This window comes from Neodiprion fabricii, chromosome 3 (genome assembly GCF_021155785.1).
Source record: "Neodiprion fabricii isolate iyNeoFabr1 chromosome 3, iyNeoFabr1.1, whole genome shotgun sequence".
NCBI lineage: Eukaryota > Metazoa > Arthropoda > Insecta > Hymenoptera > Diprionidae > Neodiprion > Neodiprion fabricii.
In genome coordinates, this window is record NC_060241.1 from 7025140 (window position 1) to 7089847 (window position 64708).

Here is a 64708-nt window from a genome sequence, read left to right on the forward strand (position 1 = left end):
AGGGGTCCAAATATGGACTCAATCAGCTCACGGTTGTGGGTCCGACGGGTCAGCCTTTGATTACTGCAGCCGATCCAACAATCCCCGCTATCTCTTTTTGGACGAGCCTTCACTTCGATTCAATTCGCTATCAAGGATTGAAAAGATGTGGTTCTCGCTCTGGGGATTCGCTGGAATTTCTCTGTATGCAGATATTCCGCAAAAGAGGCAGTTAAACCTCGTGCAAAATAATTCTCGTGCCCTCGTCAATTCCCTGCCTTTCAGACACTTACTAGTTTCAGAACCTCCACAGAAATGTCACGAACATGGTCACTGATTCCGTTACCATTTGGAATCATTGTAACGTATTATAAACGTTTCATCAATGTTCCAAGAATGATTTGAAGTAACCATTATTGGTTCGACTACTCGTCACTAGGTGCTGACCACTATTTTCTGTATTCTCGTAAGTGCACGACATGTATCCGCTCCTCGAGAAAGTGTTAAGGTGTTCGAGAATATTTCACTACCCTATTATTATCAACAAAATCAGTCACCTATCAATCTTCGGTCAGCTGTTTACGTAACATGTCCGATACTATATACGTCAATGAGACCATCATGCACCGTATTGACATTTGACAGATGAAAAATATTCTCACCGAACCTCTTCACCCATGAGATCGAACGTGTTCATGAATTTTGGAGAAGGGACTGGATGGACTTGGTGTCAGGATGCAGTTCGGGATGATAGGATGGCCAGCTTTACAGGGGGAAAGGACGGGCTGAGCAGGGGACATATATTGTAATTCGGTAACGAATTCGGGCTAGAAATTCTTCGGAGGTTTAAATAACGACCAATTATCCGTTTCGTAAGGCGGAGGCGTATTAGTGATGTTAAATAGCTGACGACAACCGACGCCAGGGTTTAGAGCGTGCGTGGCGTTGCTCGCCAACTGAACATGTTAATCCGAGACGCTATTTACGACTGTTACTTGCTCTTCGTTTTACATATATACGTGCCTTGAGCGGAGATTAGGGTGCCACGTTCTCCGATACCGCGCAGAGAGAAAATACGTGTATACCTCATGTGCACCCACATACGTGTCTGTAACCACGGTGTCGTCTGCTCCCCCTGCGCTCCATCCTCTTCTCCATCCTTTGAGGGGGGCTGATTTCTTGATGCAATTCAGCTGCGCTTCCTTTACGCGTTCAAAAGTGTAACGATTTGCGCACGCTCAGTGGACTCATGTTAATTCCTCCACGAACCAGTCGAAGAAGGTTTTTCCTCTTCTACCATGCTGAGCTGGATGCTCCTGTACTCTGAAACCAAAGACGAGACCATGGAACATTGTTTCTCATGAGAGAAAAATCTAAAGAAATTTCGGATAGAAATCATGGATGCTTCGATGTGCGTTTGAAAATCAGCATTGAGCAGACGAAATGTCCTATTTCAATATGGCCGTTATTGACGCACCTGAAATTTTATTTTGCGGATAAGATTATTAACGGTATTTGCCGGTTGTCGACCGCTATTTGACGTGAAATAAAATGATAGCAAAGATAGCTTGGACTCTGTTTCACCTTCATACGAGTCATACGGATTAAAAATTCAGTCTCTGTAGTTCATGAGGTTAACTTTCACGTATCAATTTTCTATTGTTTCGACCGCAGCATGATTGCCTGAAATTCGACTCCGACAAAAAGGTTTCAACCGAAATCTGATTTGAGATTGGCGGCAATTGTGTCGAATTAAAATTGACCACCTACTCATATAAATTTAATGAATTCTGTTTTAACCAGCGCTTGTGCTACGACGAATCTATATTTACCCGATACCTGGAATTACTTAGATCGTTTGCGGAAATGGAAATGGCAAACGCATTTGCCATCAACGGTACGCAATGTACGCGGGAATTACTCGCAACAACTGGCTCGTTAAGACATGCTCGAGAGAGGGTGAATGACGCGGACTCAGTTTTACGTTATAGAACGACTTCCTCAACATACGCTTCTAAAGTCTCCCACTGAATCACCAGGGATTAAGATAGAGTTCAGAAGATTAAAATATACGATATTGAGATATCATATTGCAGTTATAATACGGTTTAATATTCAAGTCGATTTAACCCAGCTTACCCATCGCCTCTGCACCCAGGTCTTCTATTACACTCAATCACGACCATATTGGAGGCCCGTTTCATTCCATTCGGTGTCATTCTCATTATATACAGGAGAGTAAAATTTCACAACTAGGAATTGAGACAGTATGACTGAAATCGTACAGGTATTTGACTGCTCGACGAATCGGATGAGAGCACATATCAGCTTATTCCATTAGTGTATCGAGTAGAGCAGAAACTGATTCAAATCCGATGAGAATCAATAGATTATACATTTCTTCAGGTTCAATGAATTGGATTCGTGGATAACCATGACACCATTTAACAGGAATTCGGAACAATACTTGGAAATGTTTTGGTATGAAATTTCCCGAAACTAGGCCAACGTCGTCGATAATGACGATTTCTCTCAAAATAAAAATACCCTTACAAATTCGTATATAATTATACTGATAACAATTAGACTTAATGTTACAAATAATTATCGTTGTGTCATTATTTTTTGAACTAATACTGGTCATCCATAACAGCTTACTAAACTTTACTCACTAATCTGACTGGTTGAATAGTTCCATCTATTAGGTATGATTTTCTAGCCCTTTTTCACACTTCAAAGGAATGCAAATTCAGATAAAAACTTTACGCATCAATTTTCACTGCGTCGATCGGAAACATGGCCGTTCAATTTCGAAGCAATAATGCTAGTTGCGCTCGATGCTAATGAACCAAAGAGTTCCAAGCCCATATGCTAGAAGACAGAATTTACTCAGGATCAGTACCGATAGTTGCGTGTAGTTTTATCAACGAAATGAAGGTACATAATCATGAAAGACTGAGAACCATTTATTACTCGCTTCCATGCTGCACGTACGGTCGATTCCCGAGCGTCACAGCCGTACGATTTCCTGGCTAAGGTAACGTAATTAGCATGTTGGCAGTTCCATCGAATCGAGCTACGGCGTAGGCGAGGTGACTTGTCCGAGAAAAAAACTCCGGCGTGTCGAGAGCAGCGATATAAGAAACTGCGGCGACCATTGGCTCGTTGTCGATGAAGGAGCGACCCGGACTTCCAGAACAACTCCGTGCAGCGGGAAAGGGAGAGGGAGAGTGCGGGAGACGTGGAGAACCATAAGCAATTTCACGGGGCGTCTAGGCTGTCGGGGACACAGCCATGTCTTATTATTTCACACCGGCAAGACGCTTTTCACCCTCGCGTTCGACTGACTGACTGCCTGTACATAGCTCCCGATACCGATATCGAAGCTCCACATGCATGTTGCGTCAGGTTGTTTCGTCTGTGAGAAGCACTTTCCTTTCTACTCTTCGCCTGAAGAAATTGTTTTACGTAGTAAAAGAGGAATAATCCGACCGAAGACCATTTCTTAAATGCTATTTTGAAAGGTCCCCTGCACCAAATGTTCATGTGATAAGTCATGAGATGTTATGATCGAAATCAACGTGTAATTCATTATATGATTTGTATTGTATATTCGAGAGAAATACGTAAAAAAATCACTTAATAATATACAGAAGCACGAATCACAAAATGTACTGTATCAAAAATCATATTGGCTTCGTGCTTTTGTAATTTATTACATAATTTTTCACATATTTTCCTGATAACAACCCGACTTTTTGAGAAAATTTGTAAAGATTTTCTGTCGATGATTTCAATAATGGCGACACGTTCGTTAAAAATGTAGATCCACGTTGCTACATTTTCAAAGATAACTCAAGCGAGTTTCATGTCTTACTTCAGACCAACTTGGTTGTTATACAATTAAAGCTTCGTCAAAATACTTGACATAAGAAAATTGTTATAATTATTCTCGAATTTGAACTTGGAAAAGAAAACAAAAAAAAATGAAAAATAAACAAAACACTTACGAGGAAAAAAATTTGGCACGTTGTGCCCCGAAGAGAGTTTGGCAGAGAATACGGTTGGGTATTACGCATAGATGGATACTACGTAGTTCACACTTAGATCCAGTTTGCACTTGATCATTGTTTTGGTTCTAGGCGGGGATATTTGAATCGTTACAACGGAATTTAATTGTTCTAAAATACGTTCGAATGATAACAATTTCAAAAAATATTAACATCATCGTTGTATTGTGTAATTTGAATAAGAAAACTTTGAATTTCAAGAGCGACGTTATACTTGTAAAATTGGGTTCAAGCAATATCCTATTGCGATATTTTTTGTCTACATGTAACAAATTTTTAAAGAAAGAGCGAAATAAAAACGTTGCTTCCGAAAGAAATTCCCTGATGAATTCTGGAGGAAAATTACAGTATTGAGTGAGTAAATGTGCGTTCAAATTGACAATATATCACGGGGATGTGAAAGATGCATCCATGAACAAATGCACAAAAACAACAGACAGGTGATCTCGTGACTGTCGCATAACTATCTGTTTGACGTTTAGTCGTCAGTATTTTGGCATACGGAATAAATAATTTATATCAAGTGTTATGAGAGAAGAAGTTGCGGTTTTGATATTTTATACTTTTATCCTCGCTGTTCACTGTGTCAGCTACAAGATGGTGGACAGGAACAGTCCGGAGGCTACCGAAGGACCGTATCATGGTAGGTAAGTGAGTCCTTCATCATAGACGGCTCTCTATATTTACCGTGTTTGAAACCGTCGTGCTGTAATTGCCGTAGTAACTGTCAGACTCACCCTCCTCTGCATTCGATTACGTATTCAGAGGCCACGATCACGTGTAGTAGTCAAATTGAGATCAAATCCTCGCGCGTGTATTCACTACCAATGAATAATATAATCAAACATTCCTCAATCGGGAGTTGTGTCCACTCGGGGTTTGTAGGAGGTCGATTACACGTTTGAACGAAAAATTTATTCTGGGTGCTGATGCACTTTTACGAAATGTTTCATTGATTCGATAATAACACTGCGGATTTTTAGAATTTTGAATTGAAATCAAGTTGAATTTCAATGCCAGAAAAATTGGTGGGTCATTTTGGTCAAAACTCTTGCAAATTTCGTCTTCATACTTCAAAATTATATTGTGACTTGAAATGTGTACGAGGTGTGAGGACATGATTCGTTCTTCATATCTGAGATCGGAAAACGCATTTTTGTCGCAATGACAGAACTTGGTGTGCTAAAAATTGAATTGTTATAGCATTATGTATTGATTTTAACAAAAGATTTGGACTGTACATCAGTGCTAAAATTACTTTGACTCTTTACGAGTTGAACTATAAAAAGTGGAGTTCGTTGAATTTTGAATATTCATCAATTTTAATAACCATTAAGGGAATGTCAGACCTCCGTCAAATACATCGAACCACATTTTTCACAATATCCAATTTTTCTCATTGTCAGTAACGAAATCTCTTCAAACTTTGGCGAATGATAGGGTGCAGAATGATTGAAAATATCTGATTTAGCTGCAGTATCGTATCGTAACGTCAAATCTGGTGAAAACTAGCTGCAAATACTTGAACGTTTCCATGAATCTTCCGAAACGTTTTCGGTTGATACGTAAGCACAATCATGAGCCCAATCATCTCCGAAAATGTCGAAAGATTTTATTACTTTGGAGAAGGAAATACTGTAAAAAACGATGTATCGTATTTGACGGAGGTTCAAAATCCGTTTGAAGACTACTCTACTTGCGTCCATATTTCAAAACCGTTATCAAGTTCGCCACAGAAAAAAGTGTCCGAAATGAAAATCAAGCCTGAAAGATGAGTCTGAAAAGTAACAATCGCAAATGTCTTGAAATAAAAACGGCAACATCCTCGCTTCGCGTAGAGGAAGAAGGATTTTGGTCGCTATGGGTGGTTGGTAGCAACGGTAATGGAAGGAGAGCACGTTCCGAGAAGAGTCCCTGCGTGATATCATCGAGAGATTGACTTTGGCGTCGTCTGTGGGCGCCAGCCGGGTGTGGTGCACCTTTTGCTGACGTATTGTGTCTGAGGGCTAAATTAGGTTATTTATTGCCAGCTGAATAAGATCGAAGGGAGCAATCAATGCAGCGTGTGGTGAGCAGGCGTCGTACGGACATCGGGAGGAAAAACGCGGGCTTGGTCAGACTCTCGGTCCATGATCCGCTGGCTCCGTCTTTGTCTCTCTCGTTCCACCACCGAAAGCATCGCGCACCGCCGGCCGAACTCAGCCCGAGCCCTTTGTACGACCGGACAAAGGAACAGCGAAACCAGGAACGTGACATGCGTGTCAATATTCGCATGATGCATCCACGTTAGCGCAGGACACGTGAGCCAGGAAGTTTTCTCTAGGCTAGGCACAGGTGAATCCATCATTGTTCCCATCCTTGGGGGAATTATTTCACTCACGAATGTATTTCTTTCACTCGCGAAGCGGTTTCACGTACGTATATCGGTTGAATTATTACCGGTGTAGATCTTATCTGCTCGCTGCAAGCACAACGTATCAAGAGAAGGAGGACAGTGAAAAAAGGAAGCAACGTAAAATATCCTTCCACTGTGAATCCAGCACGAGTATAATTCGAACGTAATGAAAGAATGCTTTAAAAGCTCGGAACTTACCTCTTCTTGTTCCATTTTGTCCCCAAATATTTTTCTTTCGTCGGAAGTTAGTTTCACTTTCAACTGACTCTTCGTATCTTGACATTCATTCACTCGGTCAAGTTAATTCTTTGAACTTTCAAGTTTCGAATAGGTTCTTAATTCAGGTTAGTTTGTTGAACTTTACAATTACTTGTTATGATTCGAGTTCAAGTCAGCTTCTTGAACTTTCAAATTCCTCATTATTTTATAGGTCGATGTTGATTTGTTGAACCTCACAATAACTTAATATTATTTAAGTTCAAGTAAGCTTGTTGAACTTCTATTTTCTTCGTCATTCTGTAAGCTAAAGTTGATTTATTGAAGTTTAGAATAACTTACCTTGATCCAAGCTAAACTGAGCTTGTTCAACATGCAAATGCTTTATTATTTTATTAGTTTGTTAAACTTCAGAATCAATTAATCTGATCGCCATTGAGCCAAATTAATTGAGTATTCGATTTCCTCACGGTGCTCTAAGTTCAAGTAAGTTTGTTCTGAACTTAAGATCGACCTATTACGATCTTAGTTTAAGCAAGCCTTCCGTACTGTAGAATTTCTTCACCGTGTTCCGACTTCAGTTAATTGATTTGTTGAACTTCGGAATAAGCTACTATAAATTCCTTCAAAGTTCAAGTTGACTTTTCCGACTTAAAAATCTCTTGTTATGTTCCACATTCAATTTGATTGTTTATTGTTATGAATGAGGAATGTGTAACTCCACGAATCTGTCAGAAATTTATTGCAATCCGTGTAATTTTCCAATTACCAAGGCAGATACACGCGGGATGTCCACAATGCGGAGATGCTGATACCGCGTCGTGTGACAGAGGACGGCAGTTTCCTGACGTTCAACTTACCCAATTTCTACGATCGTCAGGAGCTTGAAGCTCGGAAAAAGCGGGCAGCCGATCCAGATGCCGCGGCTGATGACCTGTCCGACCACAAGCTGCACTTGGTGCTTCCATTCAACGGCGCCGATCACCACGTCGAGTTGACTCCGCACCACGAGTTCATGTCGCCGGAATTGGTGATGGAGACTCGAGGCGAAGGTGCTCGCACTAACCTCAACAATGGCGTACGATTCAGAAGAGCGGACGATATGCAGTGTCACTACAGGGGCCATGTCAGAGGTCACAGGGATTCCAGGGCAGCACTCTCTCTGTGCGATGGTGTGGTTAGTACCGTTTATCTGATTTTCGTTCACCTTAGAGCTGAGGTGCATCAACTCGATGGCGTCTAATAAAATTCACTCTACTTCAGAGAGGCTGATTATAAAAGGCTGAACTCTACCGTGAATATTATAATTCAAGTAACTCTACGGACCCCGATGGTAAAACAGTTGACTCCTCTGTAATCATGGAAGATAATTGTTTTATCATCGGGGTTTGTAAAGTTACTTGGATTATAATCGTCACGCTAAAGTTAGATCTTTTATAACCAGCCTCTCGAAAGTTTCGTCAATTTTATCAGTGGCCATCGAACTGTTCTGTGGAAATTCGAATTGAACCCACCGTTCTTGGTTAGGTATACAGCGAATTGGTCGAGATAGAAGCATTGCCCCCAAACTGTACAATACACCTATTTAGAGCTTTGGATAAATCGGAAGGTTTTCATGTCGTATAACTTGGGGGATATTTTTTCGCGAAATTAGTAGTCACACATTTAATCAATCTATCGATGGTGCACTATTGCGTACGCTTCAGGAATCCTGTGTAAATTCAACGCTTACACCAAATAGTCAACTTCATACCGTTTACTTTTGAATCTAAGACGTATTTACATCAAGCGAAAAATTTTTTGATTCGATTTTTGGAAATTTGCATGCTTAAAATCGTTGTTTTAATGTGCATTTATTTTAATGATTCGTTGGTGGTAATTCGTTTCCTTGAATTAGTGTATGCAAGTCAGTATGCATTACGTCTCAGCTCTTTCTACCATTAAAGTGTTACACAACCTTCTACTTCAAATTCATACCCAGTGATCTGCGTAGATAATTAGATCATAATTCACATAATAAGTAACTTACACTATCTTCTCGTTGTGCGGATTTCACTACTCTGCAGATAACATCTGATGAAATTTTATAAATCCTCTCTTCATTTTGAATCTATTGAAGATACGACTAGTGTTATAAATTGCATGAAATTTCTGACCTTGTATCCAAATTTGTAACTCTTAGAAAACAGAATTGATGTTGGCCAAATTTTGAGCAATCTCTCCCAGTTCATTGTTTCTTTCTATTTATTTGTTTCTCTCTCGCTCTGTTCCAAAGTTTTCTCAGACACCCGGTAGATCTCCTTGAATAAATTTGAATGTATTTATTTGCTTTGGCGAACTTATGCTGCAGCCAGCTTCTAGATGAAGTCAGTCAGTGTATTCCGATTAGCATCACGTTTCAATTCTGAATTTACGATCATCCGCCGCAGTGAATTGGCGACATTGTGGAGCAATGCGTCGATCTATATGCAAATCATCTTATTAATTTGCATGCGTTTAAGATGTAATAAGGATCTTGCGTGAAGAGAAGCGCACTAAAATATCCACGGAGAATCGCTTTTGCGCAGTTGATATACCTGTACGCTCAGCCGTATCAGACGACGCGTATAGTCAGTGATCAAATGATGAAATGAATTCATTTGCGGGTGTGGTTTCACTATAAGTATATAGGTCTGATACAGTTGAAGCCACGCTGTATTTCAAAAAAATTATGAGCATCACTGTAAAAAATACATCCTAATCTCTTATCAAGGGTACAGATGTCTGACCTTCTGAATGCTGGAAAATATTTTGTATCTCTGAAGATCTTTTCAAGCTGATGATTGGGACGAATAATCTCGCAGAATCTTCTTCCGAAACTGCAGTTGTCATAATTAGACTTTCATCAATATCTAATTTCTTCTTTCTTGCCTATTGGTGAAAATATACCGAATAAAACTATTGTTGGCAATATTTTTCGCCGAGAGTTGCAAAATCTCCCCAGTGGTATTATACTGGAAACTCACAATCAGTTTGAAGTGATTCACCATCGTCAGGGGACAACGAAATCTTTTGGAAGGCGTGATGCTGTTGATTGGATACAAAGAACCATTTTCAGAGTGGCGTACCCTTGTTGAGATGTGAGAAATCCTTTCTTGAGTATAGGCATCTTTGTCGGGATACGAGGAACCGCTATTCAAGCTTTTCAAGCTTTCCACCTTTGTCGCGATGCAAGAGATATTTCTCTTATTTCGCAACACCGTGATTATGATCTGGATGTGAAAACCTTGACGATGATGTGTGTCCTGGTCGATAAAATCACCTTGACAAAATCATTAATGAACTTGCGTTATTCAGATGTTAAAGTCAGAAGTCAAAGAGACGCATTACTCGGGCTTCCATTACACTTACAATAACAAAATACGAAAGAATTAATTAACCCCGAAAACTAACTACTCTAACTTTTATCCAACTCGTGAGTACCACGTGTATGCTGCAGCTCGGCTCTTAACCTCTGGAGACGTGAAGTTGCATGCACTTATACAACATCCAAAAGCTCGACAAGTACACCATGAAACTTTCGAGAAATGTCATCGTCAGACTGTGTGTCACCTGCAACTGACATTTGGGTAATTTCAAGGGAATCCGGTTGCTCGTACGAAACCCGAACATCACCGAGTCTGCCGAAACTTTTTTTCATATTTGCCCGCTGATTAAGACGTAACTCCAAAATACCAATGCTTGCAAGGATTCAATCTTTGATTTATAACTTTTTGATACAAGTTTTGATTTAGCAAAAGCGATTTCAAGGGTAAAATATACTATTTTGAGAAATAAAAATGAATGGTGGACTTTCGTCAATTTTCATTTCTTTGATGAGATATTGTTAGAATTACTTCAGACAAAATAAGTACATGAACAAGTATAGAAACTTATTTTGCATACATAATCTCGAAAACTATACATGGCCGACTGTTGAGTCGCGAATAATAACCGCGAATACTTGAGTGAACGTATGTTTGACTGTTCAATGTAGGCCGGATACTTGCATACGGATCAAGGGCGTTACTTTATTGAACCAGTGAGCCAGGCGGTCCCTGACCGAGAAGGCCAGCACGTCCACATGGTTTACCAACGGAAAGCGCCGCACGAAACCCTGCATCAAACCGAGCGGAGCAAACGTAATTGCGGAACTAGTGGTGAGAGTTTGATGTTATACCTATATTTGAGAGATTTATGTTCCAATCTTTATTTTGCGACGAGCTGCCACGTTTGGAATCAGACTGGAAGTGCTAAATCTGAAACTCCTCTATTTGGAAAGAAACATTAATCGTGGCGTCAGGCGATTAGTTTTGCCAAATCAACGTCAAATATTCTTCCATCAAACTGCTCGACTTAAGAGAATACAAATTCAATAATTGGGAAATTCGCGTAGGTGTATTCCGAAGACATTTGACAAACTTATTGAACAGTATTCACTTTGTCCCAAGAGAATCGATACATTCTCTTGGCAAGTACCTCAAAAAATAAGAACGTGAGGCCATTGAGACTCTTTGATTTGAAGTGTTTGTTCTCGGGACTAAAATGTCCGGATCTCTTCTTGAGATCCTGTTTTTTTGTACTTTGTCAGTAGGAGAATTTTTTCAACAGAATAGCGCAACCTTCATTGTTCCAGACGATTGGGAAACAGCCTGGGCTGAGCAGTTGGAGAAAAAGAATCGACGCGATAGGCTTGCCGGTAATGGAACGTTCGAAAAGAGGACCCCGTCAGCAGCTACCCACAGTATCCACCGCTACGTTGAACTCACCATAGTATGCGACGAACGGTTTCTGAAGTACCACAAAAGCATAGACTACGAGCAATATGTTCTGACAATTCTAAACATGGTGTCCGACTACTACCACGATTCCAGCTCTGGGAACCAGTTGGACGTAGTTGTGGTCCGAATTATTTATCTGGAGAAAGAAAAGGAAGAGGTAGGGTCACAACTCACGTTATGTAACTGCGATCAGCCTTTACATTCGTTTCCACACACAATTATTAACGTTTAAAAATCATATAATTGTGAATCGAGAAAATCGATGCAGATTTGTTGTCCACCTTTGTGAGAAAGAAAGATAGACATTGGATAATGACTCAAAAGCTCAAAGGTCAAGGTTGTGACATTCCAAGTGTTTTTAAAATGCTTACGCATTATGAATCAGTCAGCATAACGGTTGACAAAATTCAATAGATTTTTTCGCCTTTCTCCGTCGCAAATTTTCCCTGTGAAGAGTGTGGCGAATTTATTTTCATACTTTATGTCCGTTGTAAGACACGTGTTATCACTTTCTATATATCCAATTTGATGCGTGCTTTTAGATAGATCTATCCATTAGCCCAGAAGCTGAGAAGACCTTGGACAGTTTCGCCACTTGGGTTAATAAGATGAATCCAAAGGACACAAAGCACCCCAATCACCACGATATCGGCGTATTAATCACGAGGCAAGCATACGATCATAATTATTTGTATGATCTTAGTTTGATCAACGTATTTCATTATTGTGTTCAGTATTTCACTAATGAGTGTAAGTCCATACCGTATGGATTACTAAAACCAGTAAAAAGTTAGAAAATTATTGATATGAGTATGTTCCATATTTCTTTCTAAAACAAGAGTTTTATTCCATGCCTGACTGAAGTTTTGCTTCTTTTCGAAAAGATCCCAGCACAATTATTTTATTCACCGCATTGACCCATCTGTTTTACTGAACAAGTACAAGACATTCCAGTTTATCTTTTGCCGAACACTTTGTTTATTCACCGAATCCATCTATTAATGACTTGCAGATACGATATTTGCGCAAGTGATGAGGCAGCGTGCAATCTCTTAGGTCTGGCTTACGTGTCAGCGGCTTGCGACCCTCCAAAAGCTGCGTGTATCAATGAAGATGCTGGGCTCATACTTGGCATAACCGTTACACACGAAGTTGGACACAAGTTCGTATACATACAATGTCTCAGCGGTACAGCGTTCTACTTCAAAATAGTAACCATGACTTTCAACTGCATTAATTCTTCAACAGTTTGGGATGTTCCCACGATACGGTTGAGATTAGTGGATGTCCACCGCAAGACACATCTGATAAAAGTTACTTCATTATGTCACCGATAGTCGACGTTTTCACCTTAAGATGGTCGCCATGTAGTAGAAAATTTCTCACAACCTTCGTAGAGTAAGGCGTGAATGTATCGGTGGCCTTAAATGGGGCATTATTTACCCATAATCAGCAATCTTAAGCTTATGTTTACAGGACCTTAGGTGACTGCCTTCTGGACAATCACAAGAAGCCCAACGCAAAATACAAACTCCCTGGAATGCTTCCCGGGGCTATGTACGACGGGGATTTTCAGTGCAGGTTGATGCTGGAGGATCCTGAAGCGAGTGTGTGTGAAAGAACTGAGGTAAATTGGCAGCTGGATAGTTGATTGTGTCTAACATGACTTGTCTAAGAATTAATCAAATGTGCGCATGTTGGTTTTCAGTCAATATGCGAAAGTTTGTGGTGCAAAAAGAATAGTAACGCCAAATCATGCAGCTCAAAGGGTGCCCCAGCAGAGGGTACTAAGTGTGGAGAGAACAAGGTACCGTAAAATCAGTTCAATGACACTCAATTACTCTTCACTGTAGCGTAATCATTTGTACTTACGGTTTAGTGGTGTATCCATAAGAAATGCGTTGAGATCGGCAAGCGACCCTCTGCTGTGCACGGAGGATGGGGTAAGTGGAGCAAGACGAGCGATTGCTCGAGGACATGTGGTGGTGGCGTGAAATATAGTGAAAGAGACTGTGATAATCCGACCCCGAAGGATGGTGGACGGTACTGCTTGGGAGAGAGGAAAAGGTTCAGTACGTGTAATACGCAGGTTAGTAAAGGAGTGTGTCATTCAGAGTCCATTGATGCGAATGAGACGCCAAGTTATATCCTCTTAATGCTTTCCAATAGCCTTGCGATCCGAAGAAACCGTCCTTCAGAGCAGCGCAGTGCACAGAGTTCAATACACAGAAGGTTATGCCCGATGGGCTTCATACTTGGGTACCACATCCGGGCCCTCCTGAAGCTCCGTGTGCCTTATACTGTCTTAATGAGAAAAAAACTTATGTTAAACTTGCGCCAATGGTTAAAGATGGAACTCCCTGTGAGCCTGGAACGAAGAATCTGTGTATCGGTGGAAGCTGCGCAGTGAGTGTCGACTTCAATGCTTTCCGCAAATTGGTCAGATGAATGTCAAGTTGACTGCAGTGCACACTTAGGTTGCGATAACAGGTTGACGGTGGAATGATTTTCATCGGTCACACAAGTAGTATTATCAGCGGAATTAAAATAAAATTCTGAAATAATTTAGAAAGTTGGCTGTGACTGGGAGATATATGGGGATGCTCTCGAAGATCAATGTGGAATCTGTAAAGGTGACGGTACTCAGTGCACTCCAGTTGAGGGTGATTACACGGTGACCGGAAAGGGCGGTAAGTGAACAGGCTCCGTCGAAATGCAGAAGAAAATGTCATTTCTAATTTGTTCTGTGATTATTAGATTACCAGAAGGTTGTGACAGTCCCAAAAGGAAGTCGGAATATAAGATTTTTTGAAAAAGCTCCGGCAGACAACAGTTTGGCCATCAAGCTAGAGAAAGGAAATACATACATACTCAATGGCGATCAGTGAGTGAATTTTGTTTGAGCCGTCGAGATCAAATCGGCTTTTTAATAACATAATAATGCGAAATGTCAAAATGAATAGCCGTGAGAATAGAAATGGAGAATATCCTTGTGCTGGCGACATAGCGGTATACAAACACCCTGAACCTAAAAAAGAAGAAGTCCTGATCAAAGGCCCAATCAATGATGATATTCAACTGCAAGTACGTCACAGGTCAAAATACTTTTCTTATATATCGATACCGTTGCAACAGTGGCGTACCTGAGGAAAATAACTCCTGTAGCAAGTACTGAAATTGCGCCCTGGTCTGAAAATCGATTGTCCTTTAAGGAGAAGGTTCAGTGCACTTTCTAGTTATAAGAAATACCTGTCCTAGAGGTTTCATGATGATTTTTTTTTTGGGCTTCATTCATGGTCGCATCAAAACAATACCCCACGTTTAAAAAAAAATGAAGAAATTTTTGATGAATTATTTATCATTCGTTTATTTTGTGTATTTTTTCTCACGAAGAATTTATTATGCATTTAATGGAAAATATGTATGAAATAAATGAATTATAAATAATTCATCAAAATATCCGCAATTTTTTTTTTTCAACCACAGGGTAGTTTTGAGATGGGAAATTTCGTCTGAATTTTTCACCTAAAAATGAAAACACTGTGGCCGGTAATTGTTTCCCGGGGCTCCTGATTTTTTTACGTACATGAAAACTCACTGTCTAAAAAATGATGCATGGGATTAATGATATCTTCATTCGTTCGAAAGATAGAATTTGTGAAATGGTCATAGTTATATATATTTCACTCCATTACGAGTCACATTATTCGAAAAGTAATTCTGTACACTTTCGCTACGACAATCTCTTTTTCCTTGTATTTCTAGAAGGTCATTACCATAACAATTTGTTAAAAACTCAAAGTCTGACCGTATTGTCATAAAGCTACCGAAAAAAAAAGTTATCTCCAACTAAGCAACTTCTTTCAAACATGCTTGCCATACCGTAGATACGTCACTGCGTTGCAGTTAGAAAAATTATTCATCAACTATTGCCTCATTTTTCCATCCATGGCAGTATGTCTTTTACAATCCGAAAGTTAACCCCGGTGTTCACTACGTGTACTACGTGCTAAACGGAAAATCTGGAGGGAAACCGCAATATCAGTGGGATTTCTTGGACTGGGAGCCATGTAGCGTGAAATGCGGCGGCGGTACTCAGGTAGACGAATTCCGAACTGGTCCATAAATTTAAGCGACAGCTTCTCGTTGCAATTATTATTTGTGTACTGAGCAGTTGGCGCAAGCATCTTGCATCGAGCAGCAGAGTGGACGAGTGTCCAATTCATTTTGCAAGGACATCAAACGTCCAGAGCCCAAATCCAGGACGTGCAACACTCAGTCCTGTAAAGCTAAGTACGACAAACTGTTCATGCTACCGAAATTCATAACAAATTGATACCACCAGCTTGTTATAAATCACTCGCTTGGTTCTTCCGTTCAATCACATAGATGGCGCGTAAGCCAATGGAGTCGATGCAGCGCGTGCGGAGGGAAAAAAGGGCAACAGCGTCGAAAGGTGCAGTGTGTGAAGCCAGCAGCCCATCCCGGGGGTGAAGATGTTCAGGCTGAACTGACCGCTTGTAAAGGCAAAGTACCAAAGCAGTCACAGAGTTGCACAGGAAATAGACCGTGCAAGAAAACGTGCAAGAAGACGCGAAGCAACGTGTTCGAGGAAGAAGGTGACGCGACCACTGGAAAACCGCAGTCGCTAGAAGAACAGCGAAACGCCATCGACAAGCTGGTGGACATGGGCATGTCGCGGTATCTGGAGAAGACCAATGGCGAACGTTATCGCGGCAAGTCAGAGAAGAGAAACGTCGCGGTTGACTTCAAGCATCTGATCGACGATTGGGTCGCTCCGTCCAGTGACGCGGGTATAGACGCTGGAAACAACTGTCCCGGAAAAGGATCCGCACAAGCGATTCTGGCAACGCCAAAACCTGGCAGCATCGTTAAAGACAATATACCATCCAGCAATATTGTCGTGCTGGAAGCGCCCATCATAAATAATCAACAATCCTCGAATATGTCCGACCAAGCATTCCAAGAGGAAGGAGACGAGGTTGGCTCAGAAATAGACACCAGTCATGAAACGGTATTCAAGGGTTCTGAGGCAGCCAAGCGATTGCAGAGCCCTGAGCATCATGATGGTGCTGAATCTATGGGGTCTGCGACCAACTTACCGAGTGGAGGTTAAATATTTGGCATTGCTGAAAATTCGACGAACGCTTCGCTGTTGGCTGTTGCCAACTGTGTTACTGGAAAATTTGTGAAAGAGGTATACGATTCCTGCTTTGTTTTCGACATGCCAACGCTCGTTCACAATTTTACCCTCCATCCGTTTTGTTCCGACATTACACTGAACCATGCTGGAGCTGCTTTTAACAACAATTTTAATTATTGTCATTATTATAAGGAGTTTTTTTCTCTCTTATGTCATTTGTATTCGTTGTTGATCGAAATGTCATTATAATAAAGATTCAGACTTATTGCATTTTTGGTGGAATTAAACAGATCTTTGGTAATAATGTATGAGTTAATTTAATGTAGGTTACTGGAGGATTAATTCTGTTATATAGATAAATTCATGCTGAACTGTAGCGTTATAAAAAATCGTACCATTACAACGGCATCAACTACACTCAATAATTTTGTTTAAAATCTCGTCTCTAAATCATGGCATGTAGAAATGCTTCCTACCTCTATAAAAAAGAGAATTAAATGTACTTGAAAGCTGTGTACAATATCTAGTTCGCAAAATCTCACTTCGGAACAAGGTGGGAATAATTCGAACGACGTGCGAACGGTCGTTCATATGACCACATATTTACAAGGTAATCAGGATTGAAATCCCTATTGAGTTAAGTCAGCGTTAAGGAGGTTCTGACGATGCGTGGCCCTCCTCTTGGATCCGTTGGATATATTTTACCGCATCCATTCCAACAAGAGTGAAGTCTGTCTCATTGGCCGTCGGTTGAGGGATGAAATCTTTGGGAAAATTGACGATATTGTTGTTCTCGTCTCGTTCAAGGATTATAGTAAGTGTTAAGTTCTTGATGTCCTCCTTGTCAAACACCACTTGGCCCTCCTTTACGTTGCTGACGCTTCTCGATGTAGTCTGACTGTCACTTTGATCGGTCCTCTTTTCTATAATTGATGCGCGATCATTCGTGTCTGATTGTTTCTGATTAGTTCGAAATTCTCCGAAATCTCCTGCCAAGTCAGTGTCCATCTTTGAACCGTCATCATTGCCGTCAAGTTCGTGTACACTGTTTTTCACACCTAAAGAAGTTTCATCAAGTTCGTCCGATTTATCATGCACTGAAAATTCATCGGCATTACTTTCTTCGCGTTCATCTTCATATTCGTTATCGGCACTTTTATTACCACTATTGCGACGTGTCCGTACGAGACACTGTTGTGTATCCTTTGGCTTTGGGCCCTGGCAGTAATTCTCAGCGATGATGTCTGCTTCTTGTTCACCGTGACCGACTGGCCGAATGCATTTGACGGCTCGCTGTTTTTTGCAACCAGGAGTACAGGGGTTGCATCCTTGCCAATCACCAATCATCCATCTATGGAATGCAGTTCGACGAAGGTAATTGCGGGTAGATTAGTTTTGGTGTGATCATTGATTACGGGATTGCCTATTATATAATGTTAACAATATCAAATTACAAGAGAACTTTGGAAATCTGCTTGGAATGTTAATGAAATAGAAATAAATAACCTGTAATGTACAACTCAATTCATAAAGGACACGTAATTAATATCAACCCCTCGGAACTTCTGGTTGACCTTTCCGAATCCCGCTGAGTTTTTTGTCTCTTTTAGTTACACGAAACTCAAACAACTTGAACTCAATTGGAACACTTTTCTCACCTAGGGACACATGGTGCCTGATTGCAAGGTTTTACTTTCTCTTCAGGCTTGGTTGATTTCTTACAGTAAGTATCCTCCACTTCTCCTCCAATCTTTTCCACGCATTTAGGTACCGAAACTGCTTCTCCTGGACCGCAGAGTGCATTACAACGTGTCCAATCGATGTAATTCCAGGAAAATTCAGGCTTTCGAGGGGTTTCTTGTTTCAAACCCAGTGAATACTTGAGGGTGACGTTTTCCTTGGGATATATCTAAACACCCATTTTTCGCACTGTCGATCTACCGTAAAGAACAAAGAGTTTTGCTGCGCGTCAACTCACCAGTATCACCAACTCCTCGGATACGGGTCCAGGAATGTTAAGTGCCTCCTGCCTCGCTCTGATCATACCAAGCCAGGCCTTTGAACCCGGGAAATCAAACATGCCCAATCGATTGCTGAAAGTATTGCACTATTGGAGACCTCAAAACCACTGGCCGTAGTATATGTGATATGACTTCAGACAAGTTACCCGTCGATCAGCACGTTTTTCGATCCCTTTGTCCTAACCACTATCCTCGCCTTTGTGGGCTCGGTTATCTCCACACGGATGTTCTTAGCCTCTTTAGGTACGTCAAGCAATTTCTTCAGACCTTCAAGCGAGGAAAACTTTTGTATTTTTACGCAATCCCGAACGATTCGGGCGATAATTAACGGAAGCTCTGGAGACTCGTGATTGAACAGCGAACCTACGTGGCTGTTGAGCGATGAATTTAGTCCCTTCTTTAAGAAGGCACGAGGTGCTGTCCCCCTTACAAACTCCGCACATATCTTCAACCGCATTGGATTCCATATCCAAGTCGCAAGGTATTTCTCTGCAGGTTCCTCCGATGCAGACGTCCCGTATTCCCCTGTAGCAAGTTGTGCCATCGACGACCTTCGGCTTGAGAGATGTCAGCAGCTTTGTCTCACTCAGACAAAACAGCACGCAGGGATTTTCGGACGCCTTTAAATCTTGGAAAGAATAAACACGTTTTTACTCTCCAGCCTGATGTATAATCAATTTCACTGTCGAACGAATAAACGAAGCTCGTAAGCACGAAGGTAAACATATTGCTCTCAGATTCCTATAAATTATTCAAAAGATTTATTTCGCCCCACTTTTTAGTAGAATCCAAGAACTGACTCGTCCATAATCTGCTTACCTTTCACACGGCCAACCCGAATTACTCGTTTCTGTACACAATTCGCGATTGGAAAAAAGATTTTACCGGTGAAATATTATAATTCATAACATAAAGTTGTTTCGTGCTTGGAATCTGAACCAGTAGCTTATGAAATATTTTGCATGATATTTTTTTCTTTCGCTACTTGATCCCAAATTGAGAAATTCAAATTGTGCTTATTTCGAGGGCTATTGACTATTCAAAAAAACTTCTATGGTGTCTCTGACGATTATCTATTCTTTAGGGATTAAAGTTAAGCTCACTTTCAGGCAAATTATATCCCACCCATTGATGAATTTTTCCGTCCTCCGGAAAGACCCAGTCGTCAAATTCTGCGCACTGTACGTCGCGGAAGGATGGTGTTCCGATCTCACACGGCTTTGAAAGACAGTTTAAGTCAAGAATCAGTTGTTTCATAACAAACGTAAAACGGTTTCCAGTCTATACGAAATCAACTATGGACGCTCACTTCAGTCGCGCAAATTTTGTGACGCTTTTTGATGCCTTCGCATATTTCACCGCCGTTTGAAGGCCTCGGATGATTGCACTTTCTTTCAGAAAACGCCACGCCTGAACCACAAGTCCGGGAACACCGGCTCCAGGGTGACCAGGCGCCCCAATTAGCGTCAATGGCTCCGGGACGTTCGCCAATCGGCAGACACTTCATTTGGTAGCACCACTGCAACAGAAGAAAACTTGACTCGAGGTGTGTCAATGTAGACGTCATCATTGTGCAGCAATGAGAGAAGCACGAAATGCGTGATATTTGAAAAGGAAAGTGAAGTTATACTCAGATAGTACGAAAGCTCTAAGCTTTTGAAGAGTCCGTAAGCTTTTCACTAGAATGCCCGAAACGAAGTTGTTGTTTCTCATTTTTAAACCCACGTCTCGTGCCTCTAACTTTACCTAAAATACTTTATGACTTTACGAAAGCTTTAACGAGATTACTAGAAGCTTACTTCGATGGTATGTTTCAGTCACTTACATTGTTGAAAAAATGCCCAAAACTTGATAAAAGTAATTACATTGTGTGATTGGTTGCAGAAAAAAAAATCACGAATGATTTCTTATTGGCAGCATATTCCTACTCCGTTACGATAACCCATGAAATTATGAAATGTCTAGATCTGCTGACGCCACCTGGCTATGATTCAGAACCAAGGAGATTCGCAGACGTCGTCGGAGCAATTGCCCATCAGTCGGGTTTACAGTTAAGCTAACCATTCGCCACTCTGGGAGCGCCCGGTGTTCCACCGGCTGAAAAGTCGCTGTGTAATATTTTATTACACACACGGGATACTCACGTGAGAATAATCAGTCGCGTCTCACTTTGCACTTTTTTTTCTTATAATTTTTAATGCTGATTTGCCTCAGGGGGTTTGATTTCTCTGCCGAACACTTCATCGAATCTTTAAGATTTCGTCGGGTTATTTGCAATTCTAATATTCCGCAACATTTCGTTCAATGAATCACCACTCTTGTAGTTACATCAATAATACAAATACATGTACAAAATTCCCACTGCGTAATTGTCTCGATAAAAATGTTCACAAACTGAAGAACTCATTAGCAGAAAAATCTAATCTACGTACGTCGATTCTTACGGATGGTCTAAAACGAATTACGCATATTATATTTTCATTAAAATGTTCTGGATTTTTCAAATGCCATTTATCCATACCTACAATATCATCAGAAGTTTTTCTTTCTTTCTATACACAGAGGAGAACGAATGATTTTAGTAAATCAAAATTCTCGATTCATCTGAATGTAGCTTCAATTACATAAAGCAGCTAAATCAAGCAAGATTATTGTGATACGAAATATTTTATATGTTATCTGAACTCTGAATTATTATACCTTGACTCGATAATCCTATTTACGAATAATGTCTAAACGTACCACATCCTAAACAGAGGTTGAAATAAATCTGACATCATTTACAGGTACTTTACTTTTGTGCTTGAAACGATATAAAAAATTGTCAGCCAGTTGAAGATAACGAGGGTCAGGAACCGATCGAGTTTAGGTGGATTACCCCATACATCACCGACTGATTTCAATGTTCCGACTACCGTCTGATCGGAATTCACTCTGAATCGATTCTGAGACCTAAGAAATACCTTTGTAAAAATCGCCGAGTCGGCAATGAAAACGCTAGCATCAATTGACATTAAAAACCAAACATTCGGCACAGTTTTTGTTTGCCGAAACTGTCCAAGTGAGATTTTCGTCAAAAAGAGGAGAGCTTTTACTATAAAAACGGACTTTGTCGTATTTTCTTTACAGTTAATAATCACGGTAAAAGGCCGAACAAAGTGAAAGGTTTGATGAAAGAGCAAATTTTCACAAAGGAATATTTCACACGTCGGACGCCTGTGGATCAGCTAATTTTTTTACACAAAGTATGCCGACTGTACGTTGAATTTTTCAAGCATATCCGGTTTCCGTTTTATACCATGAAATAAACTTGTCACACGTTGAGGTAAAGCTACGAAGTGTGATGAAATATAATTGAACAGGATTTGGTTCTTTAAAATATATTGTCTAAAGCATGAATTCATCACTAGCGGCTTTTGTTCAACTGTTGTCGTTAAACCAGAACCTAATTTGTCAGTACAAATGTTTCTAAACCCACACGAATATGTTGAATTATACGAGATCATCTATCTTCAGAATATAAACGAAGAATTTTCATAAACATTAACAATTGAAGAGGATGAAATCGGTATGAACAAGAGCAGAGAGTGTTGTCGTAGACTGTACGATGTCAAGATCTGTAATTTGAAAGTCAATCAGCGTTTAAAGCATGCAAGAAGGGCGTTGGTAGTGGGAATAATAAAGTTGTCAGAAGCACGAGGTCGCCAAAAATTGCGACAAGTCTTTGTTTTTTCGAATTAAGCACTTTTTAGCAATTCACCTTTTTTTCTCCGCAAGGCGTCCCCTCCACAGGAGGTGTCCGTTGTGACAGGCAACCTTTCCCAGGAACAGCGCACCTCAATTCCTGGCAGGTCTGAAATTCAAAGTTTATTCTTTATTCCCAGAGACGCAAACACGTCTTTACAGGATGGCATACTCTCCAGCGCTCCGAGACCGATAAGTCAGTCAGCGAAAAAACTGGCTGCAAGCTTCCGTTTTCAACTGCTAGATAGCGTTTGTCTGCAGCATCAGAATTCATCAGAATCGTTGACTCTGAGACTGATATTCCGAACAGTTTAATTTACAATAAGTACTTGAGTTGTAAATCGTATTCAAATTTAGTCCATTTCGTCAAGCTTTATCAGATTGGAACAGATTCAGACATTCTTCGATTATTTCAGAAATGTCGAAGCACGGAAAGCTTCGAAGAAAAATGTCTCCACGAGTTTCTCTATAGGGACGTTTTCGAAAAATTTCCAAAGATATTCAAACAATTTCAGAAAAGTATAATCCTTTTTCCAAGTACTTGAAGAATCATATATTTTTTTACGGTTTTCTGAATCTGATTCCGCGTGTCCACACAATTATGAAAAATATGTGAACACACGCAAGAATCAAATTTATCTTTTATTTCATAATTTTTTTGTGATATCTGATTTCCATTTTGTATGTTAAATACTTCAGTTATTATTCTGATGTAAATACATTTTACCCAGTTCTTTTCGACAAACGAGAGCTTCTTACAGAAACATCGCGTTCTCTAAAAAAACAAATATAGGCTTTGTTGCATTATGCCTGGCGATAATTAATTCTCACAACTGATTCTCAATGCTAACATCAAAGAACATTGTGAATTCCAATTTTACGAAACCTCCGCTTTTCATCTCGGTAGTTAAGCTCACTGCCTATGGTTGAACGAATCAAAGCGGCGCAAAATATGTGGAGTGTAAAAGCTTTCAGTTGGCTGCATCCTCCGAGAAAATATAATTTGAATTTGGACCGAATGCGCGTTAGGACAGATGCTCAAACACAGAGCGGAGGCAAGCGTACGTCGCTCCACCGCACAAAGTACGTTTTATAATCTATGTTTGTTCAAGGATTCCGCCGAACAAATGAGGCTGTTTTTCTTCCGTACAAACAAGGTTGGAATTTCATCAAATAAATTCAATCCACATCAGAACCGCACACATACACACACTAAAACACTCACACACACACTCGCACACACATGTAGATCATCAGCGAAGGAATCTATACTCTGGTTAACTGATCAGTACACTAAAATGAAAAGTTTTATAATAATTCGGTAATGTATGGAACGATATTAGAAGATCAATTCAAATCTTTTTTTTCAAGCAGAGAAACCATTATTATTCAAGCTTATTAATCGGTTTATTGAACAGTTCTCGGTGATAATTTTGTTTTTATCTGCGGAAAGATTTTTAGCACTGGTCAAGAAAGATCATTTGCGGATACTTTTTGAGAGGACATTTTAGTGGTGTGAAAAAGTTAGTCGTAGGGTTGGAAGTTGAGTAAATTAAGGCCTAGTTGCTCAAGAACCAGGGAGTTTCTTCGCAACGTCTGTTCTTCACGAAGGTTTTATAGCCGGTAGTCGTGAAAGAAAATTTCCATGATTGTCACAGACTCAACCATCATTGAATATAATGTCTCATGATAACAGACAGAAGATTTCGTCCTGTTGCAAACGTATTAAAATGAACCGAGAAAAGTGAGGTAGGATTTAAAATCTCTCGTTTCAAAGCTAACGAGAAGACTTGAAATTCAACAATCAGCACTCATTTGGGTAATCAAATTTTCATCAAAATATTTGCGTTGACTATAATTTTTTGCCTGTTCAATGTATAACAAAGTCTTTCACATCAACTGACACATGGTTTCTCAAAGTTCTGGTCAAATTGCTCTATTGCAATGTTTTTCGTTTTTTTTCAACATGACATAAAAACGTCCACCATGTACATAGTTGAACAGAATCGATAGTATCTACTCACGAGTCCCAAATCACACTGGCGGACGTCCTGGCGATAGTAAAGTCGGCATTGGTCATCACCATTGTACATGACACCGGGTAACATCTTGTTACCAATGAAATGATGGTCCTGCGCCTCGTCCTCGAGGCAGGTGCCCATTCCAGATCTGAACATAGAATAACCAGGAGTGAAGTTGACTGGCTGAAATGAACTAGAATATCCGAGCCGAAATCAATTAAACGCAAAGGTAATTCCAGATACGATGAGGTAACTTGTCCTAAGCAACCTAAATTAGTGTTAATGCAGCGCTGATTGGGAGGAAATTGATGAAATACGAGGAGTCGCGTAGATTTGGGAGTGCGAGTTGGGGTTTCTGGAAAGCTCGATGTATAGCGGTTGAGGAAATTTTCACGAGGATGGAAAGGCAGTCACCTGCTTGCGCAGGGGAGCATAAAATTTGCAATTTCCTTACTGTAAGTACGCCTTGATGCTGCTCTGTGAACATTTGGACCACCCTTTTGTGACGTAAGGATTTCCGGAATACATTACGGAAGTTTCAATGTAACCGTCTCGGTGCACAGTGATTCCTGAACAGCCGTTCTCCTCTTTGGAGTCGTGGAACATGCCAAGCCTTAAACAATACTTGAGGTCAGAGGTCGCGAAATCGCAGTCACAGCCGGAGTACTTCACTGTACAATGTGACTGTGTGATCTCTCACGTGTGTCCGATTTGATGAGCGATGTTGTACCCGGTCCTCAACCCGTCGTCCTTTACAACAGCCGCACCTTTAACGGGGTCGCAGGTACTTCCGATGGTTGTTATGCCAGTGAAACCGCAGAGGGATTGCGTCAAACAGATATCTATCCTGCCAAACTCCTGATTAGGTAATCACATTCGTCGATAGCTAGTGAAACTCAAAGCTCCCGCACAGTAAGGAACACCAACTGATCATCTCACAGGTTGAGGATGAGTGGCCTCAGGATCGAATCGGGAGGTTTTCCCATGAGTGACAAACATTTTGATGAGCCATACGAGCTATGCTTGTATGATTTTATTTCTGATATAAAAAGTCGTGATTCGACAGTTGGTCAATGCTAGTGAGCGGCAAGATTAGACTTGCACCTACTTAGTTATGAGTACTGCAGAGTCGTGGTGATTCGGATGAGTGTCGTCCCCCGGATTCATCCTCTGTTGCCATTGTTGAAAAAACTTCAGTGTGGACTCCGCGTCTTTGTTCACTGATAAATTCATCTATGATATTGTTGGGTTGAGTTACGGTGAATCCAGAAAACGAATGTGGTGCAGGTGGTTTTCTTATCATAATTCTTAAGTACTTTAGGCTAGGTGTTTCAACTAATTCAAAATTATTGGTAGTACAAACCTCGTCTTCTTCTACTCCGAGTCTTATAATCCTAACGATAGCTAACTCCATTTGGACACCGAGGCTGCTGTCTTGAAACAACCCAGCAGCCTGTTGAAGAATCCGAGAAACCAAAACGTGTAAATTCGAATAAATAAGTAGAAACGTCCACATTACTTGCAACGTTTAACGTGACAGACTCACCATATTGAACAGAGTCAGTACGTAATTTTCTACATCAAAATCCTTGTGATATTCCAAAAGCGTTCGATCTAGAACAACCAATAATTCTATGGTGTAGAACGTGGCATTATTTGGCGTGTCTCTTTCCCGTCTACTCGCAACTCGTTCTGCTGTTTTTTTCACAATATGCTGGTTGACTTCGCACATCGCTTTCCCATTTTCTTCGAAATCCTTGCTCGCTCTTTTATAGACTATGTGAGGATGCTCGATGTCTTTTGTGAAATCGTAACCCTCTAGTGGTTCAATTACGTACAAGGAACGTTTTGTTCTGATGTAGCCAGCCTGCAAAACGTGGATCAGAAAATAATTTTCAAACGATCTGTAGAGGTTGCAAAAAACGATTATCTGAACTATTCTGTCCATTGTTCAGAATTCCATTTTGACTTAGCAATAACGGTTTTATATTATACATAAATAAGGTACGGGTATGATTAAGTGCACAAAATTTCTGATATCTGTTTGAACGATAGTTTCTGAAAAAGTTTCACTCGATTCTAAGAAATTTGGGTCAAATTTCCCTTTTGAGTTGATGCAATATGATAAATATCTCATTAAATACCGCGAGTTCCGTACGAACTCGATGGTATAGTAGATAAATCCCAAACGTTCAATCTCAATTCATTCAATGGCTGCTAATTGGCGATTCAAGTAGCCCGTTTATGTTAATGATCCATAAAGACCTACGTAGAAATATGGAATATAGATGTCCTAAATAACCCCTGGGAATAAAACTGTGAAAAACCGATGCAAGGTTCTGATTTCAAACATTGAATTACGGTTAAGCGCCAAGGATACATCTGTATTAAGCGTAAGAATTTGGGAATCTCGAAGGTTCTGGTCATAAATAAATGAGTCAACCGAATACACCAAAAACGTAAGCTGCACTTGATCAATAATTCCTTATAGATGTTGGAAATTTCGATTACAATTGAAGGGGCACAGGCATTGAGTACTGTAAAATCTTTTTGGTTTTTTTTTTATTCCTTTACTACAATCTCTTCCAAAGATTTTGGCGCAAGACCAACAAAAAAATTCGAAAAATTTAGCTCTTTATACGAGGTCTATAACACGGAGAAAAATTTTATACTTGAACATTTTCATTCTCATAACAAAAACAAATTCAAGAAAAATTCAAATATGCATCAACGAATCGCAATTTGTAATAATTGTAGCTTTCTGATCGCAACCAAAATTGCAACATAGCGTTAAAAAAATACAGAAGCTTTCAGCTTTTTTACTACTACTTGACCTCTTCCGGAGGTCAACTTTTTTAACCATAGACTTGACTGTAAAACTCGAAAACAATCGGTCTTCTTACAAGGTGAACAACTGTAAAGAATGGATCCTTGAATACCAATTTATGGTTCGATTTCGAACACTCAACACAGACGCGCCCCTTTAAATACGGTTAAAGGAGATGCTTCTTCCAATGCCGCATCCAGACAGAGGGTACGAGGTTATTGGTTCAGTGGATATCCGGCTTATAGCTGTTGCAGAAGCACTTTAATCAGAACTAAAACCGATTCAAATCCGCAAACGGATGCAATTAAACCCGCGAAAGCGCTGTTGTGCTGAATCGGTGACATATCGCACCGAGATACAGTTAAGAAAAAATAAATAAAAATAAACGTTTTAATCACAGGTCATATATAAGTTTCTGGTGTCGGTGATTACGATTCTGAGGCCAGAATTACAGTGTTCAATTTACACCATACAAGTATACGGCATTTAATGAATTTTCTGGTTACGAATCTGGTGTAAGAAATATGGAATTCAAAATGGCAAATATAATACTGCGACGATTCTAATCAGAACTCGAAGTTTTACATGACTGACGTTAGTCAAATTTGCATCAAGTATCATTTGGAGAATGTATGCATTTTTTTTTCTTTCAGAATGATTAGCAAAATCAATGATCTAGGCTTGGGAAGCAGCTCGTTTCATTTTATGTCATGTTTTTAAAATTTCGAATTCTTCAACGTTTTTTTCTGTAACTCAAAGTAACTTTTATTCATATTTATAACGATTGTTCATTAACCCTAGATTTGCAGTAGTTTTTTAATAAATCAGTTCACGAAAATAGGAATATTTCTTGCTAAAAAAAATGTGCGTACAGAGAATTCTCAAAAAAGGTATCATATATTTTATTTCTGGCTAACTAGATTGAAACCTGGAATGAGCTTAAAGCTTATAAAATGCCACACATTTTCAAAAACAAATTGTTGCAATTGGACAATTGGAAACGAAATGGTGGCAATTTGAAAAAAGTATGGATTTTTTAATCTCGGAAGAATACAATTTTCATGGAAATTTGAAAATGGAGAAGCAATGATAAAAATTCGTTTGTGATCAAAACACAAAAATACGTATCTTGTGAAATTGCATAAGGATTGATATGCCAAAGTTAAAAATCGGTCGAAAATATCGCCATAGGATGATCGGCGAATCCATATGGACTGGGCCATATTCGAGTGAATTCCTAACGACTGCATGTTCCGTCATCTGCTCAAATTGAACGTGCACGCTCTAGAATCTCAGATCAACTATCCGCCAGGGCGTCCAAACGTCTGCGATGTGTGTAACCTCAAACCGTCGTCTCTTAAAATTTAATGCGCATGCGCTGCAACTGAGATCATTTAGTTTCCAGCGCAACCAACCGTCCCCGATGTATTTAACCTCTAAAACGTTGATAGTTGTCGGTGGCAGAATTGTGCTCAACTCACTAGCGCCAAAATTTTTGAGGTTAAATATATCGCGGCTGGTTGGTTGCGCTGGAAAACAGCTGATCTTGGATTGTGGCGCATGCGCATTAAATTTCAGCAGACGATGGACCGTGCAATCATTAGGAATTCGCTCTGTATGAACCACCGCCCTTCAACGGGTCATTAGTGTTGCTCAGACACACACGAGGCCGGAGTGTGGCATAATTATGAGGCTATGTGATGGACTAACAAGACCGTAACACGCTGACAGTGCGCTGTTCTCGTTGTGATCGCGAACACCGCCGTGATAGTGACATTCGGTGTCTCTGAGCCTTCTCATCCTCCCGTTCCTGAGGAATTCTTCGTCGGTCGCTGGTTGTCCAGCCTCCCGTATCCGATCCTCGAGCACAGCTCCAGGGGAGAGTAGTTTGTGGTTTGGATACAACTCCAGGTGATGCTCCTCGCCGTCAATGGCGACTCTATAATGCACCATGTCGTCCGGCGTCATTTCGTCCCTGTGGCGATCCTTGTAGTAGGAACGTTTGTAGTGGTGGGGCAGTTGGTAGGAAAGGAACTGTCCGTCGGTCAGCACCTTCCTTGGTACCACTATTTCGAATTCTCCCGACGACCGAACCTCCCGGGTGTATCGCCCTGGAAATTGGAACGCGCGTTGAGCGCCGATCAACCCTGATTCTCGACTGCGATAAGCTTAACTGCGAATCAACGGCACGGCTTAAGTAGGTACTTGAGCACAAAGGTCAACTGGACCAGCGAAGAGCAGGTCGATCGAGATGCGATGAGAAGGTTTGCCGTACAGTGGCTACAATTTTTCGAGTACAACGGACTGGGCGCATTTATATTAATATTTCTAGATCCTTCAATTTGAACAAAAAGAAAGAAAAAAAATGTAGGGTGAAAGGTTAAGTATTAGCGGAGATGATGAAAGAAGTTTTCCAAGCTTCCACTAGTTCCGGTTACCGAATAGCACATTTTTGAATCTTTCCACAATCATTTCGTATGTCCTAAATTATGGAGATATAGCTAGACAGATTTGGACTAATTCTTAGCGAGTGGCGCAACGGAACTTTTGAAACTACTTCTAGTTGTTGTTAAGTATATCCTGAATTCCAAACAAACGGCCAACTCAATTCGAATAGTATTTGGGAGAAACATCAACTATCCAATGGTGACACGACGCAATTGAGCTTAGCTTTTCTGACCATCGAGCTGGTTACCATCTCTTTTTCACACAGTGGACGAGGTACGCTACGAGTCTGGGGCTGAATCAGGGGAATAAAATGTGTCAAAAACAAGCACAGCAATACGAAGGGCAAAAATGGAACTCAATATCCTGGACCGAGGAAGCCATTCGATTAAGAGGTAAAAGGTTCTGAAACGGACAAACCGAGCAAGCGATGTTCGACAGACGAGAAGCTGAGAAAAAGAAACGGAAAATATGTCTTGCGGGAACGCGATCGATGCTATCAGCTCCTGCGGGAAGTAGAAAGGAAAAAACAAGAAGGAAAAAAAAAATTGTGGAATGAGGGGTTACTGCAAGCTCAACTTGACAAGCGCAGCTGCTGTATGACAGACCTGCAGTACTGCCGTGTAAAAGAGAGCTGGAAGAAATGTCGTAAATGGAGAAGAACGGATTCACCGATCGCGTCGGCTCCCTCTCCTCTTTCTCCTTCTAATTCTCTCTCGCCCTCTTACCTCTGCATGCAGTCCTCGAGGCCGTGTGTGCACCCTGATATTTTTCCCAGCATCGTACATCAGCGCTGAATAAAACGAGGAGTATATTCAGTGGTAAAAAATTCACCATTATCACACCTCGTTCGATCGAGCACCCGGGAGCTTGCATGATGGTTTATTTTACTGCTCGATGGAATCCAAGAAAAATAATCACAAAATCTCTGGAGACAAGAAGAGGAGCGGATCGCTTTCGAGGAAATTAATTTACAGGTGTCAAATGAAACAAACGAATCCTCGGCGCGATCTGAATTACAGCGATATTCATTCTGGCAATTTCGATACGTCGTCGTCTCTCTCTCTCTCTCCGCGTTTCTAACTTCGCTCCTTGATGGATCAAAGCGTTATTCGAGCTTGGAGGCAATAAAGTCCCGGAGAAATATTCACACCGGAGAGCGTGAGACAGTGAAATCTTAGCGGCCACCCCACAAAAGCCTTCGACTTCTATTCTTTCTCACTCTGTGACGCACGAGCTCCAAATAGAACAAGATCCTAGAAAGGAACCATTTGTTACACGACAGACGTCAGTGGAAATGTTTTTCCAGAGAGTACCTGACACTCGGAGGTCAAGAATTTTTACCCATTGCAGTTGAAGTATGAGAAGTCGAGAGGAAATCCAAGTCCAGGCTTTCCATTGTCATTTTCATTCTCTGGAGTGGTGGAAGTAAGTCAAATTTTCACTTCACAGGGTACGGTCTTTCCTCCGGAATTCTTAATAAATCTCTGCTTATTGCCGTCGCAAAATAACAGGTGCTAATAATAACAAATGCCGTTCCGCTAATTGAAAAAGATTTTAAGCTAAAGCCCTCACGATTCAACCCAGCTAATGAATTACTCAGAGAACAAAGAGACATGCATGAGAAGAAAGGAATTCTTTCATCTTTTAACAGAGTGCAAGTGAAGAGTTTTTATCGATTTTCGATTAGTATCGAATTGATAAAATTCCAAAGTAATTCGGCACAATCGCATTGTATCAGTTGGTACTTAAAATCTTTATAGCCCTCACGACTTTGCTTAATTGCAGATTGATCGTGAGCTTCGTTCGACTTTCACAAGCCACATTCTAATGGATTAGGTTCGCACTAGAAAACTGGTCGGGATTTTAACCAGAAGCCAAGACAGCGAAAATTCGGGAAGCACGATATACGATTCAAGAAAACGCCCGATGGGCCGAACCGATTCCATCTTTTTACGGGTTTGAAAATTGGATTGAACTTGGGTCTCCATCCTAGGGTTCGTAAGTGGGGATCACCCTTACAGTGACGTGATAAATGATTATACTCTTCATTAAAATATACAGCTTGGGGAGTGGTGAGCTATCGGTGACTGGATCACATTCGAATAAATTCGAATAACGACGTGGAAATATAGAATCAACTACGAGAATATCCGTGTGCAGTGCAGAAGCAATCCGCTGGCAGAGCTGCCGCCCACTTATTATACGCCGAATAATATTAAGCGCAATGTATTCAAGGGAATATTTTAGCAATTCAAAATATTGTTTGGAATTCTTTGCTTCCTTTCTACTCCATTTTATTCTTCTTTTTCCCTTCTTCTTTTTACCCTCTGCCGTTTCCGAGGAATATCCTGCAACATCGTGTGCCGTTATATTCAAAACGTGTGCCGTAAGCGAGCAAACGACTTTCCAAAGAAAACACGTTAAAAGTATCTTCAGTTACTTACTTCGACTTCAGCCTTTCTTCCCAGAGAAAAGAGGTAGACATTTTTGCAATTTCTATCGCCCGTAACACTCGCGTCTTTTGATTTAGCACAATCAAGCTGAAACAACGAAAGTTACTATCAATTAACTCGTTGTCCTTTCAGAGTCACTCAGGAAAAACGCGACGGACCGAAGGTATTTTTTTCGATCAAAGGGGCGGCTGAAGATGATGGAATGAATGTTTTGCAGCTGCTTTTTGCTATGATCTCAAGGCTCGCGGTCCTCGGAGTGCTTTAGACAGTAATGAACATCAATTCAAGTTTCCAGATTTTCCAAGACCTAATACATAATTTTCCCTGACATTTTCCGAGTTCTACAAAGTTGGTAAATTTTAAATCGTTCAGCTGATTAACTTGATATTCGGTTCAAATTACATTCGAATTAGATAAAAATATAACGTACAAAGAAAAAAGAAAAAAAAATCATTTGAAGCCAATTTGTTCTCTCCAGAAAAAAAGTGAACTTGTTGCCTCGAGAAATCATTTCTAATTCCCATGACAGAAAACTGATATTTTCAGTTATTTGCGTGACCAAATTAGAAAACCCCTGACAATTCCAGGTTTTCCATGATCGCTTTTAAATACCCTGAAATTTCCAGGTTTGCCACCCTACATCATAAACTCGCATAATCGACGACGGTAATCTTTTTCTTTTTTCTTTTTTCGTAATTGACGATATTGGATCCGAACATCAAGATCCGATCATAATGCGAGCTTTTTCACTCTCACTTAATTCCATCGACAGTTAACGTCACGGATGGACAGCTTACAGCGAGTACTGCAGGGAGTCATGAAGTGACATTATCATAAAGCGCAGATTCAACCTGGAAATTTGTGAAAATTGAATTAAACCTCGGCATACTTGAAAGAGCTGGGGAAGAGGCGCGATGCCACCTCGGGGTTTCATGAAAAGCACTTTCACTGTCGTGGGAACTAGCAAGCGAGCACTCGAAATCCATGCCAGTATGAGAATTCGAGCAGAATTCAACCGCGCCTTGGATTAAATCAGGGCGTCTTCTCGGGCGTCTGCGAAAGACGTTCTCCTTCCTATTGCCCTTTCCCTTCGTTTTTTTTTTTTTCTTCCTTTTTTCCACCATGAGCCATCCTCGCCGAAACGGCTTAAGCGATTTTGCGGTCTAAAGAGATTCCTGAGGAGTCTTTCCCCCGGCAAGAGCCTTCAGCGTTAATAGGTTATTTCGGGAATGCCCCGAGTTTATCTAGCGAATGAACCGAGTTCTGTTCGCCCGATAAACGGTCCAAATATTTTTGCAAAAATAGTAGAAAGGTTGACTCGTGTCCAAAGCCGATAAATTAGGAGGACGTCGTTAAACGACGCTTTCAGCCGATGGAAAATAACGGCGAAGATGGAATCTGATTCGCGTTTCGTTCAAATAATTCGACAAAACACTGTCCGTGATATTAACGTTAATCATTTCACCCGGTGACATATTTACCGGTGCCCATTATAAGTATGAAAAAATATTTTTACCGATTTACTTCAAGTTTGGCAAAAGTTTTCTCGTATGATCTCTGATTTCTTCTTTCTTATAAGACGTATAGTGACCGTATGTAATTCTGTCAAACAAGAAAGGAAATAATAATCATTGAAAAAAAAAGAAAAAAAATCAAGATCTTGGTATAAAGAGTGAACTATCAAGAAATACAGTTTCTATATTTAAAGTAGATCGACTGAATCATTTTTAAGATGCAGCGGACACTACAGAAAATGTCACCGAGCAAAACCGTCAACACTGTTTCTAATAAGAATGCTTCCTGTTGATCAATTCTAGTAAAAACAAGAAAAAAAAAAAAATGTATCAATGAAACTCAATTTAGATACAATTTTGAATAAAACAAACTTCAACTGAATAGAATAAGATTGGTTGCCGAAAATGGAGGTCAGGATTATTTCTGCAACACCGTAAAGCAGGTGAAAAAAAATCGCAAATCACAGTTTGCCCTTCCATCACCGAAATCTTACGTGTATGGAGGAAAAATAAAAAAAATCCTTACAAAGATCGCGTCGTGTTTAATTCGAACACCCCAACCGAGTGAGAAAGGAAGACGCGTTGCGCGGTTCGAACAATGCTTTCATCTGCGGGAAGATGAACGAGCGGAAATGAAATAACTTGAAGGAAATAAGTCTCGTTGTAAGAGAAGATCGGCTGAGCTACTCAACGGCGAATCTGACGTTGAATACACGCCGCGTTAATGGGCTTGCTATTCAAAGTGTTGCCTGCACCACTTCCGGTTTTGAATATATACATATATATATGTATATATATATATATATATAATATATGTATATATATAGTCTAATGCACGCTCAACCGTATCGCAAATCGCCATTCATACCTCGACATCTTTTCTCGTGACAGCTGTTCGTAACATTTACAAAACGCTTATTTTAACTCTTTCTTTGCCTCAAAGGCCAATGCAAAAGTTATTAAAAGTCTGGAAATATGACGCGTAGAATGAAGGTTGAAAAATATATTTGACTCTAAAAATGCAAGAATAGTAAATTCTGGAATCTGGAAACTAGTTTTAATCTCTTTCATATCTCAATAATCTCGTCTCTCTTTATTTTATTCGTTAATTCTTCTATAATAATTCTGACCGTTCAATCATCGTTTATGTCACTGCTTATTCCCGTTGATGTAATTGTGTGAAAAAAAGTTCCGATCCAGTAGGAAACCGAAAAGAAACTGCATTAAGTTCCTAGTTAAATCCGAGTAGGGAATGGAACGTTGATAACAACAAACGAGAGCCTTCCGGTGATCGTTGAGTTTTTGGTATACGAGGGGCGGGGGTTTGGAAATAAAATTTAAAGAAAAAGAGTCGTTTTGGTGGAGAATAGAAGGTCTGAGGGGTCAAGATACGGGGTTGAAAGCAGTTCTTGTTGCCAGACTGAGAGTGAGCGAATCGGGGTGGATGAAGAAGGGATGCGGTCCCGATATTGAGTTGGAATTTTTCTCGCTCAATTTGCGAAGTCTCAGATTCCTGTTACGTGACCGTGTTCTGCGTATGAATGGCGGATCACATTTTGAAGAAGAATTTTTTTCCCTCAAATTTCTTTCATTCATAAAACTCTTCCCTTATACATATATATATGTATACATGTACCAGAATTTCCTATTCAGAAGCTTAGCAGCGACTTATTTTCACACGTATGATCGTACATATTTCACTAGAATTTTTCCATTCCAGAATCGTAAATTCAGAATTCCATTTCACGGCATCGTGTCGAATTCGTTATAATCCTGGTTCTAATCATCGCTTGACCAATAAATCCTGTCGAACTTTGAAGTGAAAGTAACGCGCAGATCTGTGAAAAAACGAAAAAAAAAAATAAATAAAAATACAAAAATAAAAAAGTAATCGAAAATGAAAAAACGTGCGTTTAAACTCAAGAAAGAAGTTTGCTCGGCTGAAGCTGACTGCAGAGAAATGGAGAGACGTGGTTAAGCTTTTCAGCATTTCTACCAGGTGTTTTGGGCGTCAAGAGGAACGACGTGATTTTTTTATTTATTTTTTTTTCTACTTCTTCCCTGATGGCTCAGCAAAGGCGAAACCGAGAGGGAAGCTGATGGCCCGAGGAGATGTGGGGTGGAGTACCGGAGACAAAACGTAGCCGTCTCGAGATGAGACCGTCTGCGATATCGTGTAAAGGTATAAGTGGTTAAGTAGGCGCCGCGTAGCCATCACTCGGAATGGCTTTTCAAATTGCAACTTCGTTAGCCGCGTATTAAAATTGCGATGAATAGTTCCACTGTATTGTTACATGAAAAATAAGAGGCACCGATACGCGTCGTTCAAACTCGCACAAACACTGACGTTGTTCGTTGCGATTTTGTATTTACGTAATGTGAAAAAAACAAAAAGACCAAACCTGGACCACAGGCACGAAATTTTGCGGATACGAAGAAAGTTATCGGTGTAATATTCTCGAAACCACCGAGTTTTTTCAAGTAACTACGAATTCGAAAGCTTTAGCAGTGACTTTGAGAAATTTCATTATTTGGCAAGGGAATTTATGAAATTTTATGAAACTTCTTTACGATTTGATCAAATTCTTTGGATCACAATATTTCAATGACTTCGGTACTGTTTAGCAAATTAACGAAGTTCGATCAAATTTTATTTGTACCTAATCTTCATTTATTACTTATAAAGTTTGCTTTCGTCTTTTTTAAATTGGTGAATAATTTTGCAAGTTTGGTTGATAGCTGTAACCAAAAAGTTTAAGACTTATTTATCAACGTAAAAAAGACAAAAGCAAACTTCATAAGTGATAAACGAAGATTTTGATTATAATTCTATGTATAAAATCAAAATTTGTTTTTTCAAATACAAACTCGAAAAAAAAAAAAATTTCATTTTGTTAACCTGTGATTGATTATTATTTTTAAATAGAAGTGATTCAAATGCGAAACTAAAGCTGGTTTCATTGTTATTTACAATAAATGTTTGAAGAAATAGGTAATTTTTCTTAAAATCCGAAATATCGTTCTGGTTTATACAAAATCAAACTTCATCTGATAAAACTATATTTTCTTTCATTAGTTACGTGGAAGAAATGAGAATTTAACATCTAGAACCGAGACTCAAAATTCTTGTTGTCCGGTGTTATCAGTGCAGTTTTTAACAACTCTCCTTTCATTTCCATCGAAATTGCCGACAAGCCAACCGTGAGATACAGTTGATTAAAATATCCGAATCGATGATCGGAGGTAGAAAAGTAGCGAGCTTCTTGCAAGAATGAATAATTTTGACGGAATGGCTTGTTGTTAATGAATCAACAAATTCCTCGGCTGAGGTGTTTACCGCTGGATTTTGTTGCCCGCTTAAAATGACCTTTCAAGATTTTTAGTTCGAAGTTGTGAGCCTGCTCAGAAGACCGCGTGACCTGAATGCACCATCATCGCCGAGAGCTTTACCTTAATCACACCGACTGGGTTTCATACGGAGCTTAGTTTTCCACCCGGGCCACCAACTTCCTCGCCATCGTGAGGATTTGATTTTTACGGGGGCGTTGAAAACTCGGGGATTTAGAAAGTTTACGCGTCATCAGCATATCCAACTAAGATAAGGGCGCCCCGACTTCCCTCTGTCTCGTTTTTGTATGTACAACCGGTTCTCCTCCTTCCCATGGGATTTCACCTCTCAGCTCGACCCTACATGCGAGCTTCACACCAAAACTGAAAAAAATTCCGAAAAGTTTGGATGGATCCTCGCTCACGCAGTTTCACAGTCGCTTTTAGAGTTTGTACAAAAATTAAATTGACTATCAAGATAGTAATAATTACACTGAAATTGATTTTCACTATGCATAGTACAAGATATCTTAAATCAATGGTATAACTCACGTTACGAACACATGCATATTAGGCATTCTGTACTAAACCAACCTACGTAAAACTCTCACCATTGACGATTGTTGTTTTTCAGATTTTTAAGCATGCCCTGGCAAAAATTTTTTGATTTTCATTGCTCACAAAAATTCGAGAACCCAATTTTCGGATGAATAGCTCAAATCGATTGACTTCGTATTCTTCTCTCGAATTCTTTATTGAAAAAACAAAATTCTGATTTCAAAGTGGAAATGGGCAGGCTTTCGGTTTAGCAGCTACGAGTGAAAAAAATAAATTAAAAAACGAAAATGAAGTTGGTGACGTTAATATAACAATCTATGTTTAGCGAAAATATTAATTGAAACTATTAATATTGTTTGAAATTTAGTAATCCACGGTAAGAAAAAAGTATTCATATTTTGAAAAACCAACTCCTTTAAAGTCGTTTTAAAACTGTGCAACAATGATTTTTGACAAATTCAGCCTCATTTGAAAAGCGAGAAAAATCTAATCGAATATGAATTAAAGAAATGAAAATCGATATAAATATATCCTGTGTCAATTTTTTATCCTGCCAACTTTTTACCGTTCCGTCTGGTTCGAAATGGAAATCGCAATTTCTAGTAGAGCAAAAGAGCGTCACGTCATCCACCCATCTCTCAAAAGCTTCCTTGGTTTCGGTGCCCTATCTTTCACTGTCTTTTCTGTCCCTCATCTCCGCTTTGTTCACCCATCAGGCTCTTTACCGTGATACTTTTTTTTTCCCCATCTTCTTCTTCTTCTCTCTTTCCTCATTTCTTTACATCGTCGCGCAGCCATCCGTGTCGTATATTCGCAGAGCCGTGGCTGTTAAATCCGTACTATATACGAATGAAATATAAGATCCGACTGAAAAAAATAATTACACGCCCATGAATATTTTACCCTCGTGCTCCAATGTCAGGGAGAAAATGTCGCTTCAATGGGAACAAACAAACGTATAATGTGCTCGAAGTAAAACGAAAAAAAAAAGAAGAAACACGCAGACGTATCGTCGCAAGATGACGACAGCTTTCGCGTTCGAATGATTATATTATTCACGCAAAATTGAAGACATCATGAACGGATTATGGAAAAAAACTTTCGATGTGTTATCATGCGGTAAAATTCTTGCACAGCAAAAAGCCTGATGCTTCTTGAGTTGACGATTCGCGCCGTCCGGTGTTCACCGTGTTCACCCAATGATTAACTGTTCCGTGTCTTGACCCGTATTTATAGGATTTTCCAGCGCCGTCTTGTGGTCTAAAGTGGTACTATAATTCTTACGTACTTAAACTTCTGAGTATCATCCCTGACTTGCCGCCTTGATTATTCGTACGATGAGGTTGGGATTCATCATTAGGATCTTAGTATGATTTAATTGCAAGCTGTTTCCATTTTCCCCGCAGTATAAATTTCGATCGATTGAACATGTTTAAGTTTGCCTCTTATCTTCAGATTCCCCTTGTCTTTTATAAGAGACAGTGAACAGTATAATAAAACTTTCTCGCTCATGGAAAATAAATTTCCTCAAACTTAAACACAAACTCAAACAAAATACGATGCTTGCTCAACAAACTCCAGCAACTGTTCTCTTTTTTTTTCCTTTCGAGTACTCGGTAGTTTACGATTACATTATCGTTTTCACAAAATCATAACAATTACAGTTATAGCAGGCTAACTTATAATTTGATCATTAATTGTACAGCCGCATTGTCCAAAGATATGAATAGACGTGAACATGGCTGAAAAATTGGAGTACCCGATGGTTATTTTTTTCTCATATCTATCTGTAGCGGCTATTGTTCGATTTCAGGGTTTCAGTGTTCAGCGTTGCGTGGTTGCCGGCCTTTTGACCAGGCATCGCTATCGCCCGTATCGCGTGGCGAGTGATTGATGTGAGTCACGTTACACGCTCTCCCCTCGAAATAGCTGCAAGCATCGTGGTAATTGCCTTTACCAAAGTACCACGAAGGTGGCCCTCATGCCCGCATCAGTTTCTCCCCGCTATGTCTGATACTTGCGTTTGTCACCTGACCAAAGCCATTCGTAATGCATTCCGGGTTATTGGCATCATTGGTCACTTCGCCATGCGTCATCTCGTGGAAGAAAATCAAATCGATGCAATCAGGCTGACCGTTGGCCGTGTTTTTTCGCGTGTGGATGGTGCGTTGAGAAAAAATTTCATTTGTTACATTAACTATAAAAATTCAATAAAACAGGTATCGTTAAAAAAAAAAAAGACTGTTTGAATATTGTTGGGATCACGAAAAACGAGGTACGCGTAATCATTTTGATCCTTTTTTGGGTAATTGCAACGCAAAATCAGTTTCTGAGGTTTACTGTACTTTTTTAGTTAAATAAGGCTTTAACGTCAATTTATTGTTGCACAAGCATTGAATTTTCGCAACAGTTACGAGAAAATATGGTAACAGAGATCGTAATGAGAAAGAATAGTAACGGATACTAAACTTTCTGGTAACAGCTAGAAACCTAATTTTCATTTTGTACCTAGTACTATATTTTTCGATTGTGGTAAAAAATGAAAATATTTAAGGACTGAGTGGTAACCGGAAATAAAAATTTCTCTCAGTGTAGAACAGGTTAATTGTTGATTACGTTTCATTGATTCATGTGAAATGAGTGATTTGAAACCCCAAAAATTACGATTTGCCTCCATTAAAATTAAAAACTTAGGTTATGTGGTGATAAAATGGCGCCGACAATGAGGCTCTGACGTCACGAGGACATTTTCGAATTCTAATCGAAAAATTTCGATCCGGCCTTAATTCGGCTGTGTTATGTAGCGCACGCTAATGAAAGATGAATTAGGTATTGGAGTCAGTCATTCATTTTTCAAAGTAGTAATATGTGCAGCCTTCTATCTTCCTCGAGGTACTTGATAATGAAGAAATCACAATTTTCATTCTCTTAAACGGCAAGGCTTCGTGGCCTATGAATTTAGACATTTCTGTAATAAAATGTACACTGTAACATTTCCAAATTATAGCGAAATCGAAGTTTTGAGTCCAAAAAGTTTGCCCAATGAGTTGATAGATCGATTCATATCCATGGTTTTAACCCCTGTTTGACACCCTGGAGTACAAACGACCCCACGCCTTTTCTTTGGTAATGTAAAGTACCTGAATCTGAAAAAATCGGGTCTATGGCGCCATTTGACATTTTGATATTATGACATATAACCTAAATAGTTTAAAAAAGTAACCTTTTAAGAATATCCAAAAAAAATTTCGAATGATAATATTTAGTGGTTCATTTTTCGTAACGTCTTTATCATTGGACCATTACGACCCCGGTGTGTCAAATATGTGGTTCTACAGAAGTGTGTCGAACAAGGGTTGAAAATATCCAAATGTTAATGAAATATCGCATGACATAATGATTCACACAGGAGTGAATTCCTGTCAGCCTGACAATTTTTTAAACATTTTCTAAATAGTTGCGTGCACAGTGCACAACGTGATAGGAATTTTCCTTTACGACAAGGAGAAAAATGTTTTGTGGTGAGTTTCGTACCGGGAGATTGGCTCGCTGTTGTCATAGTGTCGACGGGGGTGAAACCTCTTGGTTAATTTATTTAGCCCATAAACTTTCATCTCGGCGTAGAGCCGGGGGTTACGATAATATACGTACACACCACAACCACTTACTCACACACATACACACACACAGACACTTACTCCGGCATCGCTTTGCGAGGGGAGTTTTGAAACAATCGACTTTCTGCCTCAACTCTTCCGAGTTGACGCCACGTTAATAAGGAAACCTGCAGCTTCTCACCCTGCAGTTGTTGAAGCGAAAGCTTTATCGTTCACCCGAATATATATTGCAATTATTGGCGTGCGATTTGTACCTGCGTGAAACCGATTGGCGAAAACATGTTACGGCTCTGCTTGTCCTCGGGACGATGAAACTCTTGTTTATTTCGTATTCCGTAGCTAAATTTCACCTTTTATTGCGAGTCCCGGATATATTCTGAAAGGCGTGCCTTACCGCTTTATTACCGGACTACTGTATTCAGATGGCGTCTTCATTGGCTTGGTTTTCCCCCGATGAAATTCTCGAGCAATTTTTTTTACCCTCCAGCCTTCCGTGGCTCCCCTTCGGTTACTTTTTCCCCATCCCCTTCTTCTTCTTCTTCTTTGCCACCATTATTCTTATTTAAAAAAAAACATGCTCCAGCCCCACTTTGGATGTCTACCTTTATCATGCCTCCAACGTGTAAATGAAACATCTTCATGGGTAGATTTTTCCATACTCGTAGCTGTTGCGGTCGCCATTGCTCTTACACTGAGAAAAATTTTTAGTTCCGATTACCACTCGGTCCTTAACTGTTTTCATTTTTTACCACAATCGAAAAATATAGTTCCAGGTACAAAATGAAAATTAGTTTTCTAGTTGTTACCAGAAACTCTAGTATCCGTTACTATTCTTTCTCATTACGATCAGTTACTAGATTTTTTTGTAATTGTTGCGAAAATTTAATGCTTGTGCAACAATAAATTGGTGTTAAAGCCTTATTTGACTAAAAAATTACATTAAACCGAAAAAACTGATTTTGCGTTGCAATTACCCAAAAAAGGATCAAAGTGGTGACGCGTACCCCGTTTTTCGTAATCCCAACAATATTCAAATTGCTTTTTTAACGATACCAGTTTCACTGAATTTTTCTAGTTACTATAACAAGTGAAATTTTTCTCAGTGTAAGATATTTGAACGATGCTACCGAGAAATTTCCATCCTACCAAGCGAAAGAGGATATCTAATTGCTAACAGATTGGAATTTCACCAATCAATCGATCTACTTTGATGCTTAATTAATGACCACAATGGGCCAAAATTTGGCGATGATTGATATAAGATGGTGCGAAATTTAGTTGAAGGAAGTGAAATTGGAGTAAATTCACTTTCGGCTTTTTGACAATTGTTGAAGACACTGATTGGAAAAGTTGGAATAACTATTTGGGGTAACGTGCCGGATAAGTAAACGAAGCGATTGAGTATTGTAATCAAATTCGTGTCAGGTAAAATTGGATTGAAGTTCGCCGAATGCATCGATCTATTCCCTGCTGCAGGTACTGCGTTTAGCTCTGTTATTACCACGGTTCATTGGCTGTAATTGATTGAATTGAATAATTTGATTCCAACACCCGTTGAACCGTGTGTAAAACGTGACTAATTTCACCTGTTCATCTCTACAAATGAAACTAGCAGAGCATACCGTCAGAACCCGGGCTAATTCCGAAGAATAATTCATCGCAAAATCTATTTTATTAATCAGCCATGCAATGTGCGCCCTGTATTAATAAGGAAAAATATGAACCATCCAGGAATACTTGTAGAATTATTTATTTCAAGCGATCAATAATTTAGGATGGTTTTTATAAAGGAAATTTTTTAATTTCGACAGGTGCAGCTCTCACGAATCGGCTTGAAATAATCAAAAAATTATTCCCTCATTTTTTCAAATTTTCATTTCGACTGTAATCCGTGCCCGCAAAAGGGTCGATCTCCCCATTCAACCCTTTCAGGGGCACATTGAATCTACCGAACCGATTTCTATAAAATTTAATATAGATAGGCTTCTTGGGTCACTGATTACGAATCTGAACTCGAAATTACAAAATTCAAAATAGTGGATCCAATATGACGGACCAAAATCCAAAGTGTTACTTGATATTGCCACATTGGATCCATTATTTAGAAATTTCTTATTTCAGGTTCAGATTTGAGTACCGAGTTTTATCAATATCGAATTGTTCTTTGGATTTTGGTCCACTATTTTGAATTCTCCATTTAGAATTTTCAAATTTTTAATACAGATTCGTTATCAGCGACTCAAGAAACCCTTTGTCACCAAATTTGATCGAAATCTGTTCGGTAGATTTAACGTGTACCTGAAAGTGTTAAATGGGGAAATCCAACCCTTTGCGAGCACGGGTTAAAGTTGAGATAAAAAATTGAAAAAATGGGGGAATTATTCTTGAACCATTTGGTCGGGCAGCCGATCGAAATTCAAAAATGACATTTTCAAGGCCACCCTAATCAATAAAAATGTTAAAATGGACAAAGAACTCAACGCTGCTTCGCGTAGACTTTCTCACACTGGGAATATCGATCCTTGTTTTGATCAGATCACGAGTTGATTATCTCGAGAAAGGAAGTCACAATTCTACAATAACGGGTCGTGAATTGAAGCTAACTTATAACTGCGGGTTCGAGCCGATATGGGAACAAAGTGAAGCGGTATAACGCGAAGACATCGCGTGACGCGAAACCTGCCGACAGGGTCCATTGTAGTGACATAAAAGCTCGACAGCGAACGGCAAACTGTACCTACCCATAAATTCATTACCCGAGCAATGTTGTTATACATTTCCCCGCTGTCTGAGAATAAACTCCGCTATGGCTTCGAGGTATCGCGCAAAAATTAGCCGCAAACTGTAACGATAGCATGCTGCTGCAGCCCTGTAATTACAATGCAGCACGATAACTTCAAGGTCCGAGTAAGGGATGTGAGAGACGAGGCTCCGCAGTGCTTGCCTGCTTTATGCAAATTTCATTCAAGCCAGTTGATCACTCACATGCAAAAACTGTTCTATGACCGAGTAGACTCACGTGTTCATGCTCGGAGATTTATGAGAGATATGTAATGAAATCGGTAAACCGCAAGATCACGATGTGCTGAGGTATTGGTTTCAACGGTAAAACCGACAATGCGCTCTCATAGTAGAGAAAACTCGTATTCCATCCACGCAAACATTGCTTTAAACAATGCCAGAATGATCAAATTATTTGACTTTTGGTATACTTTGAACTGAAATCAAAATTGCTCATCATCCACTGTTCCATCTGCTACTTCTTTCTCGTCAGGTTGTTTGAAATTTTTTTATACTGTCAAGCCTAGGAAACAGTTTATCTTTTTTACCAACGTCTAACTCATGAGTCAACACTCGGAAGTACGTGAATCTTTTCCTTTTTTAATAACGAAACGAATGGTAAACAGTAGATATAATTTTATTGAAGTTTAGTTGGTGAAAAATTCAGTTACTACCAAAAAGTGCTTAAAACGGTAAAAACGTCATTTTTCCAACAAAATCTTCTAGCTTCTTTTGCAATGAACCGATTTCCTAATTTCAAACGTGATTTTGAAGAAGTTACGTTAGAACTTCAGGAAAGACTTACTTTTATCTTGTCTCGTTCAAAAAGTATCTTTATTCCGGGATATGAAAATGGAAAAAATACGGAACACGGAAATACGAAGAAAGTCAACAAAAACGTAGAAAAAAAAGTGTTTATAAAGGGTGTTCGTACGTTTTCGAGTCTTTTGTCTAAATAATAGCACATAATCAGTGATGATAAATTGAGGAAAAAATAGTACGACTGATTCAACTGCAGTAGCCCAAAGGCAACAAAGCAGCGTTCGACGTTCCTCGCAAACGGCCAAGTTTTATCTTTGAGCCATTTTCTGCGTAAAAAAAATTTAAATAAAAAATACATACAATTTATACAAAATCGCTGGATTCATGTATGTATAAATAAAAATGAAGTTGCGTACTTTGTTTACAAAGCATCCAAGTTCACGGAGAAAATTGCTTCAATGTGTGAAATACATGGCTTTAGATGATATATTTGATTATTGGCGTTTAAATTACGAAATAACAAGTCATATATTTTGATTTCAGTAAAAAAAAAAAAACAAATTAAATTCACATACTGCCACGAAACTCCAACGGCAAGTTGAGAGTGGGATCGTTATCGACCTCAACTGGTTTGTTTTTTCAATTGTTCAATTACGGAAAACGAGGTACCTACACGTAACCATTTTTCGTTATTGTCGATCCTTTTTTGGTAATTGCAACGAAAAATCCGTTCGTTCGGTTTACTCTACTTTTTTAGTTAAACAAGGCTTTAACGTCAATTTATTGTTGCACAAGCATTGAATTTTCGCAACAGTTACAAGAAAATATAGTAACAGTGCTCGTAATGAGAAAGAATAGTAACGGATACTAGACTTTCCGGTAACAGTTAGAAAACTAATTTTCATTTTCTACCTAGAACTATATTTTTCGATTGTGGTAAAAAATGAAAATAGTTAAGGACCGAACTGTAACCGAAGCTATAAATTTCTCTCAGAGTAGGCAGAATCAGTGATGTAGGGGAACAATGACTATATCAATATGTGAAAATGACCCGTTCAATCCGAATTGGGAATTTCTCATACGTGTGACTAAATGAGCAGCAACGTCCTTATCTTCATCTTGTATTCCACCTGCTGACGGCACTGCAAAAGACTTTTGAATAGCTCGCGAATCAAACCCCTGAAGTACACTACTTTTTCACTAGTTCTTGCAGTACATTTTTCAGGCTAAGGAAGGATGAATACTAGCGCTTAAATTGCAAAATCTGTCTAATGCCGCAATTAGAGTGTCGTGGCTGAAAAATGACACGAGAGCTTCAGAGCCGGCACCGACTTGAAGCTTTCGAGCGATATTACCATGATCTTTAAAGACCACACCTCGTTCTCAGTATATAACACGTTCCATTCAACTGATTAATACGAATCACGATTCTGTTGACGATAAGCGATTTACCTTTCCAGCTCTAGGGAAAATTATACAAGTAAACCTGGCCATGAGGTTAATTGATTGGGCAAAATTTCGCACCCGTAAACCAACGAGCCTCTATCTTACGGCTAGATCGTCCTCCGCAAGCAGAGGTCCGGCATTACTATGTGCATATGTATGTATGTGTATATCTACATATAAATAAAGTTTATCGCATTTCACACGCGTTCCCTGTTATAATATTTACGGATTAAGGTGTGAACTGCCGTTCTACACGCGTAGTCGCGTGATATTTGTCTGAGACGCGTTAAGCCCTTGGCATTGTTTACTTGAATGGAAGTACCTAAATTTAGACCACTTTGTTACTATTTTAGGTGATAATTCTGTCCCGAGATCGAAAAATAGTACCTCAATTGGCATCACGAAATTTCGCCGTTCACCTGCGGGGTCTTACTTCGTCCAATTGTAGGTTACGCCTTATACAAGAGGGTACCAAAACCACGTGGAGGGAACTTGAAGGGATGAAGCAATTATTAATGCTGGGTGGTTTTGTTTGCGTCATGTGAAACACAACGAGCACTGTGTACGAGGATTTCGGAATACTGTCTGAGCTCAGGATGTTCATGGGTTTGCAGAGGAGGGTGAGACGGTGGTTACGCCAATCGTAGTTTCGCGTTATCGTGACAGTACCAAATTTTCCACGCTGACTAAACAGATCCAAGACATCCAGCCGGCTTGCGGAGCGGTTTATGAGGGAAGAAGCGACCGGTTTAGAGAAAAGCTGCAACTGCGAAAGGGAGTAATTAGTTCTGAAGTTATTCACAGTGAGCGTCGTTAATTACGTCTTTGCCCAAGCGTTGCCTGTCTGCATGGTGAGAGCCAACCGGAGAAAGGCAAGGGAGCCGAGGAATGCCTTCCGGGTACAGTGGTGCACTCATCTCGTAAACACAGTAGCTTTACATGTATCGCCGTAGCGTATATAAAGATACACTCAGAAACGGTCGCGAGAAGAGTCGTAAAAGTTGCCACATCACGAACAAGTCTAAGTGAATTCAAAGCTTTCAGTCAAAGAGATTTCCTCTCCGTGCTGTACAGTTTTGCACCTTTGAATCAGAAAATGCTCGGCGCGATCTGGGTGACACTCCCGGTTCTTGTACGAAACACCTGAATCTGCCCACAAGTCACATTCACCGATGTCGAATAGTCAGAATTGTCATTCCGAGCGCATCGCCAGGTCCTATCTATCCCAGAACCTGGATTACATTTCTTTTACTCTGCTGGTTAAGTTGCAGACTTAAATTAGATTGGACTAAAGTATGCAGATGTCAATGTTACGAATTGTCATTTTTATACAACTCACTGACCACTATTGACGATACAAATCGTTGGTACGATTTTTCATGATTCGACGTATTTTTAGGATAAATTGAACTCCGCGAATGCATTTGGTGTGGCTCGAATTTGGACTTACATCTCTTTGAGCATGTCTTGTTAGGTACGTGGATACGAGCTGCTCTCAAGACCGTATCAAAGAAATATCGGCTGACGTCCGTATACGCGTAGTCTGCTTACCTATCCCACGGTGCTGCTGCAATGGGTGAGGGAATCTGCGGATCTAGTCCCGGTAGAAATCCCATCCCCGTCTCCGAGCCTTGCGATCCTCTCTGCACCAGCAGATAGAGGCCTTTTATCCGACCAAAGTGCTTATCGCATAGAAATCCGAAACCCGTGTCGTTTCACCCTTCAATTTCTCATGCCACTCTTTAAATCCTCTCTCACACTACTCGGAGAGAGAGAGAGAGAGAGGGGGGAGGATGGGGGGAGCACTGATCTGCAGGAGGGACGCAGCATCCTCCACTGTCACCCTGTTATGGAATCCCGATCGCATTTGGAAGGCTAATGGTCGATTTTCGCGAAAAGATTTCACTCCCCGATGCGGTCCTCAAGAATCACGAATCCGGCAAACATACCATTCCATCCTCAAATCACACCCCTCGTCGACACTAGTCCACAAGAGATTACATACTCACGCGTTGCATTTATGACATGATTTGACAACGGGCTAAGAATCGAACCGATCTTGGACCCAGGCCAACAAGTATCACGACTACAGGGTTGGAAATTGAAACAAAAAGTCATCCCTCAAGTTCACGAATTGTTTCCGAAAATGTAGATCAGATTGTAACGGTTTTTTTTTTTGAGGTTCAACCGATACGTTTTGATTTTATGTTATATTAGAAATCTAGATATATTCAATAAACAAAATACATTAAATCAGGAGGAAACAATGTAGAACACAGATTTATTGAGTTTTGGTATAACCTTTTAAAAGAACAGGCAATCATAGAAAATCTCATTCACTCTTTCATTCACACGTTAAAATTACTCAATGCGATTACCGACGTTTTGTATATAATTATTCTGGTAAAATTTTTGTACCATATTAACGAAAGACTGGCTCTCTTTTCCTTTATGCTTCAAATTTAAAAATGATTCTAGTGAAAGAATGAATCTACTGACAAAGGACTCTAAATTATGGTGAGATTACAATAAAGTTAACAGACGAAGATATAAAATACTGACTTAAGAAGGCTATTACAGATTTGTGGCACAATCCACCTACAAATCAGTAATGAAACGATGACTTAGCTCGGAATATCTCTGATGAAGAGAGGTGGCCTAACGGCTCCGTAGATGATCATGGATGTTGAAGTTCTTGGATATTCCTTTTATAGAATCGGTCTTCACCGATTATACTGCGTGGTCGTTCGTCGATCAGATATTTGGATTTGTTCTTTAGGCTCCCAGGCTCCGAAAGATTGGGATTCCGTTGGGTTACACTTCTTGTATGAATCGTCGTCTCAATTTTTTTTTTTTTTACTTGTTTTGTTTTCCCAAAGGTTAACGAAATTATAAGAATGTGAATATGACAGGACTAGACTTTATATCGACCGTTCGCTTCGACCCCGGCTCGCAGAGAGAGAGAGTTACACTTATTTCACCGGATAGGTGATCTTGACCGACGTGACACCTAGAGTTAAGCGTTTGCCCTTTATTTTGAAACGTTGTATGTGCTTAAGGCGCGTACATACGAATTACTTTATATTCTATGTGACTCGCATGTAATATCGTTACATCACCCCCCCCATTTTCGAGATTGTTGTGAGAACGAAAATATCGAAAATTACTCGTTATCCTATATTTGCAGTAAAATCTAAAAACCTCTCTTTAAATTACTTCTTACTTATCAATCATTCAATCCATTCATCCTTCATCATTCATCATTAAAATTATCATTTTAAAATCTAATCACATTTTCTTTTAGCAAACATTTTGTTTAACTGGACTTACATCTAAAAAATTCTATAATCTATGCATGTTGGACTTATTAGAACATTTGAAGGATTCATGACGAGTTTTTCGTGAATTTTCATTACAAGAAATTATCTGTTATTTAGCACTTGGATTTGTGGGCTGATAATATTTGCGTAAACTCACACGATTGAAAGTTCCCAAGTTTTTGTTTTTATTTTTTGTATCTATTAAATTATATGCATTTTCATTAACTTTTTTGTTTATTTTGTACGGACCTTTAAACAAATGGAAGAATTTGTGTGTTAATTTATCGATAGCGGAGGATGGATATGGTACACGTAGTAAAACTAGATCTCCTTCATTTAAAATTACAGTTGAAATTGATTTTTGATTCCGGCTTCTATATTCAAAATTTTTCTTCAAGTTTTCTTTGGCTAACAATATTTTAATATCGTGACTATTTTCAATTCTGTCTGGAAATTTTACAATTTTTGTTAATTCATCATGCGCTGTTTTATTAAAATGAAGTTCGTATGGAATAAAACCGGTGCTATGGTGTGTTGTTAAATTTAATAATTTTTCGATTTCTTTGACATATTTTGCCCATCTAGTATGCTTATCATTGCAGAAGGTACGGAAAAATCTCCCCAGTTCTCTCATCACTCGTTCAGTAGGATTGGATTGTGGGTGTCTAATTGATGAATAGCAAACTTCTACTCCTTGTTTTTCTAATTCGACTTTCCATCTAGCAGCTGTGAATTGAGTTCCATTGTCGGATAGCAATCTTTTTGGTTTTCCTACGTTTTTAAAGTACTCGTTGATTATTTTATTTAATGCTATTGTTGTAGTAGCTCGTTTTATGGGGTATAACGTAACTAGTTTTGAAAATGCATCTATTGCAACTAACAAATATTGGACTCCCCCAATAGATCTCGGCAGAGGGCCATAGAAGTCAATTGTAGTCAATTCGTTCGGGTGATCAGCTGTTACCTGCTTGTACTTTCCTTGCATGCTGTAGGATAATGCCTTTGTTCTTTGACATGTGTCACATGCTTGAATACGTTTTTTGATACCTTCTCTCATTTTTCGCCAGTAATAATATCTGTTAATATATTGGTATGTTTTATATACACCCATATGACCTATTTTTTCATGTACAGAAATTACGAGTAAATCTACTATACTTTGTGGGATTACTACTCGCCAATTTTGATCGAATTTACTTTTATAAAACAACAAGTCTTCATGTACTTTGTAACAACCATCAGATGAATCTGTATTGCATTTATTTATGATATTTTTCAATTCCTCATCTTTTATTTGCAATTGTTTTAAATTTTTCAGGTTTCTTATCAACGTTGGATTCATTTTAATAGTTTGAGATGCGATTTTGTTTAGTTCGAGTTCTACATTATCTACTAGCAGTTGGTTTATTTTTGCTATTAGTAACTTGTTACGTTCGTTTGTACTTTGTTTCCCGTTGATATTTCGGCTGAAAAAATCTGCCACCACATTATCTTTTCCTTTGCAATGCTTGACTGTGAATGTGTACTGTTGTAAGATTACAACCCATCGTGATAATCGTGGACTTAAAAACGGTGCTGTATTTATAAAAGTTAATGCTTTATGATCTGTTATTATTTCAAATGGACTTCCAATTAACCAAATTCTAAATTTATCTAATGCATACATTATTGCCAGTAATTCCTTTTCCGTAGTTGTGTAATTTAATTCTGCTTTCGACAAACATTTACTTATAAGTGAAATAATTTTATGGTTATCTTCCTCATCAATGTGGTACAAAATCGCACTTATTCCAAGATCGCTTGCGTCTGTTTGTACTCTACATATGACGCCAGGTAAATAGTGATTAAGGGTTACACAGTTTATAAAACTTTCCTTTATCTCTTTAAATGCTTTCGTATGTTTCTCTGTCCATCTAAACGGTGTATTGTCTGTTAATAAATCTCTCAAGGGCGTGACATAGTTCGAATATTTTATGCTAAACTGCCGGTAAAAGTTACACGCTCCTAAAAATCGTTGTAAAATCACTTTACTTGTTGGTACTGGAAATTCTCTAATCACCTTGATTTTGTCTGGGTTGGGACTAACTCCCTCAGGTGTTATAACGTATCCGAGAAATGCGATTGACTTCTTACAAAAAAGTGACTTATTTAGACGAAGTGTAAAATTGTGTTTCATTAAACGATCAAATATTAGGCTTAGGTGTTTCATATGAGAATCAAAATCAGTTGAGGTTATTAAAAGATCATCTATATAACAAGTCAGAAAGGAGGTAAATTCATTACCTAATGCCATATTTAGGGCACGTATGAATCCACTTCCTGCCGTCTTGAGACCAAATGGAATTCTGCAAAAATGGTATAAAGTGCCACCGTGTAAAAAAGCTGTATATTGACGTGAATTTCTCTCTAGCGGGATTTGCCAATATCCATGTGTTAGATCAGTAGATGTCATGTATTTTACACCATGATATTTTCTTAATAATTCATTTATTGGTGGTGGACATTCGTTATCAGACTCAATTATGTCATTTATATATCTGGCATCTAAACATAACCTCACTCCATTCTCCCTCTTTTGTACTATTCGCAATGGATTGCAGTATTGACTATTTGATCTTTCTATAATTCCTGCTTGAAGCATTTTCTTTATCTCTGCATCTACTGCTTCTCTAAGTTTAAATGGTACCGGGTATGATTTTTTAACGATTGGCTTGTCTTTTAGTAATTTGATAGAGTGTTCATAAATGTTTGTACATCCGGCTTTCTCTGAAAATAGTTTTTCATATTTAATTAGCAATTTTTCCAGCTCAACTTTTTGCTCTTCACTTGTACCCATAAGATTATTCGCGATCGACCGGACAGATTCGAAAAAGTTTTGATCATTTGTTTGAGATCTTGTTACTTGAATTTGTTCTATTAAAATTGATTCGATATTTTCATCCAATTTATCTTTAAAAAAATTGTGATCTTCCGATTCTACTGTTTTCTGGCAAACTAAATTCTTTTTGTAAAAATTATGGTCTTGTGATTCTATTGTTTCTGCGTTATTTTGTTCATGTTCGTTTACATTTTGAAATACAGATTCATTACATTTTATATTATTTTTTACACACATCAAATTTAGATTTTCTAATTCATTATTTCTCGGATTATCTCTTTGATCTACCGATGCAATTTTATCAAATTCACTTATTGCTACACATATATTTTCCTTATCTACTAAAATATTTTTATCAATTTCATCATTTTCTACAAAGATATATTTTAAATTTATTTCTGTTTCTTCATCAATTTTATTCTCTTCTACACAATCAGATTCATTGTCAATTTGCATCACATTTTCATGTGTTTCTGACATTTTATCATCATTATCACATTCAGGATCTTTAGTTGTGATATTTTCAAAAACTGTTTTTATATCTTCATCATCATTTTTATTTTCTTCATTATTATTCTCTTTCTTTGAATTCTTTTTAAATATTTCTTTACCTATTTTTTCATGTTCTTTTTCTGAATCTTCAGTTCTTAAAATTTTGATATATATTTTCGCGTTTTGTGCAAATGAGCTCAACCTTTCCGCAGGTTCCCGGTCGTATGAGAAAAGTGGTGGAGCTATTACTTTACCTTTAATACTAATTGTTTTCTGACCGTAATCTAAAACTACTTTATTAATATCAAGCCAATCGTTACCAAAAATCACACTACTAGACAGATGCGGTATAATTAAAAAAGCTGTTGTGATTTTCTGCGATCCTATATGAACATCAACCAAAATTTGTCGCTTAACCGCTGTGGGCTTTTTCCCAATTGCTGGTAAAACTACTACATTTGTAACTGGTAGTTCATTTAAACTATGATTACCTTTGAGAGATTTATATACTTTTTCAGACATACATGTTACTTGGCTTCCTGAATCAAATAAAGCTACCATTCGATAATTTAACACATTTATTACTACATTTGGACCATTCGATAAGTTTTGTTTTACTCTTTCAATTTTTTCTTCAGCATTACCAATTTCGTGCATTAAGTCCTCAACTAAATTTGCATAATCCCAACTCGATGTCGGACTTATACACATCGAGCTGTTTATTAGTTTAAATTTCTATTTGGACTGGTTTGTAAATTATTGGTGTTAGTTTGCATTTGAGTTTGTAATGACTGTATCTGATTATTGGTTCCTGAGAAATAAGGTGGTGGATAATTGACGTTTGGTAAATTCATTTGGTTGCTTGTTGATGCTTGAACTTGCGGTTGATATTGCCATGGTGATAAGTTTGTACCAAATTGAGGATTTTGATAAAAGTTGTTTGCAGCATTTGGATAATTTTGTTGCCTACTTGTATTATTTATCTGTTGCTGTTGTTTATGTTGAATTTGCATGTTGTTTACATTATTCACTTGATTGTTGTTACTTTGATTTTGATATTTGTGTTTATTATTGTTTCTTTCTTCATAATTTACATCTAATTGCGATAAAGCTTGTTCTATTATTTTTGTATCCGCCATATTCACAGTTGCTAGAGTATCACGAATTTTATATGGTAATTGTTGGATAATGGTATAGTTTATTTCGAACTGGTCTAGTTTCGGTAATAGGTATTTTGCTTCCTTAAGCTGTTTAAAAAAATATGTTTGAAGTGAACCATCCTGTTGATTATACCTTCTTGAACTCCACTTTGTTTTGACTTTAACTTGGATTGGAATGGAATAAAATTTATTTTTAAAGGCTTCTTTAAAATCATTATACGTGTTGATAGTTTCTTTACTCGCTTCCCACCATATTTTTGCTCTACCTGATAATTTACTTTCGACTATCGACAATTTACACTCTTCCTTCACACATTTTAACCTGAAATAATTTTCCAAATTTTCCAAATATTCAATAGGATTTATAACTTCTTCATCTGTAAACTCGGGAGCTTTGGCATCAATGTGACTTCGTTGCAAACTTACTATTAACTCACTCACCGATATTTGATCGTTATTGGTAACTGGTTGTTGAACTGGATTCTGTATCTGTTGAAGAGCCTGTCTTTGTTGTTCGTTCTGGAGCTTCAACAATGCGACTTCGTTTGCCAGCTGTGCGTTAGTTGCTTGTTGTGCCTGTAGCTGTTCAATCGTATTTCGTAAACCCGCGAAACTCGCCATTTCCTCCTTCAAACGCTCCAGTTCTCCCTCCATCTCGCCTGTATTATTTCGTATTTGACTATTGCCTGCTTTTGATATGTCAGGTTCTGACCTCCTTGGTTTATTTGTGATCCTTGACCTAGTTTTAACAGGTGTTCTTTTAATCGTTGGTGCCATGTACTTTTGAAATTCTTATATTTCTATTTATCGCGTAATATATGTTTCTTACAATTACTACCTAAGGTCAATCATACAAACATTCAACGACGAAGTTTCAAATTTAATCCTATGTTTACTTTCTTTATGTCTAAACTTTATGTTCGGGCGCCATTTTGTAACGGTTTTTTTTTTTGAGGTTCAACCGATACGTTTTGATTTTATGTTATATTAGAAATCTAGATATATTCAATAAACAAAATACATTAAATCAGGAGGAAACAATGTAGAACACAGATTTATTGAGTTTTGGTATAACCTTTTAAAAGAACAGGCAATCATAGAAAATCTCATTCACTCTTTCATTCACACGTTAAAATTACTCAATGCGATTACCGACGTTTTGTATATAATTATTCTGGTAAAATTTTTGTACCATATTAACGAAAGACTGGCTCTCTTTTCCTTTATGCTTCAAATTTAAAAATGATTCTAGTGAAAGAATGAATCTACTGACAAAGGACTCTAAATTATGGTGAGATTACAATAAAGTTAACAGACGAAGATATAAAATACTGACTTAAGAAGGCTATTACAGATTTGTGGCACAATCCACCTACAAATCAGTAATGAAACGATGACTTAGCTCGGAATATCTCTGATGAAGAGAGGTGGCCTAACGGCTCCGTAGATGATCATGGATGTTGAAGTTCTTGGATATTCCTTTTATAGAATCGGTCTTCACCGATTATACTGCGTGGTCGTTCGTCGATCAGATATTTGGATTTGTTCTTTAGGCTCCCAGGCTCCGAAAGATTGGGATTCCGTTGGGTTACACTTCTTGTATGAATCGTCGTCTCAATTTTTTTTTTTTTTACTTGTTTTGTTTTCCCAAAGGTTAACGAAATTATAAGAATGTGAATATGACAGGACTAGACTTTATATCGACCGTTCGCTTCGACCCCGGCTCGCAGAGAGAGAGAGTTACACTTATTTCACCGGATAGGTGATCTTGACCGACGTGACACCTAGAGTTAAGCGTTTGCCCTTTATTTTGAAACGTTGTATGTGCTTAAGGCGCGTACATACGAATTACTTTATATTCTATGTGACTCGCATGTAATATCGTTACAAGATGCACCGAGGGGTTAGATTGCTTTGGAGAGTTCTGTGAACCGAACTTCACGAGCCCTAATGAAACGTCAAGCGTTAGATAGAAAATCGGCAACTATTGGTATCGATATATATGATGAATAGAATGTCTAAGCGTGTGACATCTCACCAACATAATTTTCGCACACGTAACCCCGTCGTTCTTTTGTATTTTCATCACGTGGTATTATCGTGACGGAAATCTGTATGGTTATTTGGTGTTTTTGTTCCAGGGCTTGGAATTGGAAAAGTGGGGTGATCGTGAGTTGGAAGAAAAACGGAGATGAAGTTTCCCTTTAAGATACGACAACGGTAACGGAAGTAAACTCGGATACGAGAATTCTCTCTAAAATCTGAGATGCAAATAACGTAGCGTGATTGCCGAAATTACCATCCATCTCCATTCTCCGTACAACTTTGCGGTACGAAGCAAGGCAGCTCCGTCCTGTCAACACATCTCGTCCCCCATCAGTGCCACATTGTATATCGCAAACGCCAGTTCCCCTCACAATGGATTTCACCTATCTGTCGAAATCGAATTGCGCGTTTCGCCGTTTCTTGGAACTTATCTTATCGCTTCTACTGCTTGTGTGGATCTCCTCCTATGACATCATTCTGAAATCCCACTCTTGTCACCGACATCCTTTCGATCTTAACAATCCCACGAATGTATGGCCTTAGTCAATGAACGGATAAACTCATCGAGTGGAAATCCAAAAGTGATTCCTTGCTCTTTATATGAGGATAGTGCTTCGCTTCCATCTTGGGATGAGCAACATTTTTATCACCCGATCAGAATCGGTTTCGCCAGAGAGTTTTCAAAGCTTTCAGTGACCAATGACCGTACATGAGTCTTCGCTACAGCCAGTGTCCATCTGTCAGCCATTGCGTTCGCTAATCCGACATCCATCGCATCCTCGATTTCTTCTCTCGGACGTTTTCTTATCGGTTTTATCGAAGAAATCTTTCCTGCAACGGAAATTATTTCATTCCAGAATGCTGTGTACAGACGTGGCGATATTTCTTTCAACAGAGGAAAACTAAATCAAGTAAAGGTTCCTCGTAAGAAGAAATGCATGACACCTACTTCCAAACGATCGATGTTTATACATATATTGCACATAGAACTTTGATACTCGTTAAGTCAGCTGTGTTATTTCAGACCAATTTGCAGAGCTTGCAAGCAGTAATTGGATGGTAACTCTCCACGTTCGAAGTCGTTCAAACAAAATTAATTATTATTCATTCTTTTCATTCCAATTGGGTTCTTGTTGAGGAAAAAATGTCGGATACCAAAAACTTGATGTATTCATCAACCTTATAAATAATTTATTCAGCTTAAGATAAGAAATAAGCTTGCTCAGTGATGTAGCACCAACAACAACTCCACCTCGGATGGGAAAGTTCGAAACAAATTTCACGATTTTTACATTGAATATTTAAACGAATGAATGAAGATGCCAATAATCACTACATCGCCCCACGTAATAATCCATATCATAGAGTGCCGTATATCGAGTTCCATACATCAAACGATGGAAATTTAGTATTCCCCAGCAATATCAGAATGCAAGTGAAGGAGGCGATACATTGTAGCCGAGTGAGATATACCTGCTTTAATTAAGCCAAGTTTCGACTCGGAAGGTTGATACCGTGGTGGTTCAAGCATCTGGAGGAACGAAGGCGAAAAGCCATGTAGTAGTCCATTGTCACGCGAGCAGTGCGATATGACAGATGTTACCGCGAGTATTCAAAGGATTCTCAGAGCATCTCGGCGTCTAACCGAATTTGAATTTCAAATCAGACTTGAGGAACTGTAAAATTCCGTGCATTTTGATAAAGTAGGTACCTATCCATCCGGCCTCGTGCCGTTCTGCTCGTACCACGCCGTAGTGAGGCGCAGCAGTCTGCAGTGTACACAGCGAGGCGGAGGATCGCGGAGCCGCAGCAACGTTTGGCATTCTCTCGGGAGAGTGAGCAGCAACTTTGTTGTTTTCCAATACCCGCGTTCTATTTCTCCGGTGGATATTTAAATATTTATACCTCTCGGAGTCTCGTAAAATCATTGCTTGATTTTCATACACCAGTAGCTATATTATACCGACCTTCCTACTTTCATAGATCCTGCTTTTACCGCTGTTGCTGCAGGACCATAAATTCCATCATAGTTGAAATTTCACTCCCATTGTCTGCGAACTACCATTGTTAACGGATTTAGTGGTGGACGTGAAGAGAAAATTCTTCCAACTCCTCTTCTGCGTCAAGATCGATCCGCATACAAACTCTCAAACTATATTTTTTCTGACATACCGGGATATTACGTGAAAATGTTACGTGAGCGATTTGACACGGGGTAAATCTGTGTACATTTACCGTAACTCGCCTGCAGTTATGCTGTTCAGGGTACATTTCAACGAAATCTGCCTGCAGTTATGCAATTCAAGGCACATTTCAACGGAATCCGCCTGCAGTTATGCAATTCTGGGTATATTACAACGAAATCCGCCTGCAGTTGTGCAATTCAGAGTAAATTTGATCTAAATCCGCCTACATTTATGCAATTCGGGGTACGCTTCGCCAAAACCCGCCGGCATCATACAATTCAGGGTACAATTCACGGTAACTCTCTTGCGGTTACGCAATTCAGGGTACATATTATCGAAATCAGCCTGCATTTATGCAATTCAGGGAATACCTTTATAGAGACCCGCTTGCATTTAGACAATTTAGGGTACATTTTGAGTGAAGCCACCAGCAATTCAGGATATAATTTATCGAAATTGGCCTGCGATAATGCAATTCAGGATAGATTTTCACCAAATCCTGCAAGTATATTTCCGCAGTTGCAAGTATTCATTTTAGTGGCCGGTATTTATTTCACTGGTCACGATTGACCGATTCCTTAACTCGTTCTCTCCAGAATTGTGAACCATGGGACAAATGTTCATTAATAAAATATACCCTGAATTTTTAAAGTATGGGAAGATTTATCTTGCGTTATATTTCCTACGGAAAGTTTCGACGGAATAACCCGGTATACACGAATAAAGGCGTATACTGTACCTTGTATATTAGCGTGTATATAAGAATCCGTCGCACAGCCAGTTCGGGAGTATATATTGATATTGAGCGAGAGCTCGTTCAGCGTTATGAAAAATGTCAGCTGAAAATACATCCGGTGTACTCAGGCTCCTTCTTATTATAATATATACCGATATCACGCGGGCAATAAGAAAGTTCCTAGACACCAATGTATTCAAATTGGTTCTTCTTTCCATTTCAACTTTCAATTAGCATCCAGATCGGATTCGACTCAATCAGCTATATATTAAAATTTTAAATCCGCCGGACAAAGTCGATCCCTTGCAGACTAACTTCGCCTACTGTCTCGAAGTTGTACGCTCAACTCCATTTCACATTTACCAGAACATTTTATACGCCATGTAATTTATTACCGAGTAAACCTCGATTCGAGTAGCAACCGGTATTGCAATTCTCATTATGTATTCACCAAAAAAAAAAAAAATTAGGTGACTCAATCACAGGTTGCGACAATCAATTGTGCTTGCAATTATGATATGTATGATTGACGAATGTGACATTGAAAAAACTGTATTATTAAAAATATATTTGATTAGGTATTAACCACAAGTTCTGGATTTAATTATTGAATACAGTCGCTGAAAATTCTTGACTTTTACACCACAAGTGTGTTGTTTGCGAGGCGATCGTAGCGGGAGCAATTAAATCTTGAATCGATCACAGCGAGAGGCCGAAAAACGCAGGCATTCAATTCTCTATCCAAGTCGATTTTGTGGCGAGCTTACGAAGCCAATGCCTGCGGGGAGTTGAAAAGTATCGAGTCTCACATTCCGCTCTTGTCTGCTGTGTCGTTTTGAACGAGTTCATCGGTTTCTCCACAGCTTTAAAGTGCCGCTGCACGTTTATTCAAGTCCTGATACTCCCAGCTGCAAGCTCAGCCTGTATAGTTTCTACTAAAATTTTGACGAGCACGGAAAGTTGTTGGAAAACAGAAACGTATCTGAGCTTTTGACAAGCCAAAACTTTGACAAAATTATTTCCGCGAAAATCAGGTATTGCGCTGAATTTTTCATTTCTTCTGAAACCCTTACGGAAAAGAGTTGCTGATAAATTGAACGCATGCTAGCGCGGGAATTATCGTGCAAATGTACAAGTTATTCAAACCTCGTCTCAAATATTTCTTCCTTTCTTTTTTCACAAATTTTCCCCTGCTGTCAAATTAATTGAGTTGCAGTAAAAAGTTGTAACTCGATTGCCGCCTAAGTTTTGACTCGGAAATGGTAAACCTGCAGCTCAGTTGCACTTTCTGTTAACTTGTAGGAATCGTCCATATTTGTAGCTTAAGTGAAATGATTCGGAGGTGTTTTTTTAATCCAAACAAATTCTAAATTTTGTCACCTCTCGTCGCATGTATCGACGCAGTTTTTCTGCAGAGAACAAATTTCTTATACTTTCACTACTTCGTGCGGTGGTGGAATGTCAACATCTTACTCCGATGTAACGTCTAAGCCGTAACAAATATTTACACCTGTTTGAGAGGTTTCTGAAAGCCATTCGCCGAATTGCTTCGGTATAACGTGAGTGTTCATGTTTTTGAAAGGTTTAGGCGTGCTTTGGAATTCTGAGTTCCCAAACATAAGTGAAACCTTGAGCATGTTTTATGGAAAATGAAAATAAAGGCTTGGATGTCATTTCACTTTAGCACAAATATACCGTTCTATTGTCCATCACGAGTCATTCAATATTTTTTAATTACCGATTTGGTGTTTTATGATTTTCCTTCATTCAGTGATCACCGGGAAACATTTTCAAATACACATTCAAATGAAAAATAATGCTATCTTCAATTATGTTACATCGATTATTCTTACTCTTCATCTTCTTTGGTACCTAAATTTTATCTGTCCTAATTATGTGCAGCGAGGCAAATTTATATTCAAAGGAACGAAACAGTTTTGTGGAACTACAAGAATCGCACGAGACAAAGGAATAATTTTTATCGTAAAACAAACCGTTTCTCAATGCCAATAGAGACGCGGCGAGTTAAAGCGGCTGAAAATTTACGCTTGACAACGGTACAAGTTTTACGGTAACAGCTTCCTTCAACGCCCGGTTAATTAACGATTGTTAGTCCACAGTTACGGAAACGAGTTTCTTTTTAGGGTGATTAGCGAGCGCAAAATCGTGCAAAAGGTAGGAAAATATCCTTGACGTTGGCCCATTAGCCAAAGCCAGTATATACATACATGTTATAAGCTAGCGTAAGTACAAAACCGTCGTCCCGACTTTCCCACTCGGAGCAAAACTTGTAACTCGCCTCTGTCTACGCAGCGCATGTTTAACGACGCAAACTTGACGCTTTCTCAGTTATTAGCTGGCTGCCGTTGACGGGTTCGCTTTTTATTCTCATTCTTCTCATTCTTTATCCCGATTATCTTTGAACCTCTGTTTCTCTCCACCGTAGCACAAACCCTCCGCCGTTGTTTTTGATTCTAGTCACGAGTAGAGTTTACGCGACGTCTCCATTGTGCCTTCCCGGGTCAGTAATGAAGACACGGAACCGAGGGTCGAGGGAAGAAGGAAGAGGACCAACCCATGAATGATTGCCGCTCGATCCTCGAGAGCTTTTCGTTCCGGGCCTGGGTAAGGGGGGGAGGGAGGGTGAAATTCCAGCGTGGGTAGGGGTCGGTTTTTCGAGAGACGAGAAGCGGCGAGCCTGGCAAACTGCATCTGACTGCGCTGTCGGCTTTTCTTACATCGCCACGGCTTACGCAAGCTACGCTCCTCAATGTCTTAGCTCCGAATGGCCGTATTCTTCCCCGTCCTCGGACGATGGATCATTTTTTTATTACACGAGTTACTCGAAACGGTGCCAGCGTCTCGCCCTCCACCCCGCCACGTACCTTCGGAGGATTAATGACACGGACGATGGGGGGAAATTTGTTATCTTCACTCTTGAAAGCTCGCTTTTGTAATATTATTTATACCATATATGTACGTATACTTTGGCCGCTGGAGTGCTTGATATTGTAATAAGAAGTGACTCGAGTCGGATAGAACCAGTCACTCGAGAATACGTGAACTTTTTACTACCAGCTTCGTTTTCTCGCAATTCTCTGTGCAGCTGTATTCTTAGTTCATCGAATACCTTCTCGCATTTTCTATCGGGCATTAGAATTCCAGTTCTGTACCATATATATGATACTGAGGCAGAATCTTCTACCGTAAGCATTAAAACTTTCTCAGTTGTAAACCTCTAGAAAACGATAGATACGTATTTCACATTTCACAATATAGGGGCAAGGAATTTCGCGCGCGCTTCTCATAATCCTGAAACATTAATGTCATATTGTTTGCGGTATCTCAGAATATCATCTGAGCGAACATGTATGTACAAGTTGTTTCCGAGTAAATGCCACAGCATGTTGGGTTGCCTACCACTAAAGGGCACGAATATCGGTAATGCAGACCTACAGAGTTATCGGCAGTGAGCTTTCTACTGATAACTCGGTAGGTCTGCTTTAACGACATTTGTGCCTCTCAGCGGTAGGCACTTTAACACAACCGAAAACGGTCTGTACACCTTATACTACGACATACGTATACCTACGTATATATTGTACAAGACTTATGTCAAAGTGAAGCGTCGCTGAAACATTCCGCATCAATATTACGAATACCTTTATAGACACTTTGAAGTTGTTATTCGATGTATGAAGTACCTCAAATAAATTTCTCATATTCGAGTTGATGAAAGTTTGAAGGTTCAGCTTCAATGATACCAAATTTCCGCCAGTCACACGAGAAATGAAAATGAAATATAACGTCAAATTTCGAAGTTTCTATTACATAATACATAATTTCATGTCAATTTAATAGAAAATTGGAGGATCTGCGTAATTTTGGGCAATCGAAGAATCTTGATGCGGTCGTTTCTTATTAATTTACAATCAAGTTAACAAATATTTTCTATTTTTTCATTATGTTAAAAAATATGGCAAAAACCGTACAACATATTTATTATAATGGGGATCTAGTGATAAAGCGCGATGAAATCCTGAAATTGAATATCTTATACTTGAATCGCGGTGAATTCAATCATGCACTATGTTTAAATTGGTGCTGGAATAATTTCTTCGTTGTGTGATTCGAAGGCGGAAGTGGATTCTTTTTCATCTGAAATAACTTGCCCTCAACCATATGTATGTGTATATATATGTATACAAAACCGTTGTTCAAGGAGAAAAGCTCCTTTGCTCTGCATTCATCGAGTTGATCCGCGCCTCTCATTTCGTGAAAATATATTTCCTACTACTTTGCTATGCATTAAGCTCCCTCAAAGCAGACCAGAAGGCTCCTATCCCAAAGCATTTGGAAGTTATTAAGATTGCACAAGAAATAAATGATGGTAAGAAAATTGGTGTATCGATTCTCAGTGACTCCCAGAGAAAATTTTTTCAGGCAACTCTATCCAGGAACAAAATAAACCGGGAAAATTTATCTTTTCTCACGCGTGGTGTTTTCTCGGTATTGCAACAGCTTTTCGGCCGAATTTCCTAGTACATCATAAAGTCAGCCGTTTCTTAGAGACATATAACTGTACTTGAATTTTTATCGTTTCATATTTTACGGTTTCAGTTATTTTATTTGGGATTTATTGCCTGCTGATCAGTTTTTCATAGCGTAAGAAACTGGTATTAATTCGGTGCTATCAGAGATAGAAGAATAGAAAATGTCAGAACTTGATGAAAAATATTTTGGGATTGCGTTGAAATCCAAAAGTTTTTTGGATTGATAATTTTTGCCCAATTTTTTGACTTTGCATGTATCATTTTTCAGTCTTTATATGCGATTCATTCCGTAAAGATTCCTTTGAATCGGGAAAGTTTTTAAATTTTCAGAGGTTTTAGGTATGCATTTCTCACATCGTTTAGAGTAAATTCACCTAAATCAAATCCTTCTTTAAACGTATCGGGATGATTCACTGACAATGAGTACAATCTTAATAAAGTATAAAAAGCTGAAAATTCATCGCGCGCAAGATTTCTCACGTAATATTTGTAGAATAGCTTACGGATTTTTCTGGTATAATCTACTTGCAAATGCCCACAAATTGTTATAAGATGTTTTCAACAGCTTCATTTTGAAAGCAAATACATCATTTCCAAGAATAGTGGTGAAAAATGAGCCGTCTCTCAACATAAAATTTCAAGTATCTTTCTAGTATTTCCCCAGGTGATAATTTGGGCAATTCAGTTCGTTATAACATATCTTTGAATAGACATTTTTCATCTCGTATTATAATGAGCTTTTATGACTATTCTTATGTCACAAATGCAATGTAATAATAATTACGAGATGTCATGGAATGCCCCATATGTAACGTATATTACTGAAAATATTGTGTGCAAGAGGAAATTGAAAAGCGGTGGTAGACGCGCCGTGTATCCCAAAAGGCTATCATTATCCCCAATAAATAAAATTATTTTCAAATCAGCCAACACCCGACTCGGTCCAATCTCGCAACAAAAAATTTGATAAAAAATGATCGATTCTCGGCCAAGCAGCTTCCTCAACACGAACGAATCGACGATGGCTGGAGGAGCAGGCGACTTCAGATGTGAACTTAAGCGGTAACCACAAGAGCTTTCAGAGCGAGAATCGCGGTTTCTACGTACGGTTAAACTGCGAGATAAGACGATGTCTGCGGCTTTTGCTTGGGTCTGAAATAGAGTGGCGATATGCGCGTTCCGGGCCAGCAGCAGG

General features: G+C 39.1%; 3 protein-coding genes across 3 annotated transcripts in view; 1 reads left to right on the top strand and 2 right to left on the bottom strand.

Annotated features, from left to right (window-relative positions):
• The first annotated feature begins 4646 nt into the window (after positions 1-4646).
• Positions 4647-16757, top strand: LOC124177476 (A disintegrin and metalloproteinase with thrombospondin motifs 7-like). Its single transcript, XM_046559859.1, has 17 exons — positions 4647-4692; positions 7434-7837; positions 10676-10838; positions 11315-11616; positions 12002-12126; positions 12472-12621; positions 12708-12857; positions 12936-13086; positions 13168-13266; positions 13339-13548; positions 13629-13865; positions 14029-14149; positions 14217-14343; positions 14423-14543; positions 15415-15558; positions 15634-15752; positions 15849-16757. Exons 1-17 carry the CDS (start codon positions 4647-4649, stop codon positions 16594-16596), a joined length of 3417 nt encoding a protein of 1138 aa, XP_046415815.1. The 3' UTR covers positions 16597-16757.
• Positions 16758-17067: 310 nt separating this feature from the next.
• Positions 17068-25408, bottom strand: LOC124177477 (A disintegrin and metalloproteinase with thrombospondin motifs 6-like). The gene is made up of 12 exons (XM_046559860.1): positions 25349-25408; positions 25110-25267; positions 24864-25022; positions 24413-24557; positions 19954-20163; positions 19748-19862; positions 19012-19272; positions 18791-18911; positions 18602-18716; positions 18282-18532; positions 17787-17974; positions 17068-17720 (listed from the first exon to the last, which is right to left on the bottom strand). The coding sequence occupies exons 1-12, from the start codon at positions 25406-25408 to the stop codon at positions 17272-17274; spliced, it is 2232 nt and encodes a 743-aa protein (XP_046415816.1). The 3' UTR covers positions 17068-17271.
• A 25829-nt stretch (positions 25409-51237) lies between these two features.
• The window catches only part of LOC124177875 (putative uncharacterized protein DDB_G0272516), a 22167-nt gene continuing 8696 nt past the window's right edge, over positions 51238-64708 (bottom strand). The window contains exons 2-3 of the mRNA XM_046560777.1: positions 59285-59287; positions 51238-55625 (exon numbers count right to left, since the gene is read on the bottom strand). Of these exons, the coding sequence (XP_046416733.1) occupies positions 53555-54769 (1215 nt within the window). The 5' untranslated portion in view covers positions 54770-55625; positions 59285-59287 and the 3' untranslated portion in view covers positions 51238-53554. The remainder of the gene's footprint in view (positions 55626-59284; positions 59288-64708) is intronic.

What these genes read in the sequence shown, in the direction of transcription:
- LOC124177477 (XM_046559860.1), bottom strand. Translation starts at nt 25,408, where the DNA reads ATGTTTGTCACTCATGGGAAAACCTCCCGATTCGATCCTGAGGCCACT. An exon ending in GGGATATAATTTGCCTGAAA is followed by an intron (nt 19,273 to 19,747) that starts GTGAGCTTAACT and finishes ATTCTTTCCAAG; the next exon opens with ATTTAAAGGCGTCCGAAAAT. An exon ending in ATTCATCGCTCAACAGCCAC is followed by an intron (nt 18,912 to 19,011) that starts GTAGGTTCGCTG and finishes CCTCGCTTGAAG; the next exon opens with GTCTGAAGAAATTGCTTGAC.
- LOC124177476 (XM_046559859.1), top strand. Translation starts at nt 4,647, where the DNA reads ATGGTGGACAGGAACAGTCCGGAGGCTACCGAAGGACCGTATCATG. An exon ending in ACGTAATTGCGGAACTAGTG is followed by an intron (nt 10,839 to 11,314) that starts GTGAGAGTTTGA and finishes TCATTGTTCCAG; the next exon opens with ACGATTGGGAAACAGCCTGG. An exon ending in GTGTGTGTGAAAGAACTGAG is followed by an intron (nt 13,087 to 13,167) that starts GTAAATTGGCAG and finishes GTTGGTTTTCAG; the next exon opens with TCAATATGCGAAAGTTTGTG.